The sequence below is a fragment of the Cryptomeria japonica genome, chromosome 3 (genome assembly GCF_030272615.1).
Source record: "Cryptomeria japonica chromosome 3, Sugi_1.0, whole genome shotgun sequence".
NCBI lineage: Eukaryota > Viridiplantae > Streptophyta > Pinopsida > Cupressales > Cupressaceae > Cryptomeria > Cryptomeria japonica.
The window spans coordinates 510,292,530-510,364,618 of record NC_081407.1 but is presented as its reverse complement, the minus strand read 5'-3'; the positions used below and the strand labels follow the sequence as shown (position 1 = coordinate 510,364,618).

At 36.9% G+C, this 72,089-nt stretch overlaps 1 protein-coding gene across 3 annotated transcripts; it reads left to right on the top strand.

The window, feature by feature from the left end:
• Positions 1 to 17,961: 17,961 nt before the first annotated feature.
• LOC131044887 (uncharacterized) lies at positions 17,962 to 61,135 on the top strand. Of its 3 annotated transcripts, none has more exons than XM_057978372.2 (7): positions 17,962 to 18,457; positions 18,547 to 18,596; positions 19,730 to 19,793; positions 19,886 to 19,941; positions 20,089 to 20,169; positions 60,395 to 60,472; positions 60,696 to 61,135. In XM_057978372.2, the coding sequence occupies exons 1-7, from the start codon at positions 18,064 to 18,066 to the stop codon at positions 60,708 to 60,710; spliced, it is 738 nt and encodes a 245-aa protein (XP_057834355.1). In that variant the 5' UTR covers positions 17,962 to 18,063; the 3' UTR covers positions 60,711 to 61,135. The 3 variants fall into 3 exon arrangements, with proteins under 3 accessions (XP_057834355.1, XP_057834364.1, XP_057834347.1); XM_057978381.2 differs by having other exon boundaries at positions 60,699 to 60,856; XM_057978364.2 differs by having other exon boundaries at positions 17,964 to 18,457; positions 60,683 to 61,135.
• The last annotated feature ends 10,954 nt before the right edge of the window (positions 61,136 to 72,089 follow it).

Sequence of the window (72,089 nt, the reverse complement as noted above, 5' to 3'; positions counted from 1 at the left end):
TGTTTTTTCATCATTTATCTCAATGGCATTGAGGGTTTCATTTCAATGATATGTCTCTGTATATATTTTTATATAGGAACACACACATACATATATATAGTGTGAACTTGACTCATTATAGTGTGAACAATTCAAAGCATAGAGGAAAACTGAACAATTCGAAGCAATGAAAGACTGCATATTTAATATGACATGACTGACTGTTTCCCACAAAAATTCAAATTTGAAAATAGCTAGCTATCACAATCAAATGCATTGCACATTTGAATTATATTATAAGACAAAATTTTCTATGTCACTTTCATTACAATCCAATTCATTGCATATTTCTGAGTTCTGCAAATTCCCTTTGCACATTCCTTATGTAACTATTTGTTTGCAATATGTATGTATGTTATACATATGCATATGCATATGTATGTATATATGCAATTTTATGTACATGTGCATATGTATGTAGGTGGATATGTATATGTATGTACTTATGCATTTGAATATGCATGTAAGAATGTGTAAGGATTGTATACATGTTGTGAAATGTTAAAGACGGTCAAAAAGTAGTTCTGCATTCAATAATGTATGGATGATTTGTTGTGACAAGATTATGCTACCCTTGATTATTACAATTTTTTGCAGGTGTGCTAAAGCATCAAGGGAAGAACCATAATTGTGGAAGATCGTCATATCAATGTAAATGTGTTTATTAACACACTTCAATTCTTTGGAGATTATGCCTTTAATGCTTACATTTTATATTAATTTGTGTAGATATCTTAGGTAGTTATAGATTTCTTATTAAATGTGTTTCTTAACACACTTTAGTTTGTTTTGAATTTTGTTGTGATTGTTATGGCAGACAATTAGAAACACAATAAGGAGTCACTATGTTGACTTTGGCAATGACCTAGTAGACAATGCAATTTGTGATTTGTTTATGTTTCAATTTGTGAATTGTTTATGTTTCAATTTGTGAATTGTTTATGTTTCAATTTGTTGAATTCTTCACTTAGTTCATATGGCTGTAAGAAACACACTTAGTTCACATTAGAAAAAATCTAGTAGAAAATGCATTTTGTGAATTGTTTATCTTTCAATCTTTTCTTTGTGGGACTTTACTTTGGCAATGATCTATTAGACAACGCAATTTCTGATTTGTTTATGTTTCAATCATCTCTTTTTGGGACTTTAATTTGTTTCAATTTCAACATTTATATGCCTATGTTGTTGTGTTCATATATATATATATATATTAGACAACGCAATTTCTGATTTGTTTATGTTTCAATCATCTCTTTTTGGGACTTTAATTTGTTTCAATTTCAACATTTATATGCCTATGTTGTTGTGTTCATATATATATATATATATATATATATATATATATATATATATATATATATATATATATATATATATATATATATATATATATATATATATATATATTGATCAAAAGGAAGTGCCCCATTTGTAAAAAAAATTAGATAAAGAATTGTTTAATAGTGCCTTATTAGATATTTTGGTAGATACTGCCAACAAGGAAAACTTGGCAGCTAACAAGATATCTTGTAAGGCACTAGAAAATAATTCTTTGTCTATTGTCTTGTAGTACCCCTACCCTAGTCAGCTTTGTAAAACCGGTTTAACCTTGGTTGACTTTTTATGTGGCAATCTTGAATGGTTGAATTACCATGAGGTAATGTTTAGTCAGATATTATGATTATTGTGCGTATCTATTAATGTGCTTTCACATTGATTCTTATGTAAGTTTAAACTATCATCCTGATTTTTGTTATTAATTTCGAGCTAACATCTTCAACATACATACATACATACATACATACATACATACATACATACATACATACATACATATATATATATATATATATATGCTTGTCTGACTCTTGGTTGCAGGAGATTGCAGGTACAATAATGTACAATAATGCCTAGGTGTAAGGTTTGTCTTCACTTGGATTCGCAGGGTTGAGTATACCTCTTTCGTCCTTAGAATTTGGGTTAGGTGGTCGTAAAACCTTCAGTTTACCCTAGCCATACTCAAATGAGCGTCGCTTGTGTTCCGTCAGTTTTCTTTTCATTTGGGTTTGCGGGTCGAGTAATTGGTTGGCTTACTTGTTTTGCGTGCTTGGTGTGTGGTAAATAGAGTATTTAACCCTAAGTATTTATTTTTATTTAATGTGTTCATTTACGCATTAGTAATTGCAGAATTAAAATAAATAGGTTTCTTTTATGTGATTAATCATTAATTAAAAAGATCGCCCTATTTATGTTTGTAGTGAGTTTAATTTAATGGTTAATTTTAAATAACGAATTTATTCAGTTTATGCATTTTAAAAAAGAAAGATTTAAATTTATTCGAAATAGAAATAATTTAATCTCTTTTGCTTTTTGGAATAGAAAGATTAATTTTAATTATTTAAGAAAATCAATTTTGATTAGAAAAGTGAGTTTTTATTCATATTTATTTTATATAGTGTGTAAGATTGATTTTGAGAATTTAATTTAATTAAAAATATTTTACCCTCATTAATATTGTGAAATGCAACTATTAGCTTTGTTAATTAAAAATTAAATGAGGGAGAAAAACATTTCTTTTAATTAACTAAATTTATAATCTCAATGCATAAACAATTCAACTATGAGATAATTCCATAAACTTAATTAATTAATTAATTAAATTAAGTTGCAAGCTGCATGATATTAGAAATATATTTTTATTTAAATTCTAGTGGAAAAATAAATTAGATTAATTATATTTATTGTTCCTAGAATTTTAAATAAATAAATAAAAGAATAAATAAATAAATAAAATAATAAATTTTAAAAAAAACGAATAAAAGAATTAATTGGAATTAAAGTATTGTTTTAAATCTTTATTTAGAAAATTAATTAATTTGCATGAGAAAAGAAAAGAAAGAATAATGATTTTTAATTATTGCATGTTAGCTTATCTTTTGTTATAAAATTAGAAAATAAAATAAAATTATTTTTATTCTAAATTTAGGTTTTTTGAGAAAAAACTATTGAACATAGAATTTTAGTTTAAATAGGGAATATGTCTTTATTTTAGACACACAGGAAACAGGTCAGGAATTTAGGTGAAGAAATTTATTGGAAGCTTATTGAAAAGATTAGGGCTCTTCTACAGATTTCTTCCAGGAAAGCTATACCAGGTTGGGTGACTTCTTTGATTTGTTGGTTTTTAAGAAAATAATTCTATTTTTCTCTGAATGGTGTGTGTGTGTAAATTATTTGTCAGATTCAAAACCCTCTTCTGATTAATTTAGGTTTTGATTTAAAATTCTTGCCCGATGTTAATTTTCTAGTTAATGGGAGTAATTTGATTTTGAGAAAATTAGGGAAATTATTATGAAAAAATTTATTCTCTCTTGTTGATTTGTTCTAATAGTCCTTTAAATAAATCTCTGTGAAATTAGTTGATTTCTTTAGAAATAAATTTAATTGTGAATTAAATTTATTGGTTTATCTAGTTTAAAGAAAAAGTAATTGGAATAAAATTCTGTGAATGAATTTTATTGAGTTGGGAATTTTATTTCTATATAAATTATGTCAAAGGGGTTTTAATGAATTTGGAAATTATTTACATGTTTTTAAAAAAAAATAAAAATAAAAATAAATAAATAATAATAATAATAAAATATATATTATGACATATTAAATTTAAAGTGGGTTTTAAAATGTTTAATTGTTTTATTAAATATTATTTAATATATTTGATTATTATATGTTAATTATTAATTCTTAATTAATATATATTTTAAATATATGTTAATCATGATTTTATATATATATATATATATATATATATTAATACTTAATTCGTTAATATTGTGTATTATTAAATTATTAATTGTTTATATTTTTGGGGATAAATAAATATATAATAATTAATATTTAATTTTGGTATCTGTTTTATTGAGGAAGTATCTTTTTGGGAAAAAGATAAAATATTATTTTATTTGGAAAATTGTTGAAATGAAATATATTTATTAAATTGATAATTTTTAGATAATATTTTATTTAGGAATATATTATACAATATGCTATTGAAATTATTGGAAATTTAATAATGTATCGTTTGGAAAATTGGTAAGTTAATGAGATTTTCATTTAGTAAAATAAATGGTTAGTTTATATTTTTCCTCTGTATTGAGACATAGACAAATGGACTTATTGCAATTGTGGTATTGTATTCTCCTCGTTATGGTGATTTTTCTGTTAATGTATTTTAAAAACTTAGATCGTTTAGAAAACTTGATCGATTTTATTGTTTAAACCAATAGGAAAGAAGATTGTCCTTTTTTGGTTATTGCCTATGCAAGTTTAATTTCTGTATTCGCTTTTGTTTAAAGTAATGGCAAGGCCTTGATATGTTTGTTTGGACCCTGTCGTTTGGTTGATTTGGGGTACCTATTTATGTCTTCGGTTTCTAGTTTGGTTGTTGCCTTGTGATGGTGTTTTAACTAGTCTTGTCCTTTATGCGGGTGTCAAGTGGTGATTTGTGGTTGGCCATAGCGGGCCAGGTCTCTAGTTAGAGTATTGTTAGGCAGTGGACCTTGTATTAGCTTTTGATATGTTCAGTTGGATCCATTTCTTTGTAGGGATCATTTATGTAATTATTGACCGATGTGGTCGGTTGTTTGTTGGTATGATTCGCCTTGATGGCAGGAATGTAAATGATATGAAACTTATGTACCCTTAACTTATTTAATTATCAGAGGGGTCTTGCAATTGAGCAGACCCGAAGATGTAGCCCTCTAGGGGTGAACTCCGAGATCATTTTGGTGTTATGTGTTGCTTTTGTTCTTATGTTTCATGTTTTAGTGTTAGCATGTATGGATGTCATTTTGATAGAATGTGTAAGTGGATTAGATGAAATTAATTGTAATGCATGTTTTCAGTCATCTCTTTATGCAGTATTGTGGTTCATGAAAGAGTGTAGTTCATTTGCAGAATGTATTCTATAATTGTTAAGGAAATTAAGTATGCATGGAAAGATCTCGTTAGTTTATGATGAAATTCAAGTGTGTTATTAAATTGGATGCATGACTAAAATTTTAATGAAAAGTATGGACGAAGGGTATGAATAAACCTTAATGGATGAACTTTATCTTGTGATCTATATTTTGTCTTGCTGAAAGAAATTATCCTTGTTTAAGAATTTTCTTGTTATTAAGACAATCGGCTTATTGGATTAATTAGCGTAAGTTAAGTAAAATGTGGAATTAAGTAATCACGTTGGGAAACTCTTTAGGTGATAGTTGATATCTTCCACTGTGTAATTTGTACTTTGATATCTTATTGTATCTCTATATTGTGTCTTATTTTTAAAAAAAAATTGTTGCACTCCATTCGTGTGTTTTAGCTTTATCCCTTCGGGGTTTCCTGGCGGGGCATTACATGTCTTTTTACAAATAGGACACTTCCTTTTATCATTTCAATGCAATGACCTAGTAGACATATTAGACACTACAATTTATATATGATGACTGCAATTTGAACACTTATAAGTGTTCAAATTTCTCACTATCAAAAGAGGACATATCAGTGGCATCTGAATAATTAGATGCCATTGATATGGCCTTTTTGATAGTGAGCAATTTGAACAGTGATGTGGCCTCTTTTGATAGTATGTCATTCTATAATCACATAAAAAAAAAACATATGAGATTTATAACAACACCATCAATTCATTGGAATTTTCATCCAAAATATCTGAAAACAACGGAGTTCTGAAAACATTACAAAATATGGCAGTATGTCAATCTATAATCATATCACAGTTATATCGAAACTCAAAATCTACTGTTCGGAGGGCTCACAAAATATAATTGATTACAGACTTGATCAATTATCCATATGGGTATTAAATGGAGGAGGTGTCACAAATCCAAACCCAACAGAATGTGGCCTACTAGGGTTTGGCCCAACAACAATGTTTTCTTGGCTTGGAGGGGTTTGTAAGCAACTTGCTATTTGAGCAAGCAATGCCTGGTTTACACCTGAAGTAAGTTGCATGGTGTCTGAGCATTCAAGTACAATCCCAACTTGCATAGTATTAATAACTGCAAAGGCTGGGGACAAGAGGTCCATCATATCCATGAGAATTAGGTGTCAGATGGGTAGAGGTTATGCAACTGTGGCCACATATTTCATCCTCCTTGCACACTTGGTTGCCTTTTCAGCTGCCTTCCTCGCCTTCTCAAGCTTTGCTTTTGCATCTCTCTTTGCCTTCTCTTGTCTTTGAATGAACTTCTCTTGGGAATCCTGCAATTTTTTGGCCCTATTTTTCCACCCTCATAGCATCCTTTTCTATCGCTTCTGCTTCACATTGTTCCTTCCTCTGTCTCATTTGTTCTTTCTTTTGTTTTGCCAATTCCTCATCTCTTTTCCTTTCAGCCTCTTTATCTTTTCCCCTTTGAATGTACTCATCAGATGTCAAGATTTGTGTCTGGCTACTAAGACGTAGCACCTCTTTCCTACCTCCACATGAAGATTGATTCATTCTCTGCATTGGAAGTCTTAAGAATATGGTGATTTGCCTTGACACTTGCTTCCCATCCTCTTGTGTACATGGCACAAACCCGGGTTCGTCTTTGTAATGACACTTTTCACCCAAACTTAACTAAGTAATTGCAAACGAAATTAATAGATAAAATATTAATGTTAAGATCAATGTAATAAGACTAACTTAGATGTGAATAACCAATGTAATAATTTAACAATAATTATAGTCAATTGATAATACAATATATGGAATAGCATAGCCACATATTATCATCAAAATCATTATATTCTCATTATCCTTTATCATCAAGGGTTTCAAGTACTTATCTATATCACGAGGCTTGGAAAGGTCACTCTCACTTCAAGGAAGTTATGGTGGTATTGGCCCTTATTGCTAGGGTGCATTTCTTAGAGGAACTAGTTATTACATCAAACCAACCATATTATCTAGAATTCAAAGGAATAGTCACAGGTCTAGGCTCTTTTACGATAAGTAAGCACTCCAGGAGGACAGGTTCTTACATAGAACCTCCCATGCCTTCACGACACGAAATAAACACAGCCCTGGCCAAGACACTGCCGAGTGTACACTGCACCCAGAGTTGGACACACGTTGTGTGCCCCTTCTCCAATGCCCATGCCAACCAATGACCTTAACCTTCATTCCTTTGTGCCCTCTAAATTCCCGTATTTCCTCCCATTTCCATAGCCCACCTAGTCACCTTCTTCTTCTTCTTCCTTGAGTGATCTCCATGCTCTTTCCCAAGTCTCACATAAATGACTTATATAACCTTTTCAAGGGTAGTTTCCAAACCATCACACCATTTCGAAAAGATCACCTTTAGTTGTCCTTTAATAATTATAATTATTCCTCTCTTAAGAGTGTTTGTCATAAACATTATTTATTAATATTTATTTAAACCAAAGGATTATAATATCATTTATTTTTATCTCCCTTTTTTAATTCTAAAAGGGTTATTTCATTATTTTATCTTCTCTTGGAGAAACAGTCACATAACAATCCTCCCCTTGTAGTTTAGTTGTTGTCCTCAGTAGCATGAAATATATCTACATCACAACTCAAACAAACATATTATCAATAATTGAAGATGCCGACATTGAATATTTATACTTCATAATGTTTCTATTTTATTTTATTTCATCTACATTCTTTTCTTATTTTAATTCATAGATCTATTTACCTTTATTTATTTATTTTATATTAACAAATAATTTCAAGAAAATCAGTTTTCCAATCAAAATTATATGAGAACCCTATGTTCACATATTTTTTATAAGTATATCCCAAATTTACAATTATTCTTTATCTCATATATTTCAACTTCATCAATTTGTCTTATTATGCACTCTATTTTTTTTGGTATATATATTTTAACATGTAACTTAAAAAAATAAATTTAAAAGTACCATTCTATGTTGACATAACATTTACCTAGTGAATGACATACATTCCCATACTATGTAATCACTCACATTATCTATTCAACATATATTCCAATACGATAATCATGCATTCCGGACTACCTGAGTATTATCTTTGACTATAGAATAAAGCAAATGTACAAGGTTATTGGGTTGATCAAGTCCAATAACAAAGTACAATAGATGAAGATAGTACAAAAAAAATGTTATTAGCATCTTAAATGAAAACAATAATGCACTGTCACCACCCACAAAGCACTTCGTAGAAAATAGTTCTAAACTTTCTTTTGTTTAAGTAACTTTGGCATTTAAACTTTAATTTTAATCCAATGATACTGATCTAAACATGAAAAAAATGTTAAGCTCATCTCTCCCCCTGTAGAGTTTAACATGTCCCCATGTTTCCTCCTAAATTATTTTAACTCATTTAGATATCTTATTCTCTAGTTATGAAATTGATCCTGGGACCTATGAAATATGGGCTCACAATGTAGCTTATGTTAAAGAAATACAAATGTTAGTTTGGAATAACATAACAAAACCCACACAAAATAGATACAAAATCAATTGAAAATATATTATGGATATACAAATTTTATACTAAAAGTACTAATACACTAGCTCTTATTCCAAATACAACTTCCATAAGAAGGTACCTCCCAAATACATGTATGAGTTAAATGGCATTAAAGAAATTATCTCTTTGTGTTGGAACTTTGTGAATCATTCAAAATTAAGCTTGTATGGAACTAAAAATATATGAACTAAAATAACAAGGGTCATATATTTATTTATTTATTTTGTAGCCAAACTAGTAGATGGGATGTTTATATGTGAAACAAATATAAGAAATTTTAAACCATTTGTTCTGGTGTGGTAAATCTTCAACCAAAAGAAGCTTGTTAATTTATTGACTAATACCACAACAATCCTAACTCAACATGATGCCCTATTAAGGATTAAATTTGCTAGTTTGTTTCTTGGGTTGAATTTAAGTGCAAATCTCATTCTCATATACAACTCTTTGTTGTTGAGAAATAAATATTTTTATTTGATTACTTTATTCTCTAAGAGAGAAAGACATATACTTCAAGAATTCTTAAAATCTATTAATAATTTTTGTCTTCAATTTTCAAAATCAAACTATTCTCATCATCCAATAGACTAAATAAGCTATTAACACAAGACAAAGTTGTTTCATCTTATATTTATGAATCATGCATAGACTATAAAAAATATAAGAGATATTTTTACCAAATATATATAATATTTTCTATTTTATGTTGATTACATTCTATATTTAATAATAAACTCTATATTAGTACTCTAACTCACCGTTATTAGCTTATAAATCTTAATCCATGAGATAGGATCACTCTTAGATAACGTGTATGTTTTAGAAACAATAAACACAATGCTAACTCAATTTTTTTTAACATTGGTATGTATTTTCCACAATATGCTATACATATGTGACTATTTTGTTAAATAATGTGGTTTGTTCGATAAGATCCTCATTTTAACCATGAGGATAAGAAAGAAAAATTATACAATTTACATTTAGAGTTTTGTGCCCAAAGCTATTAGGTTTTCAATCGATTGCATTTAATTGTAATGGCTTTTTTTAATATATATATTTATTTCAGTATCAAATAACTGGCAATTAATCAACTAATGCGTATATAATGACGAGTGCAGTTTGAAAGTATTTCAAAAGTTAGTTGTAAGTGGAGATATGGTGAATTTACCACCTTCTCTCAATGTGATCTTGCACAAAACCAGTTTATGCAGGATAATTGGAATGTTCCCTCAAATGCAATAGGATAATATATCTAGAACTTTTTCTTAATTTCAAGAGTGAAATAAATTTACCTGTTAATATTGCTACTTAGGTTCACGCAATGGGGAGGCATGTAATGTGTTTGAAAAAGAATTTCTCATTAAGATATTGTGACATGGAATTCAAGGTGTTTTATCTTAAGACAAAAAGCCCCTAACTCTACCATGGAATCCTGTGATGAATAAGCCATTACATCGCTGCCTTGCTCACCAAAATATTTGTTGATAAAAGCAGTGACATGATCTGGTGACAACGAATGGTTCAGTAGGGTGCCATAATTCTGAAAACAAGACTAACTTGCAGCCTTAATTATATTTGGATTTCGTCGACAGTTGTAACATAACAGATCTAGATTTGAATTGGTTATTTGGATCTTGTATGAATATGACCTTTAATGGAGGAAAATAATGACGTCTCCGTCGTCGAGAAATTAAAAAAGAAAGACCCCTCAAAAGTATATATATAAGCAAACCTGACATAAATTACTCAAATCAACAAGTATAAAAACCACAAAACATGATGAGATACCATTCAACAGCTGGTTGTGTTGGTACATTGAGTAGTAGTTACGAGTAAGTCGTCTTGTTTGTGTAAGGCTTTGCCTTGGATGCTCAAAGATGCCCGATACACATGAATTGGTAGAGTATTTCTTGATCAAATAAATTTGGAATATTGCTCACTCTTATTCTTGTTTGATCTTCACCCTTCACCTAAAAAGTTTCAACGTTTTGAGACACAACTCTTGACCTTTAGCATTATGTTCCCATATTCTATATACAATTGCACCAATCCTAGGATACCAACCACCATCGATGGTTCATAGTCCATGGTGATTTTAAAATGTCAAGGATTGCACTTAAAGTTATTAAACTCCATATAAGAAAGAGGATAAAGAAATTCCACATTTCTATTTTGTAACAATTGATTATTTGTTATAATTGAAAAAAAATATAAGTTTATATTTTAATATGTATATATAATTTTTTTTATTAATAAAATATGGATATGGTGATTTTAGTTAACTCTAGATATAAATAGGGAGTTCTTTAGATAATATTTTAAATATAGATATAAATTTATATATAGTCTAGTATTTTCAATACATGGACAAAGGTTATTAGTTAAGTCTTATAGAATCAAGTATTGTGACTTAAAGTTTAAGATAAATGTATGATGCAAGACACACAAGGAAATTTATGTTGTGTTTGAAACAATAGTTAATATGAGAAAATTAAATTTCAAACATGGGAAGGTTTGTTCAAGAATATAATGATGGACATATACAAGGATCATCTTAAAGACTACTTAATATGAAATTTCAAATATAAAGAAAATTTCATAGCTAGTAAGGCCTGATCATTAGGCTTTACTTTTAACCCAAACATAATTAAGTAATTACAACATAATTAATAGATAAAATATTAATGTTAAGATCAATGTAATAAGACTAACTTAGATGTGAATAACCAATGTAATAATTTAACAATAATTATAGTCAATTGATAATACAATAAATGGAATAACATAGCCACATATTATCATCAAAATCATTATATTCTCATTATCCTTTATCATCAAGGGTTTCAAGTACTTATCTGTATCATGAGGCTTGGAAATCTCACTCTCACTTCAAGGAAGTTATGGTGGTATTGGCCCTTATTGCTAGGGTGCACTTCTCAGAGGAACTAGTTCTTACATAGAACCAACCATATTATCTAGAATTCAAAGGAATAGTCACAGGTCTAGGCTCTTTTACGACAAGTAAGCACTCCAAGAGGACAGGTTCTTACATAGAACCTCACATGCCTTTACAACACGAAATAAACATAGCCCTAGCCTAGACACTGCCGAGTGTACACTATACCCCGAGTTGGACACACGTTGTGTGCCTCTTCTCCAATGCCCATGCCAACAAATGACCTTAACCTTCATTCCTGTTGATCCTCACAACTGGAATGACAACTAGGTAATAAAACACAATTCAGAGATTGGGTATCTTTGAATAACTAGTTTTCCCGTAGATAAGGCTCATTTACTTATCGACTAGGGATGTAAACTTAAAATGGGACAACACTGTATGTGCACCAAGTTCATATCGCAACCATTCTATATTGCTGCAGGAAAGGAAACTCTTTAAAGTAAACATGCAAAATCTTAATGAACTAATACTTAATCCAAATTCACAACTGGAAATCACTCAAACAATTACTGCTAAATGATAACGTTCTGGCAAGCAGATAGGAACTACTCTGCCGTTGTGGCTGCATGAACAAACAGAAGAATTGTTTCCAATGGTTGCAGGAACAGACAATTGCTGAAACAACTACTACTGAAGAATGTAAACTAACTGAAAAAACAAAGGATTACTCACCAGGTGGGCGCCCTTGAGTGAGCATATCTAGAACTTTTAGATTATTATTGTTAAGCTTTTAAAATCACATAGATCTCTTTATTCCATTTTGACTGTGAAAATACATAAAATATCAGAAGTCTGAGTATTACAAATATGATGGTCGTTCTCTACCACTCTGAAAAGAGAGAGAGACCCCTTTATTTATAAGGAACCTTATAATAGATTCCTCGCTGAACGACCACATCCCTATGGGATAGGCGAACAAGATTCATTAAACAAAAAGAAGAAGAAGAAGAAGTCAGTGCAGGAAAACATAACAACATCTGTCCTGCGACTGAGAAAATATAACATGACATGCTTCCTAGATCTAAGCTCCACTAAGAATAGTTATAAATGTTTCATAAATCATTATGCTAAAGAACCGGTCAAGTGGCTTTGATCTCCCTTATTACTGCTTTCTTTTGACTGGGTCTGCATTGTGGCTATATACTTGGTACTTCTTTAAACCGCCATTTAGTCTTTCATTCTCCTTTGCTGACCCTGCATCATGATATTAATGCGCACAACAAACATGTGTATATACTAATGCTAACATGATATAATTTAAATTATACTTAAGTTTGATTTCAGATATTTGCATAGATAAATCATTTAAAAGCCACTATATGACAACCTTAAGTATAAGTCAAATCAGTTTCAGAAACACTTAAAAGGCATCAACTAGGAGAGTATCCTGATCTAAATGTTATCAAATCACAAGACCTAAGCAGGAGTATTATAACAAAAATCTATCAAAAGAGAGCCATTATTTAGGCTCATCAATTCCTTTGTGCCCTCTAAATTCCCATATTTCCTCCCATTTTCATAGCCCACCTAGCCACCTTCTCTTCTTCCTTGAGTGATCTCCATGCCCTCTCCCAAGTCTCACATAAATGACTTATATAACCTTTTCATGGGTAGTTTCCAAACCATCACACCCTTTAAAAAATGCCACCTTTAGTTGTCCTTTAATAAGTATAATTATTCTTCTCTTAAGAGTGTTTGTCATCAACATTGTTTATTAATATTTATTTAAACCAAAGGATTATAATATCCTTTATTTTTATCTCCCTTTTTTAATTTTAAAAGGGTTATTTCATTACTTTATCTTCTCTTGGAGAAATAGTCACATAACAGTCTTCACTTTATGTGAATTTCGTCTTCACAATCAGCACCATCTTGCTGCTCCCAGTTGACTGCATTGGTGAAGTAATGTGTCACATCTGCTGGATCAATTTCTGGCAGACTTGGCATGGAAAGCGTTACATCATCACAATTGGTTGCTTCTTGGGTTCAGTCTGGTATGACAACTCGTGTTGGCAAAGACATGCCTGTTGATGTACTTTCCAAACCCTCATTTGGCTGGCTGGTTTGTGGGGGCAGATCTGGTTCGATAGTTTGTGGTGTCAAACTTGTACCCTCAACCGTTGCTTGTGTTCTGCTATGATGTTCTACAAAATCTTGAATGCCTTCCTCATTAAAACCAACCAACTGCAAGCAAGCTTCCGCTACCATATACTCTGGTTCTTCATCCCTTGAAGTGGCATCATGCTCTGTTTCAACAATTGGTTGTATATCAACTACAACCTCAAATGCCTCACTTGGCCTCATATCATTCTGCAATGTAGATCAGTTAAGTGGCCAAATCCCCGTCCTACAGAAGCCACTGATTATATTAGTCGGTGTTAATGCTTGGGAAAAAGCCTTGCTCACAAGAGTTGCCAACTCTTCCCTTCCAATTTCAATTTGTGGGTACTTTGACATCCATATACTCCTCTGCTATTTGAAATAATTCTTGAAAGGTGAGAATACATAAACATCAAGTGGTTGTAGTTTGTGGCTTGTGTGAGCAGGAAGGGTTACCAAATCTATACTTATCTGCCTTGCTTCTTCAATTGTCTTGAAGGCTACATGGCTACCATGACCGTTGAAGATCAGTAGGGCCCTACGTGAGGGTGAAACTCCACCAGGGACTGAATGTGCAAAATGTTCCAACCAATTTAAGAACAACTCCTTTGTCATCCATGCATGTTCTTAGATTTCCATGCATGCTCCTGGCTCGTAGTTTGCAATGTAGTTTCCGATATGCCTCTTATATTTGAACAAATAAAATCCAAGAATGCTAAAACCACATGCCAAAATAGTAATCCACTCTCTACTCTTGGAAATTAGGTGCGGTACACACCTCTGGCCCAATTTGGCTATCACTCTCATTCCACAATTCCTCCTAGCTTACACACTAGTCTCATCACAATTCCATATCCAATTGCTACCATACTGTTTGAGGTTGTACATTACCTCCAAGTTGTCATAGAAAGAGGCAACAATACAAGGTCGAAGCATAATAGCCCTATCGGAGTCCACTCCTTCCGCTATTCTCATCGTCAGATCAAGGTGCCTTCGTCTAAAACCTACCCACCATGACCTCCCTGACATCACATTTTTGAATGGATTAGGCCTATTCTCGGTAATTTAGGCAACAATTTATTGAAGTTGACTGATTTGGAGATCGTGACCAATTTCAACCATGTCTTTGTACCATTGGACAACTTCATCCTCCTCCTCTGTTGATAAAATGGTGCATGGACCCCTCAGAGTCATGGTTGTGGCTCCCATCAGCCATGCCCTCAAAGAGGAAATGGGGATACCATACTTGATTGATGTGCCTCTAACAAACATGTGCTTGTCTTTTATGCATGATATTGCTTCTTTCATGTCAGATATACTCCATTTTGGTTTGGGAACCTTTGAGAGCACCTGTACTTGTGATATTTCTGGAATAGGATTACAGGTTGCAGTAGAATGGTCATGTACAATAGTAGATTCCACATCAGTTGCATTGTTAGGTGAATGGTCATCTACAATAGGAGTCACTAGGTCTTCATTTTGGATAAAATTATTTTCATCAGAGAAGTGCACTCCACGACTGACTCTAATTGTTCGACGTCTAACACATATGTTTTCCTTTCTACCTGGTGCCATTATGTTCAATGAACTTGCAATGATAAGGTACCAACGATAAAATGCAACTGTGTGTGCCTATATAAATATATATATATATAGAGACAGATCATTGAAATGAAACCCTCAATGCCATTGAGATAAATGATGAAAAACAAATCAATTTATGTAGGTACCAATGAGTACAAATCCATCATTGAACATCTTTGAACAAAATTAAATGGTACTGTGTCTCTATTTCTATATGCTTGATAATATAGACAATAACCATATAGCCACAAAACTCGAAACAACCATGTAGGAGTTAAGTATACAACTGTGATGTGATTGAAAATTGGATATTGTTGATATTCTATTAGATAGTGAACAATTACATCATTGAACATCTTTCAACAAAATAAAATGGTGTTGTGTGTGTATATATATATACACACACACATAGGTACAAAACTTGAAACATTATATACCAAGGAGAGAAACTAGAAGCCTGAGATGCAGGAGTGAAATATGTAACTGTGATGTGATTAAAAACTGGATATTGCTGATATAGTATTAAGATGCAAATTCATTTCTCAAATGACTAATAATTGAATGATGTTGCTGTATTTCTCATATGAAAATTTTTGGAAGTAATATAGTGTATGCTTGATAATATTATTTATAGTGAGTATATTAACAAATTGAAGAAAGAGCTAACAATGAAAATGCCTCAAAAAATATTCATTTCCCAAAGTTTTTAGGGCAATGTAGCTGGTGGTAATTTGTGCCAAGTGGCCCATAACGTGTATGTGAGAAGGTTGTTATATGCCGACAATAACACACACACACACATATGTGGACAACAACCTTATAGCCAGTATATAGTCACTGTAAATAATAGTATCAGGCATACACATTATTGTAATGATAAATAATTGAGACTGGGTTTCGAATAATTATGAACAATAATCAATTTTTTTTGCATTCTCTGTAATTATTTTGACATTATAAATAAAAACACCATTTAACAGCGCACCCATAAAATGAAATGATAAACAATGAAGGGGTTTCAAATAAAACAAATAGATAATCATTTTTTTTTGCCATTCTCTGTGAGGATTTCAACATTATTATATTGTAAGGATTTCGACATTATTAAACTGTAACAGAGCATTGAAATGAAACCTATATCGCAAAATGAAGCAAAGAAAGTGGAGTCAAGTTCACACTATAATGAAGCAAATAAATTGGAGTAAAGTTTGCACTATTAATGGACAATAACCATATAGGTACATTAAACTGTAAGAGAGCATTGAAATGAAACTGTAAACCGCATACAAAGAAATCATCAATAGACAAAGCATAATGCATCTACGAAGGAGCTAAACCATCATTGGACATCCAATATGGCTGTTAATATTATTTACAGTGACTATATTGAAAGAAATGTTGGTTTATTGAAAATAGTATAATTTCAATTGAAAGATTTGTAGCATATAACGTTGACTGCAGAGGGAATTTAGTTATTCTGTGTGTACCAACTTGAATGTGCGCCCTTGAATAAGGAATGTGTAGAGGGTATTTGCAGAGCTCAGGAATATGCAATGAATTGGATTGTAATGAAAGTGACGGAGAAAATTCTGTTTTATAATATAATTCGAATGTGCAATGCATTCGATTGTGGTAGCTAGCTATTTTCAAATTTGAATTTTTGTGGGAAACAATCAGTCATGTCATATTAAATATGCAGTCCTCCATTGCTTCAAATTGTTTAGTTTTCTTCTATGCTTTGAATGAAACTTGGTTTTTTTTATTTGATTTTATGCAAATTCTTGGTTACTGGGAGCCTTACACCGGTTGTTGCAAATACAGGTACCAAATGCAGATCCATTTAATGCATGAAGCTGTGAAGTGATATTTGGAAGAATGTACACTTGAATGTCTAAGAAGTCAAAAGTTGATTGTTTTTATGTTATGTAATTCACCAATAGCTGTGCATATGCAATTGTAATTGGAGTACATTTGTACTTTTTAGCCACTTGCATAAAGTGGCAAATGTAAATATTAAGTTTTTAAAAAAATAAAAATATTTATAATTTGTGCAAGTTGTTTTGTATTAAAATAGGAAATGTACCAATAGTTGTTTGTTTTTTTTACTTTTTTTTTTGTCATATACTAATTCATTTCTGAACATGTATTGGTGTTAAAATAAATATTTATTGGTATTTTTATATTTATGTACTTTATATTTTGGGGGGTCAACATGACAATAAGGTGACGGTTATTGAAACTATGTTATCTATTGGCACTCTTCCCTTAAACCATGACTTTCATCCTGCTAATATTGACTTGCATCTCCACAACGTTGCAAAATTGCTCAAGGACATATAATTGCTCTTGTAGACCAAGAGCCTATTTAGCAATCATAATGAAGTCATCTGCATAAAGAAGAAATCACCATCTTCTAAATTTAACCACTCTTTGAGGTCATCTTCTTTCATAAAGAAGAAATCACCATCTTCTAAATTTAACGACTCTTTGAGTTTGTTGATATATAGGCGAAAGAGGGTAAGATATAGAAGGCACCCTTGCTTGATGGTGTTGAGCTGCATACCTACTTCCTTGCAAAATTACTCGTATAACGTATAAATGCCCTTGTAATACATGCGTAGATTAAATGATAAAAATTGATAAATTGCGAAATGACAGCATCCCCTGTTTGCATATTTTGCCATTATACGATTCAAAAAATAAAACATCAATCAATATAGAACTTTATATATATAGAAGAAGAAGAAGAAAGAGTCCACGAGGCTAAGAATTTTAACGTCCACGAGGCTTCACTATATATATAAAGTTGTCGCGTGGGGGTGGAGATTTGATTTTGGCCAATCAAGCCATGATTGCAGGTGTTTGTTGTGTGATGAGGCGGACTTGCCCTTGTTTGTATGTAAAGGGAAGCCAAGGCCAAGCCCCCCATGGCTTTAATAACCTGGAGAAGATAGTGAAGGCCAAACAGAAGGCATTGGAAGCAGAGCTTAGTCAAACAAGTGGTGGACAGCTGGAGGCGAGGCTCACCTCTGTGCAACCCAAGTCAAAACCATTTCTACTGTTGGAGCGTCTCGTCAATACCAGGCTCAAAGGATTCACTGCAATCATAGTGGAGGTGGAGGCGGAGGTGGCTTCAGATACCCTTCGTTGTAGTGAGTATGTCAACTGGGGAGCTGATGCCATTGCTATTGCTGCCAACATCGATGCAATTGCAATACCGCACATTCATCAACTCTCCGCAGGTGAGCGTCGAGGACATATGCACATTTCATATTAGTGACTAATAATTCTTGAGAGACGTAACGAAGTCGTTGTTTTTCATGGGTGACAGCATTATCGGTACCTATCATGGGTGCAGATTGGATTATTCATCCACTCCAGGTAATCTTATGCTATCATTCCCCTTTATCCAATCCCCTTCCCTGCAAAATTAGATTCGTCCCCTTCTCAATTTGAATATAGCAAGGGCTGCCAGTCACAATCTTCATTTGAACTTTCTGATTGGAAGCCTTCAAGTAGCATTGTGATGAAAGTCCCTCTAAATTGAAGATTGTCTGTTATGTAATTGAGAGAGTTTGGGCTTCTTTTGAGTATCAGTCTGGAGTGTGGACGATGTCTTTTTCATCGGAGTTGTACTCTGTAGTTGAAAATAACTGGGAGTGTCCATTAATTGATTGACAGTTTGCTCTCATGGTTCGTTATGAAGTGTGAAACTTTACCCCCACATTGACTTTGACGGACACTCTTTTTTGCAGGTCATCAACAACGACAAATACTACTTCTCACAGACATTCTCATATTTAGATTAGATAATTTTGAGCTACAAACTAACTAGAGTCGATGGCAGCGCTGATTAACAATACCTTCTAAAAAGCTGATGCATTATAGGGTAAGCAGGAAGATTGAAAATAGTTGCAGTAGCTGATATATGGTATAAGACCGAATGGAATTGGAACAAATAGTGTTAATATGAGGCTTATCATTTGAAATCTATTATGCTGATCATCTAAATTCGTTAGATTTATGTGATTTGTCGATAGGTGTGTAATGTAACTTCAAATTTCTATGCCAAGCAGAATCTCCTATGACGGGAATGGGGAAGCGTAGGAACACAAAAAGGGGTTTCTATAGGATTTCCTGAATTGTAGGATCAGTATTTGAATAGGAATTTTGTATGGATATGGGGACGGCGATTCATTCCTCCAGAGAATAACAAACGTTTGCTGTAACTTTTAACTCAACTGCCTGAAGTCTGCGCATAGTTATATCTGTAAAATGAAGATTTGTTAGCATGCGCCTTTAACATATGATTGACAAAAAAATAATCTTGGAGCATTTTACATAAAAAAAAATGACCTTGAATATGGTCTTTGGCTATCAAAGCCAAGCCTAGCATTTTAAATGTGCAGTAGAGAATTTTTTTAGATGTCCATCACCTCATTTCATTGTTTAATCCATTATGTGCTGCAAGGTTTTAGGGTGCTTTGAAATAGTAATAGTTATTTACAATGCAGATTGCTCAAACTGCTGAAGCTGGAGCCTCTGCTGTGAGACTGGTGTATGCAGTCCTCAAGAAAGGTAACGGGCCAAATCATTATTAACAATATTTTTGTTTTCATAGTGAATTTAACTATCCTAATGATATTGAACTGTCATCATTCCTTTCTCAGGGACAGCAGCTATTTTAAGATACACACAAGCTTTAGGACTGGATGCCATTGTTGAGGTTTGTTTTTTAAAGGTTGCATGTGTAGTGGGGAATTTGCCATGAAATTATGCTAAAGGTTCCTAGATTCTTTGCTAAATCTGCTTTTCTAATGTTTTTCTTTTCTACTGAGATTTTCATGCCAAAATTTCAAGTCTTTGGATGCAGGTCGTCAACCTTAAAGAGCTGGAAGAGATTGCAACATTAGGAGTTGCTACTTATGGCATCAATTTGTCTGTTGGACTTTCTGTAAATACTTTTTTCCAATCTTTAACCTTGCCTCACATTCAATCTGGAAGAAAGGAAAAGTCTTTTTTATTGTAAGATTTATGTTTCTATAATTTTAATGGAAGCAGTACTGCCATCTGTTTCTGTGTGCGAAGATTGAAAGATTTTGAACACCTATAGAAGAATGACAAATAATTGAAAACTAACGTATCATAGGTACGTAAGACCAGATTGCATCATGTGTTTTCTGTTAAGTCTGGTTCCTTCACTCCAATGAAACCATTAACTATATTTCAAGAATATGGAGGGCAATCTGGGAAAGGAGACTGGGAAAGATATACAATTCAAACCATAGTTACCAGAATCGGACTCAGCAGACTGATGTTGTACTCAGACTTGAATTTGGCAAAATAGAAATAACCATGAAACATAGATTTGTTTTAAGGATTCAAAGCTTTTTCTATGCACTATTCACTAAATCAATTTTAAAGACATAATCAACTATGAAATGGTAATTTGATGTATTAAACAAAGAGACGAAAGACTCCTTAAATAATAAAATACATAATGATGTTTCTATAAGAAACAATTGTGAACTTAATGCAGAAATAAAAACTAACTAAATAACAAAAATTAACTAAATGACCATTAATAATACATCAGTTACTTTAATACCCTCCCTTAATGGTCATCCTATCAACTACACCAAGTTGCCCCCTATATTTTACAAACTTGTCTGAGCCTAGAGACTTGTTGAGAATGTCTGCAGTCTAGTCCATTGTTGGAACATACTATGGTATTACAGTTCCATCTTCAACAAGTTGTCTAATGAAATGACAATGAAGCTCTACATGTTTGGTTCACTCATGGAAGATTGGATTCTTGGAAAGTTTCAGCACCCCTTGATTGTCACAAAACAAGGGTGAAAAACCTACTTGGGACATTTTCATGTCAGAAAGCATCCTTCATAGCCATACTACCTCACATGTTGCTTTGATAGTCCCTCGATACTCTGCTTCTGTCGAGGAAAGAGCTACTGCCTGCTGCTTCTTCCTGGTCCATGTGATTGCACCTGTACCAAGACTGAAGACATACCCAGAGGTAGGCTTCTTGTCATCAACAAAACCTGCCCAACCTGAGTCTGTGAAACCAATTAGCTGAGGATCTTTGCTTCTGCTGTATAGAATGCCAAAGTTAGGTGTTCCTTTCACATATCTCAGTATACGCTTTATTGCAACCCAATTTTACTTTATGGGTTGTCATAAAACGAAATATTTAGCTTACAGCATAACTAAGATCAGGTCTAGTGGCTGTAAGGTAGATAAGGCTGCCAACTAGTTGCCTGAAAGCTGACTCATTCAACACAAGCAAATCTAATTTGGCTGATTGTTTCAGCCCTTTCTCCATAGGTGTAGATGAAGGTTTGCAATCTTGCATCCTGAACTTATCCAACAAACTCCTAACATACTTCGACTAAGAAATAAAAATGTGGCCACTTGTCTTCCAAACCTCTACACCGAGACAATAATGCAGAAGTCTTAAATCTGTTATATCAAACACCTAACACAAGTTCTATTTGATTTGCTCAAGCAAGTGTTTTCCACTACTAGTATTGATGATATCATCGACATAGATGACAAGAAAAATGATGTCATTACCAACACTCTTGACATACAAGTTGGGATTTGAAGGACTTCTTTGAAAGCCCTGTTCAACCAAATATTGATCAATATTGATGTACCATGCCATGGGGGCTTGCTTGAGGCCATAAAGAGTCGTCACCGATCTGCATACTTGGTGCTCTTTTCCTGCAACCTTGAAACCCTAAGGCTGCATCATGTAGATCTCTTCCTCCAAATCACCATTGAGGAAGGCACTCTTCACGTCCATTTGATAGACTTTCCAGCTAGACTGTACTGCAATGGTTAGAACCAATCGGATGGTGCTCAACCCAAGAATAGAAACACCTGATTCATCCCAAGAATCTCTAATTGGTTTCAATGATGTGTCTACAAAATTCTTCTCTCTTGCCAATAAGGTGGTGCGCACCTTTCCATACCTAGAACTTGTGAAAATAGAAGGTGCATTATTGATTGCCATCACCATCTCCCACCAATATGGTGATCTTACCAAGTTAAAAGGAAGACCATTGGCATACAGGCAACATGCAATTTTTTGTTTTGCAATATCTCTTGATTCCATTTTAAATACTTTGCCTAATGGGCCTCTTTTATGAGACTTCACGATTTTCCTCTAATAACCCCTCTTTGGACATTGGATTAAATAAATACGATAATTAAAACATTTATAAATTAACATTTAATGATATTGGAAAATCGTCTCATTTATGAGACTTCACGATTTTCCTCTAATATATGATTATTAATGTTTATTATTTGTTATGATTATTATTATTATTGTTTTATTTTAATGTAATGTTCATAATTCAATTATTAATATTATATTAACTATTAAAGAAGTTTTACCATAAAATACTATTAAAACATAAAATAGATATATTGAATATATTACACTTACCATATAACGTGCTATTTAATAAATATAAAATATAACATAAATTGTCAAAATACATTATAATTATTATTTGGAATAATATCGTATTAATATGATACCATAAATAGAACCAATATTAATATACAATACGAATTTCTTATAATATATCAATACCTTATAAATCAACGCTAAACCTGGACTATATTACAAGGGGCGTATTGCACCGGGCAATCGCATTGTATGTCAATCCCTTATATAAAAAACAAAAATCCAAGAATATAAATATCATAACACTACATATATTGATCACTTATTGTTTATAGAAATAAACAATAATAGAGTTTGCTTACCACTGAATATTGAACAACCGAGTGATACCGTAGATGAAGCAACCTATTTATATAGTAGTAAGGAAATAAGATATTACGGAAATCCTTTGTAAGATACGGCTACCACAATTCAATTACGGGTTTCCTTGCTACGTGGTCGGTGAAGACAAGAGCTCCCATGGCACTCATAAAGTTTCGTATGGAAAGCACCGAAGTTTGGATAGTAATCGGGACAAACCATTAAGGGTAATAAAATCCTACATAAGTGATACTCAATAATATGGACAGCAATATCATATGCGGCATCAACTCAGTACACCCAAATATCTAAGAAGAACGATTATAAGCACTATAAATGAAAGTATCGATCAAGGCATTCTATATGGGAGATCAATACAATTGGATACGATGACAATATAATTAATGAAGACGTTAACCTCAATACAAGAGGTGGCAGTCTGAACAAAGGTAACTTATGTGGATATCCATGAAGCATTTACTCTCCAATCGAAGCTTACGTATCACCATGCTATGGATAAACGACTTAAACCTACATATATCAATTAGAGAGGACAATATCGGATAGCCATTGCCTTCATAAGGGAGTGATCACAATCAGGAATCGATAACGAGATTGAATATTAATATGCAATGGAATAATATACCCATTTATAAAGCCATACGATGAAGCACTTGCAGAAGCAATTAAGATTGATAAATCAGCCAACACTGATTGGATATGTTTTAGATAAAGCATCAATTAATAGAGGCAGTGAATCTACATAAGCAAATTAATCAATATTCATTAACTGGTCAAAGGAGAACAAGAACGATTAATGCAAGGAGAGCTACGATTTTATAGGACATCGTTGGAGAATTATTTAAAGGAGTCGATAAAGTCACAATTACATAAACCAGTGATTATCCTAATTGGGTTGTTAGTTGTCTAATGAGCAATATTTATAAGTGAAGATGTGGCAGCGATTAAAGAGGTGATAAAATAAATCACTAGTATGATCAATGTAGTTATGAAGAGGTGCGGACCAATTATGGAGAGAAGAGACATGTCTCTCAAAATGTATCCCCTCCCATTGCACAAAGATATAAGATAAAGTTCGTTCACAGTCCATCAAGGATAAAATCAGTCGATCTTTGATTCTCTTATCCATTTTGGATTCGCTCTTCCAAGAGTAGTTGCCTTTGGCATTGCGGTGGCAGAAGGAGCATCTCTATCTCTTCTTTTTTATCCTCGGTGGAATTTATCTATCGTTTTCTAATCCAATCAGATTGTTCTTCAAAAAGCCTTTACCGGAATCAAGTTTGGAAGAGCTCGAAGTGAGGAAGGCCAAAGGCCCATAATCAGGGAGGTCATTTGCGACACTTGAAGTCGTAGAATAGATGGGAATATGCAGTGATCTTTATGAGGAAGAAGACACCATACATAATAATCAATATGCTTGGCAATAAGGAATTAGAAGCTCCCCTTGATACAAATTCCGCAAGATAAGTTCTATCTTTAAAACTACTCTTACTATTATAAATTAAACATTATAATAAAATCTCTTTAGAATTGATGAATTTATATTTTATAATTCTCACATTGAGTTAGAATTGTTGACTCAGGACTAAACCAAGGTAAGTCGCTAACGGGGACATTACAAACTTGTGAAAATAGAAGGTGCATTATTGATTGCCATCACCATCTCCCACCAATATGGTGATCTTACCAAGTTAAAAGGAAGACCATTGGCATACAGGCAACATGCAATTTTTTGTTTTGCAATATCTCTTGATTCCATTTTAAATACTTTGCCTAATGGGCCTCTTTTGCGGGAAATAAAAGGAATTTCTACTTCATCTTGCATAGTGGGTATCTCCAAGAAAGGATGATGGGAGGCCTTTTCTGGTAGTATATGATCTTTAGGTAAAGTCATTGGTGTTTTGCTTGCAGATGGATTAGCTCTTAGTTTTTCTCTTGCTATAGCTTGATTAGTGTCTTCTTGTTCTCTAACAAATCTTGCTATTTGTGTTGCATACAACCCTTGTTGATCTGGCCCTACACACATTTTAAAACCCTTTCCTAGTAGGGCCACAAAAGTGAAGTCTCACTCGATAATACAAGCACCCCTAATTGGTTTTACCAAAATTGCAATTCCATTCATTTCCCCCACCTCCTGGAAGTTGTTGAGGCATCGTAGTATAATTCCATCAAGGAGATCCTTTATCAACTTTAAATTTTTGATTTTGAGTCTTGTAACCCCAGCCCACTGAACTTGAACTTGTTGCCATTTTTTTTTTGCTATTATAAGAAATTAAACATTTCTAAATTAGAAAAAAATTTAAAAAATGCAAGATTACACATTGTAAAAGCTAATGGAAATATGAAAAAACAATAAAAAATAGTAGAACTTGTTTATCCTTTTCAAAAAAAAAAAAACTAGAAAAAATTCGTTAAAAGATCAAAGAATAGGGATAAATGCTTACCTTAGATGTTTGAATCTCCTTTGTGCAAGCTCTCCCGCTTTGTCAAGCACTCCACGAACGATTTCTTTTGAAAATAATCACTTGCCCTTCAAAATGCCAAAATGAAAGCAAAAGAGAATGAATGAGCAAATGAAATTGTTTTAGGTTTCAAATGTGTTGAAGGGGGGCGGATTAGGGTTTTTTAGTAAAAAAAGGCCAAAAAATATTTATTTTTATTGTTTTAAGGTCACTTTTAAGTGACTTAACCCGGCTGGCGCACTTAGGTTTGCTCGGGTGCGCCCCAAGGGCCTCGGGTTCTCTGTGGGTTCGCAAACACGGACCCATAGAGAACCCAGGGCCTTTGGGGTGCACCCGGATCGAACCCGCTACGAGCCTAGGTGCGAATCTGGACCTAGGCGGACCTAGTTCGGGCACAAGCACTAGGATACACAAACCTGGTATCTCAGTTCCAAACTGATCCAGATTTGTTAGAAACCCTTAAATGCCTCCAAAAGATGATTTTGCAGTCTTCAAACAAAAAAAGTACCTCACAAATTCCCACATGCCAATACCCAAGTTGGGAGCTATCTGCAAAGGGCGACTTGGGTTGGAAAAATAAATACCATACCAAAACCCACATATTATCAGTGTTCCACGGGGACATGTCTCCCCAAAAAACCAAGCGTTTCCAAGACGGGGACGTTTCTTGGACGGGGAGATGCGTCCAAAATGTCTCTCTGCCGCCCCTCCATCGCCTCCACGTCTCCCAGCCACGGAAGAGATGTTTCTTCCGTCTCAGTGCACGGGAGAGACGCCTCTCCTAAAAGAGACGCCACAAAGAGACGTTTGGATGTCTCTTGGATGCCTAGACGTCCCTCGACAAGGAAAGAGACGCCCAGGCATCTCCCGTGGCTGCAAGGAAAAAAGGTGTTTTTAAACTTAAAAAAACATATTTTTGCCTTGGTAAATGTAACCCTAAAATGATACAAAGTTCATAAAAGAGACATCTAGTCTCATTTCAATCATTTGCAACAACAAAAAGCTTAAAACATTTTATTTCCTCTAGCTTGGAAACCAGGGAGGTGGACTGCAAGTTGAATCAGCAAGCTTGGAAGAGAATTAGAGGAAGCTTCTTCGTTCTTGCTTCAAGATCCAAGGTAGGAATTTGCCATTCTTAATTCCTTAAAAATAAAATTTGTTAATGGGTCGAATGTTTTGATTCAAGAACCAAATTGCAGCCATTATTAACAAAAAAATTTAGAAAACAAATCTTAGAAACTAAAATTCTTTTGTTTGCTTGAAGTTGAATCTTAATAATCAACATCATTATTAACACTCAATTTCAAGCAAACAAATAATTTAAATCTAGTTTTACAAACATTTCTATGTTCTTTGGAAAATTAAAAAAATAGTTTGCTTGAAAATTTTTTTTTTTTTTTTTAAACATTGTTTGTTGCAACATCATTATCATTGTCAAAATGAGCTCTAACACCATGAGTGAAGATGAAGATGTTGAGATTCATAGTGAAAATGAATCATCCGATGAACCTAGCACAAAAGAAGTGGGGGCAAGTCAAACTGAAACAAGTTCTATTGGGAGTGGAGATTTCAATTGCCCTTTTGAAATCCTCAAAAAATGATCCAAGGGTCCCTTTGATCCAAAATCACCCTTAAAACAATTTGTATCTAAGGTGCCAACACAACTTGGGACAGCTGGGGGCACCAGAAAGTGGAAGTGCAACTTGTGTAATCTTGAATGGTTTGGCAACATTACTAGAACTAATGCTCATTTCCTTCTTGTTCAAGGCAAAGGTGTAGGAGATGCCAGAAGGTGAATAAAAACTTGAAATATAGGGCTGAAATGTTAAAGTTATGGGGCTGCAATGAAGATGATATGCCTATGTCATGTACTTTGCCACATAGTAGTAGGGCTTATTAGGTTTCTGTAGTTTCTTCTTCTAGTTTGCAAACTCAAAGGCCACCAATTCCATCCAGTTCAGGGGCATCAGAGGCTAGGGGTAAACGTAAGATAGCTAGTTCATCGTCACAACCATTGGCTGATAATTTCAATGTGCAAGCAAAAGATGAGGCAGATGATGCTATTGTCAAAATCTTCTTTGCCAATGGCATTCCATTCCACGTGACCTGCTCTCCTTATTATAAGGAAGCTGTGGCAAAGATAATAAGGGTAGGACCATCATATGTGCCACCCGGTGAGACTAAATTGAGGACAACAATCTTGGATCAAAACTATTCCAAGATTAATATTTTGATGGAGAAGATGAAGAGAACTTGGGTCACAAGTGGTTGCAGCATAGTCATGGATGGGTGGACAGACATTAGGCATCGTCCACTCATCAATGTCATGGTTACATCTACAACCGTATTTCCTTAGGCTATTGATTGTTCAGGGCATACCAAAGATGCTCATTTTCACTTCCAGATCCTCAAGGATGCTATAGAGGAGGTTGGGCCACAAAATGTGGTGCAAGTAGTGACAGATGCAACCCATGAGTGTAAAGCAGTAGGGAAGATGATTGTGGCAGCGTGTAGACATATTTGGTGGACTCCTTGTTGTGTGCATGCCATGAATAATGCACTCAAGGACATGGGTAAAATCCAATGGATCAAATCAACTGTTAGTGATGCTAGAGATGTGCAGATGTTTATCTGCAACCATCATACTTCACATGCACTCTTAAGGACCTTCTCCAAGAAGGAATTTCTAAAACTTGTAGAGACTCGGTATGCATCATACTTTATTCTCTTGGAGAGGATGCTTGAGTTGTAAGAACCATTGCAACTAATGGTTATGACAACAAAATGGAATAGGTGGCCTGAGTCGAAGACACAAAAGGGGTTGAGGGTGAAGGAGGTGGTGAAGAATGATCTCTTTTGGATGGATGCCAAATATATTGTCTCCATCATTGCTCCAGTCTTCACAGTTATTAGATTTGGGGATTCTAATGCACCTTCCCTAGGAGAGGTGTATGAGTGCATTGATTCTATGTTTGGTCAAATGAAGGCTGTTGTGCGAGAGAAGGACCCTACATTGCAATTCTACAATGAGCATATTCAGCCTATCATTCATCGTAGATGGGAGAAGCTCAACATTCCCTTACACATGGCTGCCTATGCATTGAACCCAAAGTGGTATGTGCCAAGGCCAGGTAGAGTTACACCTATAGAGGATCTTGAGGTGAAAGACGGTTTCATTAGTGCTGTTGTCCTCATTTTTGGATTCTCAAAAATGTGACAACCCCTATAAATTTGTCTAAAAAGTGTCATTTTTGTCTCCAAGGCATGTTTTACGAGGTACAAAACTCACATTTGATAGTGTCAAATCATTGGGGGGTGTCTTTGCCATCATTGTCCAAGTTTTGGTGAGTTTTGGTCTTCCTTTTCCTAGCTTTCTGTGCAATTTCGGGTTTCAGAATAGTCACTGCAGGTTGAAGATTTTACTCTATGGCATGCTTCCTGAGGCAGAATTTTGCTTCGCCCTTGGACTAGCTTAATCCTCAGTCCATCCTCGAACCACGTTTCAAATTTCATCGCATTTTGGGTTTGTTTGCTATGTCTTTCCTTCAATTTCGGGTTTTTTCTCCCTGACTGCAAATGGGAAATTTTCTTTGAATTGCAAGTTTTAATGATTTTCTTTGTTTTAGTCTTTGTTGGGAATTTATTGGCTAATTACAAGTGCACTTTATTGAAAAAAGAACTTGTAACTTACTTTTTATTTCCCCCTTGATGCTTTTTGGCTTTTTAAGTCATAATAGGGATTTTTTGGATAAGTTACAAGTTAATTTTAAATTGCATATTTAAAAATCACTTGTAATTCTTTTCTAAAACCCCTATTTTAATGTCTTTTGCTTGTAATAGCGATTTTAAACCCCTATTACATGTGTTAAGTTATTAAAACTTGTTGTAGGGATTTTATTTTCCCTTTACAAGTTATTTATAACTTGCATATCTCTCTCCAAAACCCAATTTTGCTTAGAAATGGAATAAAGTGACAATTTTAAACTTGCTATTGTGCCCAAAAAACCCAATTTTCTCCATAAAATGTAAATTGAGGAATTTTAAACTTGCAATTGGATTTCTAAAACCCGATTTTGCCTTGTTGAGAGAAAAGTAACATTTTAAACTTGTAATATGGGAATTAAAATCCTATTACATGTAAAATGAAACTTGTTGTTCTTTCCCAAAAACCCGACCAGCAATATTGGAGGATTTTGTTGACAATTTCCACCGATTTTTGTGGAGAAATCTTGGGAGGAGAAAGGTGTTTAGGTTTCCTTACTATTTCCATGCATTTTGAAACTCTTCTCATGCCATTTGGTGGATTTGTTTGCTGATTTGAAGGCGTTTTAACAGCAAAAAACGTCTTTGAAAATGCCATGTTTTACTTCTTCAAATGCCACGAATCATACCTCTCCTAAGTCGTTTTGGCTTCTTTCATCTAGGCATGGAGGGTGAAGTTATTATTTGACCAATTCTTCATGCTTTTGGAAGGCGTTTTGCTGCCCAGGGCGTTGTGGTAAAAACGTGGCTAGGGTTTTGGAATACGGTTAATCTCTATTTAAGAGTTTTCCTTCCTTCTTTCAAAGATTGATCATCTTTTTGAAGAGGCATTTCAGTTTGAAGCAAGGTGTGATTTCTTTTCTTTTCTTGTTTTCTTGTCTTCTTGTTTTTCCTTTCTAGTTGTAAATTTGTGTATATGTTGGTTTTGCCCCCAAAAATCGGTTTTGTGAGAGAGATTTTCCCCTTTGATAGCAATTTGTGAATTGCATTGTTCTTCCCCATTTTCCCTCTTTACTTGTATTCGGAATTTTAAATCCCGATTACAAGTTGGATGAAAAAAATTGTTCTTCCCTTATGGTTATAAGAATTTAACCATCTTTTGTTGAAATTTCAAGTTGCAAAGATGAAAAATACCCATCTTTTCAAAATCGGGTTTTTAGAACCGGATTACATGTGGAAAGTTCTTCCCATTTTCTTGAAGACAACATTCTCAAAATCCTTCCATTTTCATCCATATTCATTGCCATCATCTGTACATACCTTTCCCACCATTTCATCCACTCATTTCACACCTTCATTCATTTTCCCCATTTAAAGTCTACCTGCAGTTAGCCATCCAGAACCTGAAATTGGTCCAAAATGCACTCAAAAAACAGTTGAAAATGAGTTTTAAAGGTCCAATTACAAGTGCAAACTTGTAGTTACCCATTACACATATGAAGTTGCATGTTTGTTCTCCACAATTGCATGTTAATGCTTTTGTTTATCCCACACATGTAATGCAGTTTCCAAAACCCGAAATTCACTTGTGAGCCCATTTTTGCATCAATTTATCTCTTCCCTTGTCAGTCCGGTTTGCACACACGATCTACCAAATCAATGGATTAAGACATGGGCCTTATTTTGTAAGTAGATTTCAAGAATGGAGGATGATACAAAGAAGAGATACAACAACAATTCATGGTTGAGAGCTATTGGTAATAGAGGTTAAAAATCCCTATTACAAGCAAAAGACATTAAAATAGGGGTTTTTCAAAAGAATTACAAGTAAACTTTTAACTTATCCAAAAAATCCCTATTATAACTTAAATAACCAAAAAACAACAAGGGGGAAATAAAAAGCAAATTACAAGTTCTTATTTTTCAATAAAGTGCACTTGTAATTAGCCGAAAATTTCCCTACAAAGACCAAAACAAAGGAAAATCATTAAAACTTGCAATTCAAGGAAAATTTCCCACCTGCAGTCAGGGAGAAAAAACGCGAAATTGAAGGAAAGACATAGCAAACAAACCCAGAATGTGACGAAATTTGAAACGTAGTTCGAGGATGGATTGAGGATTAAGCCAGTCCAAGGATTAGGCGAAATTCCACCTCGGGAAGCGTGCCACAGTGTAATTTTTTCATTTTTTGACAAAAATTCCATGTAATGGTCCTTCATTTTTGAAAACAAAAATGAGGACAACAACTGGCTCTGACTGGGGAATTCTTTCATTTATCCTTCAAGATTGTGAAAGAATAGAAACCAAATCTCTAAGTGCCTTCCTCTTATCCATTGGGTCACAGAGTCAATCAACGCAAAAAACAAACAACCAAAAGACAAAAAAAATAAACAAGAAAAAGACATTATTTACAAGAAGTTACCTTGAACCTTCATTCAAAGTAATGCTTCAAATGCTAGCCATTATAGGGCAGCGCAAATGGTGTACCATCATGATAAGCCAAGATAAAACTATCTTCTCCAGCAATACGGTGAACAATGAAGGGTCCTCGCCAAAGAGAATCAAATTTGCCATGTAAACCTTTCGGTTCCCTTCACTTATCCCAAAGCAACACACGATCACCAACTTGGAATCCTCTTTGCTTTGCTTTTTTATCAAAAAGGACTTTGACTTGTTGTTGATGCTGAGCAATCCGGTCCACCACTTTTGTTCTTTGCTCTTTCAACTGAGAAAGATACATGATCCTCTTGTCTAAAGCATTCTCAAAAGTTTGATCTTCAATTGCTTTAGCCAACTTAAGAGCAGGAAGTTCCAAAGTGACGGGTATTTCTGTATTGATCCCATAAAGAAGCTGAAATGGTGACATACCAATAGCCCTTTTGGGTGTAATTCTGTCTGCCCATAAAGCATCAAAAAGAGCCTTATGCCAAGACCTTTGATTTTCTTCCACAAGCTTGCGAATAATGGTATTTTTGTTACTTGATTCCGCCTGACCATTACCTTGGGGGTAATAATCGAATGAATGAGTTAAACAAAATATTATATTCAAAGCAAAATTGTGAAATTTCAGAGGAAGAAAAGGTGGCTGCATTATTAGTCACGATCTTGAATGGAACACCAAATCTGGAAATAATATTTTCCTTGAGGAATCTGCACACTATCTTAGAAGTAGCGTTCTTTACTGGTATTGCTTCCACCCACTTGGTGAAATAATCTGTAGCAGTAAGAACATACGAATGACTTGCACTTGAAGAAGGATTGATCACACCAATGAAATCAATGCCCCATTGCCGGGAAGGTTCTTCAACAATCACCGGTTTCAATGGTAATGCTGCAAGTTTTTGTTCGCCCACAAACTGCTGACAATGTATACATTTACGCACCCATCTAAAAGCATCTTGAAAAAGCGTAGGCCAATAATACTTAGCTCTCAAAATTTTATGAGCAGTCACTGGTGCAGAAAAATGACCACCACAAGCCTTGTCATGGAAAGATTCCAACAATTTGACTTGTTGTGCTTTGTCAACACAACGAAGGAAAGTACCGTCAATTGCTCTTTTGTACAAACCAGTATCCCATAATACAAAGTTCGCAGCTTTCAACTTGATACTCCTCTTTTCATTGAATGACAAATGCTGTGGACATTCACCATAAGTAAAGAAAAATGCTATATTAGAGTACCATTCATTAGTAGTACTGACAAACAACATCTTGGGAAGATCTTCAGAATCATCCAATTCTTGCTCCTCTGGAATCCCTTCCACTATTAGCTGACAAAGCCCTCTTCCTTGAACAAGCTTTGTAGGCCCAATCTCCAAATCATACTCTTGGATGTTAACAATCCAATTTCTTCTTTTTGTACCAAATTCCTGTTGTGTTAAGATAGACTTGACTGATGTATTAGGAACTAACACAACGGTATGAGAATTCAGGATGTAAAAACGAGAATTCTTGACTGCTTGAACAACCGCATAGGCATTCTTCTCAATAGAGGAATACTTGAGTTCATGAGATTTAAAGGACAACTCATGAAAGCAATAGGAGATTCAATCTCTTTTGAATTCTTCTGCATCAAAATAGCCGACATAGTATGCTCGGAAGCATAACTATACATGATGAACTCCTTGGTGTAGTTGGGACATACCAATACAGGTGCATGAGCAATTGCATCTTTGATATCTTTGAATGCAACTTTTCCTTCTGAATTCCAATGGAAGGTAGTCTTTCCTTTCATCATATCCACGATATGACGAGTCTTTTCTGCAAAGTCAGGAATGAATCTTCGCAGAAAATTTACTTTACCAAAGAAAGAATGAACAACGGTCTTATTGGACGACAGAGGAAGAGTTTGAATAGATTTAACCCTTTCAGGATCAACTTTTAGCCCTTCCTTGGAAACAATATGACCAAGGAGTTTTCCCTCAGTCACCCCAAAAACTGACTTCTTGGGATTAAGGGAGATGCCATGCTTGCGACATCTTTTAAGTGAAAAAGATGATTCTCACGGTCTTTAGAAAAAACAGTAAGATCATCAAGATACACTACAATATATCTTCCCAGAGTACCACGGAAAGCCAAGTCCATAGCTCGTTGGAAAGTAGCTCCTGCATTGATCAACCCAAAAGGCATTCTGCGGTAGGCAAATGTACCCCATGGAGTAGTAAATGCAGTCTTATGCTGATCAGATTCACTAACCTCAATCTGATTGTATCCCGAAAATCCATCTAACATAGATAGCATTTCAGAACTTGTCACTGTTTGCAAAACTTGATCCATGATTGGCAATGGATAATTATCCTTGAGTGACAATTGATTAAGATTTCTGAAATCAACACAAATACGTATTTCTCCATTCTTCTTACGCATCGGCACTATATTTGCCAACCATGTTGAATGATGGATGGGAAAGATAATCCGAGCATCAAGCATCTTTTGAATCTCAGAAAGAATGGTACCTGAAATTTTTGGATTATATTGGCGCTACTTTTGTCTAAAGGGAATTGCACCAAGTTTTAGGGGAATGTCATGCTGCACTTCCTTGGGTTGAAAGGATTTTAGATCATCGTATGAATATGCCAAGACATCATGGTATTGGCACAAAAGCCGAATAAACTGATCTATTTCATCCGAAGTGCAGTTATTGCCAATATTGACAAATTTGAGGTCTTCATCTGAGCCAATATTATATTTCTCATATCCCATAGGAGAATCAACACTTTCTTGTTGCCGCCTGTTGATATAACGATCATGTTGATCGAAAAGTTTTTCAAGAGAAACCAACCCCTTGGGAATCTTATTTCCTTTCAGTTGAAGAATGTTTTCATCCGATTCGGATGATGTTTTAGACATTGAATCTGATGACGAAGAAGTAGGAGGATTACTTCCTTCGAAGTATAGGTTGTTGAAACCATCTTCTGCTTGCAGGAAGTTATTAATCTGCTTATCATCATTGAAGATCTGCCAATGATCCCAATTGTCAGGCACACTAGGCCTGCAGATTAACTCAATAATGTATTTATCTTGACCAAAGTCAAGATGGGGAATTAACAAAGTAGCTGAAACAACAAGGGAATCAGCCCTATCATTGTACTCACGAGGCACAACTGAGATGCTAAAAGCATCGAAATCTTCAATATTTTCCCATACCAAATTACGGTAATGCTTGAGTCTATCATTTCTAGTTTGATATATACTCCTTACTTGACAAACTACTAATTCTGCATCACCCTGGGCGTGAAGATTTCTAATTCCTCTTTACAATGCAACGCTCATTCCTAACAAAAGTGACTCATATTCAGCCGTATTGTTGGTATTAGCGAATTGCAGTTTGAAGGAATAAGGGAAGATCTCTCCCTTAGGAGATATGAGAACTACGCCAGCTCCGGATCCATTTGTAGCACAGCTACCATCAAACTCAAGAGTCCACACATCATTTGAACTGTTGTTTTCATTGGAAAGATTAGTGCTAGCTTCATCCGAAACGGATGCATTATGAAAAGAAAAGTTGTCATCTTCTTCCATATGAGAAGATGGACTCTCATATATTGTAGGAGAAGAGTGAAACTCTTCTTGTTGAGAAGGTAGTGGAATACTTTCATCAACAACAAGAGATGAAACTTCTTCAACCATAATATATGAACTTGAAGACCCACCTTCCGATTCTTGGTCTTGCTCAACATTAGCGAATTTTTCATTTGCTGAAAGTAGTGAAATGTCGGAGCTTCTAGAAGGACAATCTTCAACAAATTCTGAGATTTCATCTATATGAAGATAATAATTCCCGAAACCCGAAGTTTCAGAAATAATCTGAGCATGGGGATCATTGGACTTGACAAACATGTACTTGGTTTCTCTTTCAGGAACTAACTTCTGCTCAATACCTTTGACAGGTATTCTTGCTTCAGTCATATCCATGTTGAGTTCACCTCCAACATCCTTGCAAAAATTACGGCCAAGTAACATTCCATATGACATAGGAACGTCGGCTATCAAAACAGTCATCTTTATTTTATTATCTGGAAAAGCTACAAATGCAAATTGAGCATCTTTGATTTGCCCAATAAGAGGCACTTGTTTGTTTTCCATGGAATAACAATGACCAAAAGTTTTGGTCAAGGTCAGCCCCAAAGCTTGAGCAACTTTAGCGGGCATGACGTTATCGGAAGCACCAGAATCCAAGACACAATTGCTCAATTGAAAACCATTGATCAACAGGGAAATGTAAAAAGGTTCTATTTTTCCTTTGGTAGTAGATGGAATGGTCACCAAATGATTGGGCAAATTCTTAGGTTCTTGAGGGGTAGTATTTTCAAGTATAGGATGAGTTTCCTTACTTTTAACAAAGTTAGCTAACCTATCAAATTGATCAGGATTAGCTTGTAAGTATTCAACTTTGGACATTTGAATCTTGGTCTTCCTAGCATGATCAATAATGTCGAAAGCTTGAAATGAACCAGCTAGAGAGGGATAAACATTGTCCAATTGTGGTTTGGGGTTAGGCATACTGGGCTTGGGATCAGTAGAAGAAGCAAAAGGAGGATTGTTGTTACTTGACTTTTTGCTGCATCCTTTGGAATGTAGGGCAACAGTGTTCCCCTTTTAGCAATAGTAACAGGTGATTGTAAATCACTTGCAACTTTTGCAGCTTCATCTTGTTGAGCCAACCAAGTCTGGGATCTTGTCATCACAGCAAATGCTTGACCATGAGTCCTTTCAGCAGCAACAGAGTCATCATAGTGCATATAGCGTATAGTAGAGTCGCCAGTTACATCTTCTTCTTCTTGTTGAGGAAGAGCAATTTCATCAGACTGATAATCAAATTAAGAAGACTCATTTTGATCCGTCTCATAATAACCAACTACTGCCTTTGAAGGAGGTGGTTCAAGCGCAAGCCTCTCGGGAGGAGGTAACTTGGGTTGATTCTTAGCAGCAACAATAGGATACGTCCGTCTTGGGATATCCTTGTATGGTGTAGGGTAGGAATTTTGAGATGCTTCTTTAAAGCAAGAAGTTCATTTGCCAATTTCTGCACCATTGGGTCGGTAGAACCAGAAGATGAACTCTCCATATGTGAACCTCCTTTGGACCGATTAGAATCCTTTTTTATTTTACCAGCTAGGATCAAATCATCTTCGATTTCAGTAGCCATTGATTGAGCAACGACTAAATCAGCGGGAGAGGCTCGCCTCAAGAAGAAAATAACCTCGGGCAACTGAGTATTAATGAAAAAGCACTTGAGATTCTCAGAAGTAGGTTGAGAATTGATAGGAATTCTATTTGCTAATTTGTTGAACTTAGCAATGAATTCACGCATGCCTTCATGGGTATCCTTCTTCATTTGGGTCAATTGGGCCAGCAAGGCGTGTTCATCTTCCGCGGGCTTGAAACGTTCTTCAAACTTGTCTCTCAATGAGTTCCAAGAAACAATTGAACTAGCAGCAAGATTGAAAAACCAATTAGCTGCAATACCTTGAAGAGTTTCTACGAACAAACGAACAACAACATCTTGATGTTCTACTCCAAGAACACCACATGCCATATAGAAAGACTTGACATGCTCATCAGAATGTTGCTTTCCATCTCCATAGAACTTGGGAAGATTTTTCCGGGAACCTTGTGGAAGTGGATGGAGAGGTGGGGTTAGGGCCAAAGGACCAACAGCTACTCCCCACAGACCGGGAGGAGGAGGTGGAGATGGATTAGCCATACTAGATGATGAAGATATCAACGGTTTGAAAAAGAAAGGGGAATTTTCACTTGTGATGGACATCTTTTTCCTTGAAGGAGGGTAACTTGTGGTTCATGAAAGGGAGGATGTACTAGTAAGCAAATGGAACCTAGCTCGTTCAGCAGGAGATATTTCTTCAGGATGTTCACCTCTCCTTCGACGAACGTAAACACGCAAACCTTTCAGCTTAGAGAAATTAAAATATTTCCAAGCTCTTATCAGCAGGAAACCCAAGAAAAGTTATTCCTTCTTTGTTGAAATCGGCAAGACACTAGTCTTCAAACGAAAGCTTGAGGCTTCCGAATGCGTTTGTGTCCCCAACAGAGTCGCCAAAAAATTGTTGGTTACTCGGATGGGCCAATCAAATTTATACCAGAGATTCTAAGACATAATTAACAAAGTATTTCAAATCTCTCTTTCTCCAATAGAGTCGCCAAAAAACTGTTGTTTGAAAATTTTGTACACTTGGGGAAATATACAAAATTGTGGTTTCAACCACAGCGTGTGAATTAAGGGAAGGTTCCCCCTATCTAACTACAACTTTGAAAATAAAATAGGATGGGACAACGATCTTTCTTCTTCTTTCAAGAAAGACAATATCCTTTTCTCTTCACAGAAAAGTGATAGCGATTTGATATAAATTAGTAATAACAACTTTCGAAATGAAATGAGAGAAAGGAAATGAAGTTTCCTGAAAGCTCAAAGACTTCCGTCACTTCCTTCGGGACGAGACTTCAATATCAAGCTCAAAGGATTGATTATATGAAGTCCTATCTACCCTTTTCTATACTAATGCTATCAAGAACAAATTATAACAACCTAAAGACTACAATATCTTATTCTTTTCTACATAAAACAGTGGGAAGTAGTATAAGCTCAAAGACTCACAGCTATTTCTCACAAAATCTGCTCCTAAATTCTCTTAAGAATAAGTGCAAGTACAAAGACGTACAACTCCTCTCAAAAGAATATTTATTCTATATTATATTAACCTCAAATACTTGCAACACAAAGACTCCAAATCAAATGCAATTAAGCGCTTTAAGAAACACTTGCAAGAAAGAAAATATAGAACACAAACTCAAGAATGTAGCACAAAGACTCAAAGCTTGAACAATTTCCTTCTATTCCTTCAATTCTTGAATTTACACATGAAAGCTCAAAGACTTCTTTGCTGTAAATTTGACAGAGTTTTTGCTTGCTTTCAAAAAGATGAAAATTACAATAGACCCTTCAAGTATTTATAGAAGAGGAGCCTTGAGAAAAAGGTGAGAGGATCCTAACTAACTTGAGAAATTCTCTCAACCACCAAGACTTATTCAATAACTAACTATGACTTATTCCAACTACAGTCCTAACTGAACACAACTTGTAGTTGCCTTACATGTAATTACAAAAGTGCAAGTAAAGACTTAACTTGCAATTTACAAAAGGTTTTTACATGTAACTCGTCAAAAGAAAAACTACAACTAAAAGATTACAAATTTGGAAAAATACAACTAAGTGTTGAAAAACACTTAAGCTGCAGCGCATGGAGACATGAATCCTTCAAACTTCTGGATGATCATTCGTAGTTCATCGGGATCCGGTTCATGGGTGTTCTTTGCAACAACCATGGTCTTCACAATGGTATCATGGCATCGGAGGAGCATAGAGTTGTTCTTCTCCAAGATGGGCTGAATTTCATGCAAAAAGATTTGGTGTTTCATCAAAATTTGAATTGAAGCAGCTGAGAATTGTTCGCTTCTCCATTCATCATGAATCCTCATCTGTAAATCTGCAAGAACTTCTTCTTCTGGTATCAGCTCTCCATCCTAACTTATTATGTTGCAAAAGGCCTTTTCACAATGAGAAACAATATCTTGGAAAACTTCACCCCGTAATCTCATTGCATCATCAATCTCCTCAATGAGGGATTTAAGAACAAGGGCCTTATTTTCCAGAAGCTCTTCAAATTCCAAGTACGTGACCCTGGAAGGGATAATGGCATGCTCCTGTAGAATACTCAACTGTTGTTGGGGCATGGTGCGCTAGATTGTCAAACTACCTTCAACACTTTTCAGATTCTTCTTAAAAATGTCGGAGGTATGACATAATTTCTCTTCAATAGTCTCCAACTTAGATGTCACCTGAAAAATGTCTTTCAGCACTTGTGCACGTAGATCATGAAGCTGATCAACCCAGGAATCCAATGCTTGTATTTTCTGAGCAGCCCTTTCAACTCCACGAATTGATTATCGTGCCTCGGTAGAACTTGAAGGATTACTCACTTCAGCAGTATGTTTTGTGATTTTACGAACAGCTGCAACAAGTTGTCGGTTGTCCTCTTCTAGCTTGTCTTTCTTAGCTAAAAGTTCATCACACCGCTGTACTAGTGAAGCTACAAAAAACTGAGCATCATGTTTAATCACCTCATGCGTTTGCTTACCCAATCTTGTAACTTTGTAATCAGCAGCTGACATCTCTTCAAGTGGCTTATTTGCAAGGGGTTCAACAATTTCAGCTACCTTCATCTTGTTGCTGTCAACAGTTACTATGGAGATAGTCTTGGCCTTTATAGCAACCTTGAGTCTAGACTGTATAAGTTGTTGATAATCAAAGGCATCAAGTGAGATTTCTTGCTTCTTCCTTTTTGGGGTAAAAGAACTAAGCCACGGAGGTAAAGTCATCAACTCTCCTTCAGTAACAGTTGCAAGAAAAAGAGAAGCAGTTTCTGTTTGAACAACTGTGGTCATCCTAGGAGGAGTGTCTGTTTGGATGGCGACCATGGTTTGCTCAGTGACCAATGGGCATGAAGATTGCCTCATAAATTCTTCAAAGCCAGAAGTGGAGGTATCAATCTTTGACAGCTGGATACATGCAGGAGTATCTACAAGAACTTCCAGCACACTCTCTTGTTGATGATCAGGGGGCGGCTCGTATGTTGAAATATGAACGACATTCTGAGGAGACTCTTCCACCATTATGTCAGGAGGAGAAAGGGGCGTCTCAATGGAAACTGAGGGAGGGATCTCATGAGGTGAGTTCGAAGGTGGAGACTTAGGAGCATCATCAAATTGCTGCCCTTCTTCTGGATTATTAAGATCGATCACCTGAACATGAAACTGTGACTTTTCCTTCCCACGAACTGTCGCCTCCTCAGTAGGAAGCACTACTGCCCAACTAACTCGCAATTTGATCCTGGTGCCAGAAGATCATGCGCCTTCCTTGTTGTCCACCTGAATCTCAGACTTATGTCCAAGAGGCCCCGTAGAATCATCTTCTTTCCCAACCTTGATTTTGATGAGTCTAACACTATTACTTTTCAGCCAAGCGTTGGTGTTAGCCAAGATAGGCTGAAATCTCTCAAGAATGGATATGCACTCCTTGTGTGACCATTGGATTAAAGGAAGTGGAGCTTCCTCAACCTTTCGTGAAATATATTTAGGATCAAGTACATGCCCATCGTCAATCATCCCTTGTGGAATATCCACCAAGTTCAAATCAACAACTTGCTCAACAGTAAGCCTGTAGTAATCCATCTTTAGAATTTCCACATCTGTATGGAGATCTACCCAGATATCCTCAATACGATGCATGTGCACAAAGGATTTTTAATCTTTTCCTTCATACCCCGGTAATCAAAATCAGCGCTGGACTCAAACCTTTTGAGCTTAATTTCCTGCATCTCAGTCTCCATAGCCTTGGCTTTGACGGATGTGACAAGAGAATACCAGCCAGTTTTCAATGGGTTTATTGTAGAAATCCCCATTCCAACCTTATGTCTGACAGACTGATGAGTATGGACAACCATGATCTATCTTCCCAACTCCATAAGATTGATCTTATCCGTTGGGTATCTAGGGAGCATGTATGGCTGCCCACTATAGCATCCGACTCTCATATAGGTAAAGGTCGGGAATTGAAGAAACAAGCATCCATACTCATTCACTCTTTCCCATGCCTCATCTGATACCCTTTTGTTCTTCAGAGTTCTGTCAAACTAACACATGAAGTAACCGAAGAATGCATCTTGAACTCTTCTGAAATGCAATCTGCTGGGTCTCAAAGGTAGCTGATCATAGTATTCCCATACCAGTATAAGTGAGCGGTCACCCTTGGTAGAAAGACCAGGGAAAGGTTTGAGTGACGCTGCCAAATACACTGAGTATGAATTCATATAGAAAGTCATGGTTGAAGGGACTGCTGCAAGTTGTTCGCACAAGGCATCGCTGATGACCTTTCCCCATGATATATGATGGGACTGCCTTATGAACATGACGAACTGGTACATCCAGGGCTCAAAAACATTAGAATGTTCAAGACCCATTATCCTGTTGAGGAGAGTAATGATGTCCCCAATCTCCCATTTGAAGTCACAACGGTATAACTTAGCCCACCTTGAGAAGGCGGCTCGTGGCTCATGAATCCACCTGTTAATATGACATTTACAGTCCTTTTCCCTTTTTACATAGTACTCAGTTGCACTATCTTTGGAGATTTCCATATAAACAGGTGCATGTGGTATTCTGAAGACTTTCTCAATTGTGTCTGCGTCAAGGTGGATTATTGCTTCACCATCATCATTTTTAATGGTTCTTGTCTCTTTTTCAAAGTGATGGGCGCAAGCGAGAACAAATTTAGGTTCTAGGGCAGCCATTGGAAAAGAAGATGCGTGATGGATATGGCTGTCCAACAATCGCTGCATTTTGCTATCCTACGGATCCTCCACCCTCTTGACAAATTCTGACATGTGCACATGCCCTATCTCTGTATTTTTTATGCAATCCAAAGGAGAAGAGACTTGAGAAGGTGAAACCTCATTTTGGTACTTATCATATTTATACTTCATCTTCTTTGGAATTGGAGATGACGACAAATCTGACATTGAAGGACAACCTGGTATACTGCGATGAAGACTTAAAAGTCTGAAGGCAAAATCATAATCAGCTGCAACTAATATTTTTCCTTCTTCAAATGGGAAGAATTCCAACCCTTGCACTTCACGATTTTGTGAGAGAAGGGAAATAAATGGGAAATGCTAGGAATCTTGACTTTGACCAATTTCGGATCTTGGGGAAAATTTAGAAGTATACAAGTTTGGGAAGAATGCACATGCAATCGGATTTTTAAAACCCGAATGCAAGTATACTTGTAAAATGGTAAATGGAGAAATGGGTGAAAAATGGGAATTAGACTTGCGGGAAATGACGTAAACGGAAAGTACGAATATAGGCATTATGGGTGGATAAAAATGGAAAGATTTTGGGAATGACATTTTCATGAAAATGGGAAGAAATTTGAACATGCAATCCAGTTTTAAAAACCCGATTTTGGAAGGATGGGCATTTTTCATCTTTGCAACTTGGAATTTCAACAAAAGATGGTTACAAATTTTTCACTGTAAGGGAAGAACAATGATTTTCATCCAACTTGTAATCGGGATTTAAAATCCCGAATACAAGTAAAGAGGGAAAATGGGGAAGATCAATGCAATTCAAAAATTGCTTATCAAGGGGGAAAATCTCTCTCACAAAACCGATTTTTGGGGAAAAAACAACATATTTACAAATTTACAACTAAAAAGGAAAATAAGAAAATAAGAAAATGAAACAAGAAAAGGAAAGAAATCATACCTTGCTCCAATCTGAAAATGCTTCTTCAACAAGATGATTAATCTCTGAATGAAGAAAACAATCCCATAAATAAGCAATGAATGAACTCCCAAAACCCTTGCCACGTTTTGAAAAATGTTATTTGCAGCAAATCGTGGCACCAAATGCAAGTAAAATGGCCCAAGAAGGGGTCAAATCTTCTTTAAACTTCAACGCCTTACCTTAGCAAGCAAAAACGACTTAGGAGGTTGGAGATTCGTGGCAACTTGTGAGAGAAAATCGCGGTTTTGGTAAAAACGTGTTTGCATATTTAACACAAAAAAACCAGCAATCCGAAACCCTAGAATGATGTGATATGTGTTGGCAAATGCATGAGAATAGGGGAAGAATCCTAAACGCCTTGCATCTCCAACAAATCTCCACAAAAATTGCTTTGAAATCTTGAACAAATCCATTTTTCTTGGCTGGTCGGGTTTTGGAGAAAGATGAACAAGTTCGAAATTGCATGCAAAGTAGAAAATCGGGTTTTATTTCCCATATAACAAGTTTTAATTGTCCCTTTTATCTCAACAAGGCAAAATCGGGTTTTGAAAATGAAATTACAAGTTCAAAATTCCCCAAAATGCACTTTATAGAGAAAATCGGGTTTTTTGGGCAAAATAGCAAGTTTTAAATGTCACTTTATTTCATTTCTAGGCAAAATTGGGTTTTGGAGAGAGATGTGCAAGTTACATTTTACTTGTAAATGGAAAATAAAATCCCTACAACAAGTTATAATAACTTGCACATATGTAATAGAGGTTAAAAATCCCTATTACAAGCAAAAGACATTAAAATAGGGGTTTTTCAAAAGAATTACAAGTAAACTTGTAACTTATCCAAAAAATCCCTATTATAACTTAAATAACCAAAAAGCAACAAGGGGGAAATAAAAAGCAAATTACAAGTTCTTATTTTTCAATAAAGTGCACTTGTAATTAGCCAAAAATTTCCCTACAAAGACCAAAACAAAGGAAAATCATTTAAACTTGCAATTCTAGGAAAATTTCCCACCTGCAGTCAAGGAGAAAAAACCCGAAATTGAAGGAAAGACATAGCAAATCTTTTTGTTTTAGATTTTTTTTAGGACAAAGCTTCTTTTTCCTTTAAACTTGGTGCTCCATTGACATGGGTTTTTGTAAAACCTAAAAGCTTTTCTTATTTTATAAAACAGATCTATAGGTTATCATACTCAGGTTTGTTGTTTTGATTGAAGTTTTAATTTACAGCCAAGGCTAATCCTTTTGAGTGCAAAATTTACTTACCATGGTCTGAAAATTTTACATGATATTGGAGCATGTTGACTAAAATTTTATAGCTCTCTGTGTATCTCTGGAGTGTGCTTTTACTTGTGAGAGGGAGTTGTTGGATGATATTTTGCCCTTGCTTCAGTGATTGAAGTGGTTCAGACTTGTGAGAGGTTGTAGGGAGTGATCTCGTTAGTAGTCCAATGATTGTGGTGTTGATTCACACCAATCATAGGCTGCTAAGCTGAATTATTCTTAGCTGATATGTTTGGTTTCAGCATGTTTTAAAAGCAATACTCTGCTTACTCTCAGTTTCAAAGAGTGTGACTGTCTAGAGGGTGCTTCCAGGTTTCCAACTTTACACCTTGGAAGTACAAATTGCAAATATTACTAGAAGTTAATCTTTGGATGTTTGTGGAAACTAAGGTTGCACCTCCTATTGATCTTATTGAGCCAAGGTGAAGCAAATCATCCTAGATTCGGTGAAGGACCATTTGATCCCTCACATCATAGAGAAGAAGACAACAAAGGAAATGTATAATGCCCTGATCACTATGTATCAAGGTGCGAACATTTCCTACAAGATGTTGATATAGAACAAGCTTATTGCTACACACATGATTGATACAAATCACAAACACAATGGTTACTTAACTTATGAAGATCATTTAACGTCAACATCTGCTCATTGCAATAGGGGTGAAAGTAGATGATGATGAGTTGATGCCCATAGCTTTAGATGGGTTCTCCTCATCTTGTGACCCATTTGTATGAGGTGTCTATGATTGTGAGAAGATACACTTTGGTATTATTTTATCTAGGAGACTAGTGTAGAGATTGTTTAGTCAATATGAAATATAATCAAAACCAAGCCCTTGTTAGGAAGATTATGAGGAAAGGTGGTAAGAAAGGAGGACTCGAGAAGGATTAGAAGGGAGAGGACTCAAATTCTTCTCAATAGGGGACGGAATACTTTAGCCATATCAAGTGTTTCAAATGCCACAAGAGTGACCACCATGCTTCTCAATCTCTAAAACAGAAGTGGAATGGCACGCAGCAATAGTAGAAAAAGGAGTTTGTAAGAAATGTAGAAATATTAAATGATCTTTTATCCAAGCTTGAGACAACCTTCTCTATGGTGTCATACCTATCCACTAACATTCTTTCTGCTACTGGTGGTATGTGGATAGTAGAGCATCAAGGTACAACTTCCAATAAGAAGGCTTTCAAAAAACTTCAAGAGTAGAAGGCAAGTTTATAGGTTGCGCTTGGTGATGAAACCATAAATCCTATTATAGGGACAAGATCTCTTTCCTTATGCATGTCTTGCAGAAATGTTTTTGAACAACATGATTTCCTATATGTTCTTGGTTTAGCTAAGAACCTACTTTCAATGTCAGCAATGACATATCTTAATTGTGGTTGATTTTTTTTATCAACGAGTGATTATCAAAGATTGTAGATAGGGTCTTCGTTATGTATTGGCTAGAGGTATGCAAGAGGGTGGCCTTTATAGGTTGATTTCTATCCAATCAAACATGGAGCCTTGATACATGATAATGACAAATTGTGCAAGCTTTGACTCAAGTTACTTGTCACTTGCAGTATGGAGTGTATCTCTCTCGAAGGATATGATGTAGGGATCATAATCTTCAAGATAGAGAAGACAAGAGTGTGCAAAGTTTGTGCACTTTTCAAGTATGCCAAAATTTCTTACCCTAGCAATGAGCATAGATCATGAGGGGTTCCTGATCGGGTTCATTTAGATGCATGTGGACTTATGTTAGCAATTTTAGTGGTATGAAAAATTTACCATGTTTCATCTACTAATGATTTCTCAAGGAAAACATGGATTTATGTAATGAAGACCAAAATTGAGGTCTTTGAAAAGTTCCAAGAGTTCAAAGCTCTTGTAGAGAATTATACATGTAAGATTAAGTCATTGAGATATAAAATTAAGAATGTTGAATTCAGAAGCATTCTTAATATTATACTACATGGATTGTAGAAAACTCATGCATTGAGATCTGAACACAGAGGCGAGTAAACCTTCAAGGACTTTGATGCCTTTTGTAGAGATGAAGGGATTAAGAGGGAGCTTACTATGCCTTGCAACCCTTAGAAAAAGTCCATTATGCAAACCAAAAAGGCTATCATTCTTGACCAATATTTATTAATGTTTCTCTGGACAAAAGCATGTGGTTGTTTTGTTGGCATTCTGAATAGGTGCCTTCAAAAGGTGTTGAAGGACAAGATTCTAGAGGAAGCTTTCACAATAGGGAAACTTGATGTCTCTCATTATGGGTGTTTGGAAGTCCTGTCTACATTCGTGTGCTAGAGGAGAAGAGAACAAAGCTTGAACCCTCCAACTTGAAGGGCATGTTTGTGGGATACGGGGAGTTCTCTAATTCTTACAAGGTCTAGATTTATCACAATGAAAGATAGTAGTGAGTCAAGAAATGAAGTTTGATGAGGATGCTTGGTCTTCTAGGTCCTAGGAGTCTTGTATGGAGGTTGATAAGGGTCAATGGATTGTTGTCCCCAGCAATGTTATCAAGTACGCTCCCTAAAGTCTCAGTTCCATATTGAATTGGTTCAAGTATCGGTCTTCCGATGAGAGCAGCCTGGCTTCACCCAATGTCTTGCTCAGTTACCCTAGTTTCCCTGTAATTCCTTCACTCAAAGTCCCTATAATTTATTTCCTAATTGCAGTTATAAAAAGAGAAAGAACAATCTAAATGGTACAATTGAAATAAATTTACACAGTACACAGTTTGCAGCAGTTGATAGTCTCAACTTAACTTGATTTTCAATAATCCCATTTTTTTTACATTAGAAATGTTTCTGTACACTTAGTATTTACAATAATTTCCAACTTACTGATTCAATGCTACTAAGCAACCAGTATGTTTGCAGGAATGTCCTATCACCTAGATTAATTCCTAGCAATCAGATCTAGTCAAGTCTAAATCCCAATGAATTATATTTGGGCAAATTTATTTGCATATGCTTTGGTTCCTTTGTGTTGGTGTGGATGGTGATTGGTTGTTGTATGCCTTGCAGGATGGAAAACTATAGTAGGGTGGTTGTTGGTTGTATTTTGTTGAGTGTAAATCCTAATGATTTGTGTGACGGTAAAAAGCCTTGGGTCAGCAACAACCCTTGGATTGCGTTGTGACATTTTCCTTGCAAAAGTCGCCTTAACTCTTGAAAATAAAGATTGGTTCCAAAATCTACCTTTACCCACCACATAAACCCTTAGCTGTTAATTGCATGTAAGACCTAGAATGAGGCGCAACTCAATGACTTAGCATTATGGCAATAGCTGCCATGGCGTAGTGCTGTGACTATGTGTATTTCACTTTCATGTAAATTAGCGACTACTATTGGAGGCTCTACCTAAGGTTGGTGCTCAAAATATGGCGTTAGGTGGCCACAACTCACCTGAATTCTAGTAGTCCAATTTGCTTGCAAATTTCTTCAGCACCTAACCTATAAATTCCAATTAGACCTCTAGGTTAGGTCATTTGCAACCCCTGATATAGGATTGCTTTGCATGGTAGACTTTTCGTCCTACCTCTGTTATTGCCTCCAAGGAATTTCATCCTTGTAGGCTAGGTAACTTGAGAATTCAAGCAAATCAATTTCAATAATCCAAATGCCTCTCTTTCAAATGATCCAAGGTTCGGTCTTATACCTGATTTGAAAATAGGACCCAAGGCCCAAAATTGGGCAGCACTTTTTTAAATTTGAAAATTTAACCTTATTTTATATTTCATTATTAGGTTATATATTTATATTATATAATATATAGAAGTTTTTAAAAATACTTTTTAAAAATAACAAAGCAAGACTAAGGGCAGGAAAAAGCGACATACAGTCTCACTCAAGCACCTAGGTGAACCTAAGCCACTCTTGAGCAAACCGAGGGGGGACCTAAGGGCTGCCCAAAGAAAAAAACAATTTTTTATTTTAAAACCTTTTTTATAAACAAAAAAAAGTGGCACATACCTATTTTCACCTTCAAGAGATAAAATTGTGAAAATGGCATGTGCCACAAAGGTTTCTGTGGTTTCAAAGGCCTTAATTTGGGTTTGGTGGCAGGGGGAGGATGTATGAGGAGCACCACTTCTTGACCCTACGAGGGTGCCCTCGAATCCCCACAAGTGGCATTGCCCCTAGACCATACTCGGGGCATTGCCCCTGGTCTCCATGATGGGCATTGCACCTAAATCCCATTGGGCCCTCCACTTCCAAATCCCCACTAGTTATCGGATCTCTAGTCACATAAGTATCTTTGAATGTCGATTGTAATTCATTGTGTATTGACATTTGATAAGTCACCAAAATATGAATTTCTGAGTCTTCTTGTTTGCAAATTATGCGGTATCTAAATATTTTTGTTGGAAATTATGAGTATCACTGTTTTTATATTTTATAATTAAATGTATATACAGTCATATCCAATTGCAGTACTTATGTACCAGAACCCTGCACCCCAACTCGACCTTGTACAAATGCTGTTAAAAAAAATACAGCAGTGCCAACTGCAGTTCAGCCAAGTTCGAGTGCAGTAGTAGATACTTGATTACCTTCCAGTACAACTAGAAGCCTATATGTCCAACTCAAACAGTGTAGGAGGCACAAGAACAAGTAAGAGGACCAAAGACTTCTTTCCAAGGGAGTCACCACCTAAATTTTTTTTTGAGCTATGTTGTTTTGATGGCTTCCATAATTGATGTAGAGCCTTTTAGTTTCCAGAAGGCAAATTTAGAGCAGGTATGGCAAGATGTCATGGAAAAGGAGTATAACTCACCATATTGAATGATGTTTGGTGGATTGTGCTGATACTAGAAAGAAAATCAGTGATTGATTCCAAGTGGTTGTACAACATGTAGTAGATGGAGCATAGAGAAGTACAAGGCTAGATTCATTGCACAAGGATTCTCTGAGAGAGCGAGTTGACTAAGATGAGACCTTTGCTCCAGTTGCAAGATACACTTCTATCAGGGTAATTATTTTCTTGCATCTTATTTCAGTTGGTCTTTATATGCCATGGATGTAAAGACAACTTTTCTAAATAATAAGATAGCTGAACAAGTGTATATCAATTATCCTAGAGGTTTGGAGGTGCTTGCTTCAACCCATACAAAACCTTATTCAAGTTGAGGAAGGCTTTGTATGGGTTGATGTAATGTCCCCTTCTCAATGATGTGCTTTCAGTGGTCCATTGGCCTATTACGGACACCTGTAGGCTATGTGGAATGGAGAATTAGGGTTTCAAACGTTGGTGAAGCGAGAACTTACTATTTTTAGTAAGTTAGGGTTTGGCTGTTTGGATGATGTTGTTTTACTGAGCTTTCCATGCTCTGTCCCTGGGTGCAAAGATCATGCTTTTCGGAGGAGTAATTCATCACTTACTATTTTTAGTAAGTGGCAGTATGGAGCATTTCTATTTTTGGCAGTGAACAGGGTCCTGATCTTGCAGCAGTTCTATGGTCTTCTTTACTCCGCTTCATCCTGGTTTTGTTGATGATCAGTATGGGAGTCATAAGTGATTTTATAAAATATTATTTCCTAGTTTTAAGGTCTAATATTTAAATATTTCTATTTACTGATTAAATGTATTGATGATGACTTAGGGAAAAATAATTATCTGATATCAATGTGTTATTTTCCTAAGTCAATGGCGTAATATTTGGTGGCAATTTGGAATGATAAAACATCTCATGTTTTATAATTTTTTATGTTGCAAAAAATGTCACCAAAGGTAAAGTTCGAACTTTGCCTAGGAAGAAGGGAAGTGGGCGCCATGTTGGGTGGAGACTTGAAATGAAATGAAAGGAGTTTGAGTTGAGTTTGGGCACCATTTGCATTTGAATTTGGGGGAGCATGAAGTTATAAATATGAGCCTTGGGCTCTCATTTTGGCATCTTGAAAAATTGCATTGTTATGCTGCCGGATTGGCGTATAAACTTTGAAGCTTCGGAGTGCGGCTCCCTAGTATTACCAGTTTCATACTTGAGATATAGTACCTAGCTGAGTGGTGTATTCTTGTGACATTTTCAGTGCATATTTTCAAAGTGGTGTGTTTTCTGGAGTGGCTGGTTTTCCTGTGGCTGAAGCAAGTTTTCTATCATACCTCCCTGCTTGAGCGACTGGTCATTCTGGGTACTGGCTCAATCCTTCTTTATGCTTTTGGCGATATATCTTGTAAGTTTACAACACCATATTTGGAGTTTTAGATTTTTTATTGCAAATAGAAATTATCTAGCTAGGCGTGGGTTTTGGTGAGTGCATTGGGATGCATGTACGGTGTTTTGAGTGTGTTTGGTAGCTCTTCTTTGGTTTGTTCTTAGTTGTTGCTTGCCTAGTGTTAGTTTGGGAGTGATTTGGGGTGAATTGAAGGAGATTTGAGTGAGATATGAGCAATTTAGTGAGTTTATGGCTTGCTGGTTATGCATTTCCAGCCTGCTGTTTTTGGTATTGAGTTAGTTTGATGATCATTATCTCATGTGTTCAACAATATACTTCTACTCTCTCTTTCCTCTCTATTGTAAGGTTAATTAGTAGTACTACTAACCGTTCTGGATTGTATTCTTCATATCCTGTTGAAAAGTGGAAGAGGCTGGCTTGCCGCCTATCTCTGATATTTTGTAATTCAGTCCTCCCGTTGCATAAGCGGTCGAGTTGAGTTGTTTTGTAATTCAGTTCTCTCGCTGAAATATTGCGGTAGAGGGATTTGTGTTTGAACTTTAAAATATTGTTCTCTTGGCTGGTTTACTGCCAAGTTCCTTGCTTTCCCGCTGGATAAGCGGAAGGGGCTGGCTTGCCACCCATTATTGTATTTCAGCAGTTCAACAATTTATCTCTAACGATCCCCTGCTACCGTATGCTCTCACCCTCCCAGTCTGGGCTCTCGGTGATCAGAAAGTGTAGGGTTCCTTCCAGTTGTTTGGATTTCATTATTCTAATCCTAATGGGTGATTAGTGTGAATGTGATATTGCTCTGAAAAAACAAAAAACATTAGTGGGAATATTACAGTGGTATCAGAGCTGGTTATCCTGCCAGCCTGTGAGTTTCTGAGTGGTTAGAGTTCTCCATGAGTGACAGAGACGTCCGTTACTACAACAGAGAACAAAAGAGACAACAGTTTCAGATTCCTTTAGTGACGGAAGAAGATAGCTTTTCAGAGGTATTGAGAAACAGAGGGAAAGAAGTAGATTTTGCAGATTCAGTGGATTCAATGGCAGATAAGGCTACAGAATAGAATGAGGCACCTGATAAGAAGGCTGAGAGACAATTCAATGCCATGATGGATATGATGTCTCAATTGCTGGCCAAACTTAACCAGAATGTTGTTGGGACCCCTAATCAACGCAACAATGGACCAGAAGCCACTACTTCTAATGCTCCTGTAGGAAATAGAAATGGGAGTAACAATGCGGGCAACAGTGGAGGTTCAGCCCCAAGACCTCTGCAGCTTGTCTTCCTACCAAGAGAAGCACAAAAAGCTGAAATTGAGATACCTACAACTGATGAAATAAGGAACAACTATATGGAGTATGCTTCTCTCCCTAGAGAGATCCGAGATATCCTCACCCTGGATTAGTTCATGATCAAAAAATGGAGCGAGGAAGGAGGAATGACAACAGATCTTCTGCCCCAAGAGATTATCAAGAAGCTCTTGGAAGGGTGACTCTAGCACATTTTGATGGGAGCACTAAGAGCACAGCTAGAGCATGGGTGCAGAAGTTGGACAATTATTTGTCCTTGAGGCCTATGCTTGAAGAAGGCGCCATCAAGTTCGCTACTTTGCACTTGGATGGAGTGGCCCATGAATGGTGGTACCATGGGTTGGTCACCCTTGGTCATAACTTGATCACCACATATGCTGATTTCACCAACAAGCTCATTGAAAGGTTTGATACCAAGGACCTGGAGGTGAAATTTAGAGAACTTGCTCAACTCAAACAACAAGGTTCTTTGGACACTTTCATAACTGAGTTTTAGAGTCTTTCAGTTATGGTTAGCAACATCTCAGAGAAGAGGTTGGTGGTCCTATTTACTGAGGGACTTGAATAACCATTGAAAGGTTGGGTAAAAGCCTTTGACCCACCCACCTTGGCTGATGCAATCAAGAAGGCTTGAAGCATGGAGTTGGCTGCCCCAAATAATAAATTTCAGTCCAAGCCTTTCCCTTTCCGAAAGGATAAGAAGAAGTTTACAAATCAGACCAAGAAGTTTCCTTCATGAACGGATGATGAGCTTCGTCAAGAACTTCGGAGGAAGAATCTTTGCTATTCTTGCAGAGAACCCTGGGCCCTAGGGCATAAGTGTCATGCGAAGGACAATTTGCATCAAATGGAGTGCTATTCTGTGGATGGATCAGATTTTGAAATGGCAGAACAATAGACTGAAATTGAGGACAATGAGTATGAAGAGGCTCCTGAAGGGCCTGAAACTGAGTCAGAAGATAGAGGAGTAGTTGCTCAACTCTCGAGCATTCACAAGAATGAGTCCTTTAGAGTTCGGGGTGTGATAGGAGAACATTGTGTCATTGCTCTCATTGACACAAAAGCGACTCATAATTTCATTGATGAGAGAATTGTTGCAAAGAGGGGGCTAGTGGCAGAGGAAGTAGAAGGCTTTAAAGTCATGGTAGCGGATGGCTCCACTATATCTTGCAACCGGATGATTTCCAACATGTCTCTGAAGTTGGGAAATCATGAAATTAGAGATGACTTTTTTGTGGTTAGCATTGGTGGGATTGATGATGTGGTCCTCGGGATTTAGTGGTTGAGATCTCTTGGTGAGATCACATTAAATTTGCAAACCATGGAGATGAAATTCATGTCTGATGGGAAGAAGGTGGTATTGAGAGGAATGTCAAATGGTGGTCTTAGAGTTGTTTCATTGAAGAGGATGGAGAGGCTAATCCGCCATAACCAAGTGGAGTGGGCAACAGAGTGTTTGATAATGCCGTCAAACCCATTGGAAGACAAGGGCAGTTACTCAATAGACATTCAAGGATTGATCATAGACAAAAGTAAGGTCCTTGGGAAGCCATATCTTGGTAGACCTCTTGAGATCATGGTCATGCCTTCCAAATTACTAGAGGAGAATCAGAGCTATCCTGAAGACATCCAGGCTTTGGTAACTAAGAGAAGGTGTTTGAGAATCCACCTCCTGGTACACCTCCTGAAAGAGTTGCAAAACACATCATTGAGCTTGAAGAAGGAGCTAAGCCGGTTATGACTACTCTATATCGGTGCCCCAAGAAGCAGAAGGATGAGATCGAGAAAGAAATCCAAGAATTGCTTGACATGGGTTACATACGGCCAAACAAAAGTCCGTTTGCTTCGACTGTTGTCTTGGTGAAAAAGAAGGATGGGACCATGCGCATGTGCGTGGATTACCGGGCCTTGAATCAGAAAACTATAAAGAATCGGTATCCTATTCCGAGAATTGATGAGCTACATGGTGCAGTGTTCTTCTCTAAGATTGATCTCAGGTCAGGGTATCATCAGATTAGGATGAGAGCTTCAGATGTGGAGAAGACTGCTTTCAGATGCCACTTTGGGCATTTTGAGTTCCTAGTCATGCCCCTGCCTAACTAATGCCCCTGCCACATTCCAGTCATGCATGAACAAAATCTTCCAGAAACAGTTGAGGAAGTTCGTGCTCATATTCTTTGATGACATACTCATATTCAACAAATCTTGGAAGGAGCACTTACAACACTTGGATGAAGTGTTGAGCATACTGGAATCCTAGTCCCTGTTTGCAAAGGAGTCCAAATGTGAATTTGGAATGGAAGAATTGCTCTACCTTGGTCACATTATTAGTGCAGGAGGTGTGAAGGTAGACCCTGAAAAGATTAGAGCTATCATTGATTGGCCTCCTCCTGAAAACATAACACACTTAAAGGGATTCTTGGGTCTTTGTGGCTTTTATCGGAGGTTTGTGAAGGTATACTCTCAGTTGGCTGCCCCCCTCACAGATCTTACAAGGAAATGAGCTTTTGAATGGTCAGAAAAGGCACAGACAGTATTTGATCAGTTTGAGGGGATCATGAGTTCCTGCCCTATTTTGGCTCTACCTGATTTCACCAAGCCTTTTGAACTGTAGTGTGATGCATCTGGAGAAGGTGTTGGTGCAGTCTTCATGCAAGACAAGCATCCTATAGTCTTTGAAAGCAGGAAGTTGAGAGGGCCTGAAAGGCTATATTCAATATATGACAAGGAGATGCTTGTCATAATGCATGCCCTTGCAAAGTTCAGGCAGTATCTTGTGGGGAGTAAGTTCGTTGTTAAGACTGATCATTGCAGTCTTAAACACTTCATGCATCAGAAAGATTTGAATGAAAGGCAGCAGAAGTGGGTGAGTAAGCTACAGGCTTACGACTTTGATATTGAGTATGTCAAAGGAAAGAATAACATAGTGGCTCATGCCTTGTCCAGAAGGCCCCATTTGAGCTCACTGTGCGAGCTTACTGCTGATTGGAGGGAGTTGTTGCTTGCTGATTATGTCAAAAATCAGTTTGCAACCAGTATCATAGAGGGTACTTTTCATGATGAAAAGTACAAATTGGCTGAGGGATTGATTCTATACAAAGGAAGGATCTTCATTGTGGCTAAGTCTAAGCTGAAGGAGAAGATTTTGAAGACTTTCCATGACATTCCCCTTGCTAGCCACCAAGGTTACTTCAAGACATACAGGCAGATTCGAGAGAGGTTTTCTTGGAAGGGACTAAAAAATGATATTTTGAGGTACATCAAGGAGTGTCATACATGCCAGAGAAACAAAGATGAGCACACTCTGCCAGCTGGTTTGTTACAACCCTTGCCCATTCGCAGTAAAAAATGGGAAAGTATATCCATGGACTTCATCACTGGGTTGCCACGAGCTTAGGGGAAGGATAGTGTTTATGTGGTGGTGGATAGACTAACTAAGTTTGCTCACTTTTTCGCCATCACCAACTAATTTACAGCAGCTCAGGTTGCTGAAGTGTTCTTTTGGGAGGTGTTTAGGTTACATGGGTTACCAAAGAACATTGTGAGTGATAGGGACAACAAGTTCCTAAGTGCTTTTTGGCAGGAGATTTTCAGATTATGTGGTACTGTGCTCACTCCAAGCACAAGTTATCACCCACAAACTGATGGGCAGACCAAGATAGTGAATAAGTGGTTGGAAGGATACCTCAGAAACTATGTCTCGGAGTAGTAGAATACATGGGTGAGATGGCTTCACCTAGGAGAGTATTGCTACAACTCCTTCTATCACATGTCCATCCGGATGTCACCATTCATGGCACTATATGGTTATGAAGCTCCTAGCTTCGCTGACTTGGTATTTGGTGATAGTAGAACCCCTCAGGCGAAGGATATGATGCAACAGAGTCAAGATATTTTGAGGATTCTGATGGACAATCTCCAACATGGGCATAATCAACAGAAGTTGTATGCTGATCAGCAGCGAATTGAGCGCGCCTTTGAGGTGGGCGACATGGTTTATTTGTGGCTCCACCCCTACAAACAGTCTACTCTCAAGAAGAGTGGAGTTGAGAAATTGAAACCACAATTCTATGGGCTTTTCAGAGTCAACAGGAGGATTGGAGAAGTGGCATATGAGTTGGAACTACCGGCAAGTAGCAGGATTCATAATGTATTTCATGTGTCTCGCCTTAATAAGGCTCTTGGATATAATGTTGTTGCTTCGGCAGAGTTACCTCCGCTTGATGAGGAGGGAGAGTTAGTTTTGATTCTTGAAGCTATCCTTGATTTCAGGGAGCGTTCTTTGAAAAGGGTGATCAAGGAATACTTGATCAAGTGGAAAAATTTGCCAGCAGAGGATGCTACGTGGGAAAATGAGGAGATTTTACTACATCCAGCCTTACAGTTGCTTGAGGACAAGCAATTTTGGGGAGGGCGGACTGTAATGTCTCCTTAATGATGTGCTTTCAGTGGTCCATTGGCCTATTCCGGAGACCCATAGGCTATGTGGAATGGAGAATTAGGGTTTCAAACGTTGGTGAAGTGAGAACTTACTATTTTTAGTAAGTTAGGGTTTGGCTGTTTGGATGATGCTGTCTTACTGAGCTTTCCATGCTCTGTCCTTGGGTGCGAAGATCATGCTTTTCAGAGGAGTAATTCATGACTTACTATTTTTAGTAAGTGGCAGTATGAAGCATTTCTATTTTTGGCAGTGGACAGGGTCCTGATCCTGCAGTAGTTCTATGGTCTTCTTTACTCCGCTTCATCCTGGTTTTGTTGATGATCAATATGGGAGTCATAAGTGATTTTATTAAATATTATTTCCTTGTTCTAAGGTCTAATATTTAAATATTTGTATTTACTGATTAAATTTATTGAGGATGATTTAGGGAAAAATAATTATGTGATATCAATGTGTTATTTTCCTAAGTCAATGGCGTAATATTTGGTGGCAATTTGGAATGATAAAACATCTCATGTTTTATATTTTTTATGTTGCAAAAAACGTCACCAAAGGTAAAGTTTGAACTTTGCCTAGGAAGAAGAGAAGTGGGCGCTATGTTGGGTGGCGACTTGAAATGAAATGAAAGGAGTTTGAGTTGAGTTTGGGCGCCATTTGCATTTGAATTTGGGGGAGCATGAAGTTATAAATATGAGCCTTGGGCTCTCATTTTGGCATCTTGAAAAATTGCATTGTTATGTTGCCGGATTGGCGTATGAACTTTGAAGCTTCGGAGTGCGGCTCCCTAGTATTACCAGTTTCGTACTTGAGATATAGTACCTAGCTGAGTGGTGTATTCTTGTGACATTTTCAGTGCATATTTCAATATTTTTGAAGTGTGGTGTGTTTTCCGGAGTTGCTGGTTTTCTTGTGGTTGAAGCAAGTTTTCTATCATACCTCCTGCCTGAGCAACTGGTCATTCTAGGTACTGGCTCAATCCTTCTTTATGCTTTTGGCGATATATCTTGTAAGTTTACAACACCATATTTGGAGTTTTAGATTTTTTATTGCAAATAGAAATTATCTAGCTAGGCGTGGGTTTTGGTGAGTGCATTGGGATGCTTGTAGGGTGTTTTGGGGGTGTTTGGTAGCTTTTCTTTGGTTTGTTCATAGTTGCTGCTTGTCTAGTGTTAGTTTGGGAGTGATTTGGGGTGAATTGAAGGAGATTTGAGTGAGATATGAGCAATTTAGTGAGTTTATGGGTTGCTGGTTATTCATTTCCAGCTTGCTGTTTTTGGTATTGAGTTTGATGATCATTATCTCATGTGTTCAACAATATACTTCCACTCTCTCTTTCCTCTCTATTGTAAGGTTAAGTAATAGTACTACTAACCGTTTTGGATTGTATTCTTCATATCCCGCAGAAAAGTGGAAGAGGCTGGCTTGCCGCCTATATCTGATATTTTGAAATTTAGTCCTCCCGCTGCATAAGCGGTTGAGTGATATCGGTTGTAATGATCCTCCTGCTGCATAAGTGGTCGAGTTGAGTTGTTTTGTAATTTAGTCCTCTCGCTGAAATATTGCGGTAGTGTGATTTGTGTTTGAAGTATTGTTCTCTTGGCTGGTTTACTGCCAAGTTCTTTGCTTTCACGCTGGATAAGCAGAAGGGGCTGGCTAGCCGCCCGTTATTGTATTTCAGCAGTTTATCTCTAACGATCCTTTGCTAACGTATGCTCTCACCCTCCCAGTCTGGGCTCTCGGTGATCAGAAAGTGTAGGGTTCCTTCCAGTTGTTTGGATTTCATTATTCTAACCCTAACGGGTGATTGGTGTGAATGTGATATTTCTCTGAAAAAACAAAAAAAATTAGTGGGAATATTACAGTTGAAGCAAGCACCACATGCTTGGTAGTCATGGATTTATGAGAATTGGTTAAAGTGGGGCTTCACTTAAATTGCTGCAGATCCTAATCTTCACTATTTGTTTCATAAATCTGATCTTCTAGTTATTGTTGTGCAGGTGGATGATCCAATTTTGACACGTAGCAGCGATATGCTCATAGCATGGTACAAGGGAGAGTTGGCCTATGAGTTTGATATGAAGGATATTGACCTTATGCATTATCTTCGAAGTCTTGAGGTGTGGTAGGGTACAAGAGAAGTTTTCCTAGGTAAAGGGAAGTACACAATAGAGATTCTAAAGAAATTTTAGATGTCGATTGTAAGCCCTAGCATAGTTTTAGAATTAGATTTGATGGATCCTTTTGTGCATGCAGTTGATAGTTTTCCTCATGTATTTGGTGAATACTTTTGCAGTGAATACATTGAGCCAATTTATGGTTGAGCCAAAGCAAATTCATTAAATTCTTGCAAAGCACGTGTTGCAATATTTGAAGGGCCCAATTTTTTATGGGTTAAGATATGTTGGAGATGGATACTTAATGTTGCCTGACTTTCTGGATTTAGAGTGGGCAAGGAGTGCTAGTGCTAGAAAGAGCACTTAGGGATTTATTTTAGCTTGGGGTAAGGTGTGATATCTTTTTTCAACAAGAAGCAGATGGGAGTAGTATTAAGTTTAGTTGAGGTGAAATATATAACAGCCTCTTCTATTATGAGGCTATATGGATATGCAAGTTGATAGCAGAACTTATTGATCAAATGTTGGAACCAACAGTAGTATATAGTAACAATTAGAGTTCCATCAAGTTCTCTGAGAATCTAGTGTTTCATGATCACTCTAAGCATATAGACATTTGGTATCATTTTCTTAAAGTCAAACTTTAAAAGGGAGCAAAAGTTCTTAAGTATGTACCTTAGATTCATAGGTTGTAGACATTCTGACAGAGTCCCTGGCAGAAGGAAAGTACGAAATACTGGGGGAGAGGCTATATTTGGTGAACACTTACCTTGCAAAGAGAGATCCTTAATTTTTATAACGTGTTGTTTGGCTGTTGTTCTCCTCTAGCAGGGTATAATCATCAGTAGCTTTGTTTTTTACCATCCTTATCTTCGTGCAAATCTTCTATTTAGTATGAAACCACTTTTATTGTATTAGAGGAATTTGAAAGATTAGCTGCTGTTCTGATTTCTAGAACAAGATGCTTTCTATATTTGCTTTAAATTGTTTTAGGTTACAACCTTTTTTGTTCCTAAACTTGGTGCTGCACTGAGATGGGTGTTCGCAAAGTTTAGAACCTTCTCTTGTTTTATAAAAGAGACCTAAGGTGCATAATGAGAGTAGAGCAAAAAACATGATGTGAAAGCCATATAAAATTCAGCGAAATTCATTTCAGTTTAATTGAGAGTAGAGCAAAAAACATGATGTGAAAGCCATATAAAATTCAGTGTAATTCATTTGAGTGTTTGCTGTTCATATTTTCGGCAGTCTGTGTTTGCAGGGTATCATAACCAAGTCTGCTGTTTTGATTGAATTTTAATTCACAATTAGGGTTAATTTTCTGAGTGCAGAAACGAACTATATATCTTTTTTTTTTTTTTTGAAAAAGGGGTAAAAATTTATTGATTCAGGAATAACATTACATAACAAAGGGCCAACCTGCCTGGAAAAGAAAATAAAGCAAGAAACACCAACAAAGAGCAACCCCTAAAGGGTCAAAACTATCCCATCTTGTCCTCCAATGAACTATATATCTTCATTTGAATGCCTTAAAAAAATTTCTGTTTCATTTCTGTGGATGCATATTTATTGAACTGCAACCATGCTTCTACTTATTATCTGCAGCTATTATTTAATCAGACTGTCATTATTTCTTAAGTGATTATATTCCTATGTTACTATTCTGATGATGAATTTTCTAGCCAAGAATCTATGGTGAATAACTTAATTTCACATTTGGAAACTATTGTGAAAGTCACTTAACGTAATTCTTCAAGGAGATAATGTGTGTGCTTCTCTCATGGTTATGCTTTGAATGAAATTTACATAAAATCAATGTATTTCTTGCATAACTATTGTTTTCCATGTTTAGATGCTGACTGGTGATCATAGCAAGCCATCTTACACTTAGCCCCCATGCATAGCTAATCTGACTATCAAATATATGTTAGAAATTTCAATGTGATATTTATACGAGATGACTAAATGATGTGCTAGCTGCATCTGTTGTCTGTTCATGGCGTTTTGTTTCCTGTGCAGTTGCCAATCCCAGGTTTTAGGCAAGACATTGCCAAAAGTTTGTTGGGGAATATACCTTTTGGTTGTTATTCGATTGTGGTAAGTTATGCTACAATCTAGTTAAACATTGGCATAAAGCATATGATCTTTGAAATAATTTGTCAATTTATGCTCAGAATTGAAGTGCTGCTATGGCCTTTTGATATTTGTCATAGATGCTCGTTATTGTGTCTGTTGCAAACTTCTGAGATCAAGTTCACTGCTGCATTGAAATAAGCGAACTCATTTTATTTTGACTCATGCTAATAGGGTGTCTCTTCAGCAGAAGAAGCTTTAGAAATGAGACTCGCTGGTGCAGATGCAGTATACATAAAACAGGAGGTCTTGGAAAGGTATGAAGCGAGTGGAAACTCTCAGGAAACATTTCTACAGAACTTAAGAGACAGTTTAACGGGAGATGATTGAGAGAAGAGTTTCAAGGCCCAAGCAGTCATTTCGCTAGCATGTTGAAGTATATTTGTAAATGTAAGTTTATGTATTATCTAACCAACATCGACATCAGGCTGGAGTTCACTATTCCTCCTTAACCTGACTTAGTATCATTAATACTTGCCTTCTCTTGAACTATTCTATCTTGGTAACGGAACCAGCCATATGATGTTTTAAATGAGCTGATCGATTACCCTCTTCATGTAACAAAAGACTTTTTTCTTTGTAAAATCTTTTTATAATTTTAATTTTTTTGTGGTTGTGTTACTAAAAGGTCGTTTGTGGTTGTAAGCATAGAAGCAATAATCCGCAAAAAAAAACGATTATACTCGATTAATCTTGAATCTTGTAGCCAGCCGATTTGTTCCTCGAAAAAATCCCGATTCACGAAAAAAATCGCTGACCAATTGTTGACCCAAATTTCAATGATTTTTTGCATTTAAATCATGTTAAAACCCCCCCAAAATGGCAAAAAAAGTGAAAAAAATCATTGAAAAATTTGCAAAACCTTAGAAAAACTCTATGAAATTACTGAATTGCTTAGAAATAAGGTTGATCTGAGATGAAATCAGAGTCTATGTGGAATTAACGTTGAAAAAGTTTGTTATTTTGTCCATTTTCGGGGGGTTCATCATTCCCCACACTTCACTTGTTCAAATCTTGTTATTTTGTCCATTTTCCAGGGGTTCATCATTCCCAACACTTCATTTGTTCAAATCCACGACCTCAATGACCTAGTAGGGGGTTTGAATTTGAACCTTGGTGGCTGCCTCACCAATGGAGTGTTTCTACTAGAACACTGAACTCCTAAACACACACACACACACACACGATATTTAATTTATAATTGATGTAGTTAATTTTTACTCAAACAAAGACATATAATTCATTATGTGAGCATTATATCCAAAGTTCTCCATGAAATAAATCTGAATGACAACAAACAAGCTTACATAGCTGTAATATAAGAGCCTCCCAACACACAATCATTAAAATTTGTCTCTATCTAAAATAGTAGTTGCAAGCTAGGTATTGCCAAAACCAGTGACTTGCTAATCTTTTACTTCAGCTAAACAAATGCCTTTTGTTGAATTCTACCCCATATAAAAAACTTACCAATTGCCATCAGGGAATATAAAGCATTGCAATTGTGCAATATGATTTGATAAGCTTTCTCAAATATTGAACTGCCCCTAGAAAACTCCTTGCCTCAATCACAATAAAAGTCTTGGATCACTTCAAAATCGCTTTCCCTTTTACTAAATTCCTAACAATAGCTGGATCTCTGTCTGATAAATTTTGATCTCAGCTACTTCGTAGATTTAGCTAATCTTTGATCTCAGACTTAGACAACTATTTGGTGTATTTGGCGACTGCCCAAATGAATATTTACCTATGTAATCAGCAATATGAATATAAACAACAAAAATCAATTTTCTACAATTATAGGTGAAACTCTATTTTATTTACTCTATATATCTCTATGCTATGGAAATGTCCGTAAGTTTAAAAAAAAGTAGTTTGTGTCTATTTTTTACAATTTTTTATGATTTTTTAAAATCGAATTTTTTACCCACTTTTTCAAAAAATCTTGTACTTTTGGTTTGCTGATTTTTCCCCAAATGATTTTTGTTGCTATGATATAAAGCATTGCAATTGTGGAATATAATTTGATAAGGTTTCTAAAATATTGAATCAAACCTTCAAAACTCCTTGCCTCAATCACAATGAAATTCTTGGATTACTTCAAAATGGCTTCCACTTTTACTATTTGTTTGTAACTTTTGATCTCAGTTACTTCATAGACTTAGCTAATATTTGATCTCAAACTTAGACAACTATTTGGTGTATTTGTTGACTGCCCTCTTAAAAAGTTAACTGAATATTTGCCTATGTAATCAGCAATATGAATATAAACACCAAAAAATTATTCTCTATAATTCATGGGTTAAACTCTATTTTATTTGCTCTTTATATCTCTATGCTATGGAAATGTCCTTGATTATTTTTAAATAATAGTTTTTTTCTCTTTTTCTACAAATTTTTATGTTTTTTTTTTAAATCCGATTTTTTCACCATTTTTTCAAAAAATCTTATATTTTTGGTTTGCTGTTTTTTTTCCCAAACGATTTTTGCTAGTAATGCCGAGACAAGCTTGTTAAGAGATCTAGACAAATTCAATCACAGAAGGTATCAATAATACATTGGAAAGTTGATAATTAACAATATAAAGATATAATTTTTGACAATCACAAATTTTTGAGGGAGTCGTCTTATTCTGGAATATTATCAATGGTAAGGAGATATAACAATTAGCAAATCAGCTTTTCATGGCACCCAAAGTTGTCTCTGGATGTTCTTGCACAGAAATCAGATTTTATTCAGAATGTGACCCCTTTGATCCACAGAGAATTCTATGCATTGAATGGAATGTCTAATAACACATATTTTGATCCTTGTGTAAAAGGAGTTTCACGTACATTAGCCAGCCTGCCAGTTTGACTACTAGCAGAGGAAGCAAGAGTAATTATGGTGCTATACCAAAATGAATTTTCTTTATGCAACTAAGATTTTAATGGCATCCAAAGTGAGCAGTCTTTGCAATTAATCTTATTTAAATTTCATTTTGTATTCAGAATGTGAACTCTTCTATCCACATACTAATAGGATCTTAGGGATTGAGTGGAATCTTGAAGAATAGATCCGGATCCCTGTATAAAAGCAGTTTAATGAGTGTTGACATTCTATGTCTATTGTCTACCGAAAGAGGAATCGAGAAAAAATAAGTGATAGATAAATGAAATTGCTTTCTGCTAATAAATTTTTCATGGCATCCAAGGTAGTTCGTGCAACGATCATATTTAACACAGATTTTATTCGGAACATGACTCGTCTGCTCCGCGCAGGATTCATATATTGAGTAGGATGCTAGATACAGATGCCTAGATTGTTGTATAAAAGCAGTGTCATGCATATTACAATCTTTTCCAGTTGACTGTGAAGAGAGAGTGAGATTAGTTTCGGTGATAGCAAAGTAAATTGCTTTAGATGAGCTATTATGGTATGCAGGGATTAATAGTGAGATGATACGCATGATCAGAATTCACAGGAATTTTGCATTGCCTTATCAACAGGCATGGGATATGTATAAAGCTAACGGAATTGGTATAAAGGTGTTTTAAAGTTTCCACTTGAATGGCGTATCAATATTTATAAATATTATTTAGTTATTAATTAAAAAATAACTTTAGCAGTATATGTGGGAATGGCTATCCAGCTTCTAGGATGCACCAAACTTTTATTATAATATGTTTATAATATATAAAAGATAATGATGTTTTGGTACTTTTAAAGGATTGAATACAAATACTATAATGTGTAATCTATAATATAGGCAAGAAAGCAATATATTAAAGACCTTAATAAGGGAAAATAATGCATGGTCTACAGTGTTTCTGAGATAGGGAATCAGGTCATTCTGAAGTTATATGTTTTACTAGCTTAACTGTATATGACATCAAGATTCAAGTTTATATGATCATACGATGAATCTCATTCAACCATCAATACTCAATGTTTAGTGATTCAAGTATGACAACAATATTAAATTAAAATTTCATCGTTTTCATTATGAAGATGAGATACATTGCGTCAGGGTCCTTCCTTTATAGTCTTGTAATAATAGTATATGCATTTTGATTGTTTGGTATCTATATAATATAATATAATATTGATTATATAATATAATAATATAATAATATAATAATATATTGGCAATTGCACCTTGTGTGCAATAGATATATTGAAGAGGTGTGAAAGGTCAATTAGGGAAAATTTTGGTCTATTTTTTGCGTGTAGTACACAAAGTCAATTGGCAAGTCTTTTAGCAAATGTGGTTTGTGCAACAAAGGTTTGAATGGAGAAGTGATAACTCCAAATCAACTATGCATCTACTTACAAGGATCCAAACAAGATTGGCACAAAACCTTTAAATCAAGAAGATAATAAGGCTCCATTACCAATAGGCTCGTGGCTTGTTTGCGAGAGAGAGAGAGAGAGAGGTCTAAAGATAGAGAGGAGAGAGGAAGAGGGAGACAAATATATAGAGAGGTAGTTGGAGGGATAATGATAGAGAGAGATGGGAAGATAGAGAGGGAGAGGGGGAGAGATATAATATGGAGGGACAAATAGAGAGGGATTGGGGGAGAGATATAACATGGAGGGACACAGAGAGAAGTACACACACACATATACATATACATATACATATACATATACGCATATGTGTGTGTCTGTGGAGAGAGGAGAAACATGGAGTGTGTTTGTGAGTGGAAGAGAAATATAGACAAAGTTAGGGAGGGAGAAACACAAAATGTGAGTGAGAAATATGGAGATAGAGATAAAGAGGGAGGGAGAGGCGATAGAGTAGTACAAAGGTATATTCTTAGCAGGGGTAGAAGGGCGGTTGACCGATCTACTTAATGAAAGATTCTATACGTAACATGCCCCCCCACTAGACTAGATTCGTCAGATTCTATACGTAACATGCCCCCCCCACTAGACTAGACTCGCCAAATTCTATACGTAACATGCCCCCCACTAGACTAGATTCGCTAGATTCTATACGTAACATGCCCCCCCCCCCCTTCTATGGGCTCTATTGGTAGGGGTAGGGGAATCTACCTCCCGCAATATACATACCCTCCATGAAGGCAACCTTCCCCTTTAAATAGTAGGGGTAGGCCGCAACCCTCCCAGAAGGCAATATACATACCTCCAAGCATAAATTCCCCCCAATGACACTAGAATTGGGAGGACCCCTATCCTACTATTCTATGGGCTATGGCCCCTACTAATCTACCTCCTTGGGGGGGGGTTGGGCGGGGGGGCGCGGGGGGCTTTAGCCCTACTATTCTATGGGCTATTGCCGCTGCCATAGCCTTACTATTATAAGGGGAGGGGAATAATATAATAGTAGGGCAAATAGTAGGGGGCCCTACCATTCTAGCCGTTGCAACTGAACTGAACCAATTGTGCCTATAGATAGTAGGGGGCTAGGCATGTTACGTATAGAATATTTTCAATTTGCCAACAATTGCCTATCACCTATCATTCTTGTTGCTACGGTAACGACACCCTCTCTTTGAACCTCACTTCTCCTAGCAAATCTTTGACTCTCTTTTCACGAATCTATGTCTGAGTTTGAAATTCCATAACAAGATGAAAGAAGAATTTGGTGAGACGATGGGAATGAGGATGATTTGTACTAATACCATTAGTGGGCCCCTACTATTCTATGGGGCTGTACTTGGTAGCTGTCACGGTTTTATTTCCGGACTATAATGTCGGCATTGGAACTCCCAGGAGCACTGCTTGGCCGTGATTCAGAGTCCCCCATTTCTTCGAGCAGAGATGCCAGCCTGGGGCGAGCGGAGGGGATTTGCATAGAATGGGGACGATTGCTAGAATCTAAGCTGTGGTTTGTTTCCGATGCGGCTAGAAGGCGCTGATGGATTTTTTCCCTTACTTCTTCTAGGGTTTGTCCATCATACAGTTCATGCCACTGCCTCTCTAGTGCTTGGAAGACAATGTCTTGTTGGGTGGTTGGCGGTTCTAGTAGTGTACTCTGTCCCATAGTCCACTCCCAGAAAAGGGCACCTTGAATTTGGTCAGGCATTCCCAAGGAAGGGAGCAATCTCAAACAATTGGAAAAACAATTCCCAATGCAATTACGCACCCCCAATCACCCCCGGTTCCTAGTTGTGCATATTGACTCCACGATGTTATTAGCTTTTCCTTTCATACCTAATTATGCAAAAGTGTTCACAATGGTTTATGCCAGATATATGGGTCTGACAATGGCACTTAATACTTTGTTTCGCCTCGCCTTATTGGCCGGCCAGGGGCTCTGATAATTGGACTTGGGATCCAGATCCAACACCTAAAGTTAATCCAACTATTAATAGATCTGAACAACCCCCTTCGGGACCAGATAGGGAAGGTTTCGGGGGCAAGGCCACTTCGGGTGATCCCGCCCTAGAAGCTTGGGAGATACAGGATAAAAAAGTGGAGCCACCCGCACTTGTATGCTTGGAAAGGGGTGGGGTGGAAATATATAGACATGCACTGAACGGGGTGATTGGAGGTGGAATGCGTGTATAACCCCAATCGATCAGTATTCTTATGATGAATATGGCTGCGCACATCTGATCATTATTTATGAAGTTCTGCGGGATGTTCATGGGAATCCATCCCCATGGGACGTGAAGTGTTGCGCTGAAGCCCCACTAATATATTCATTCATTCGGGTGAGCCCCATCTACTGAACATGGAGGGAGAAGTTTTTTCTCAGGGAAGTGTGGTTTTTCCCTCCTAATATATTTTATTGGGGTGGGTAGGAGAATAAGATGACAAGAATGCTGAACATGGTAACCTGTAAGCATCTTCCTTTGGTAAACAAGAATACCCAATCCCTGCGAGTATGGGCGTGTTGGGGATGCGAAAAACCTTATTCAAGAACCCAACATCCGATGGCGGACTCGATTTCATATTATTTGACTCAAAACCACTTATACACCTATGGTTTCAGAACAATAGCTCAACTTTTGATCTAAAGAAATGGTTTAACCGGGAACAGATCTCTATGATGAGCCACATTCCTGCTTCCTCTCACTCCCTTGACATTCGGGTTCAACAATGCCCTGACTCATCAAAACGTGCGCCTCGTACTTAGTTGTTCACCTCTTAGTAGTTTTAGTGTGGATAAGATGGATAGCGGGCAGAAAAGAACGAAGGGTTGGGGAAAAGGGATTGTCTAGAAGGAACCAAATAGAACAGGGCAGAAGAAAAATTGTCAAGTTAGGCTTGACAACTGGGATGGGAAGGGATCCAAAGAACAGAACAATGCTCTAAACAATGCCATATGCTTCTTCCCCCTTCAAGCGAGTTTGTGAGCCATGTTATTTCAATTGCCATAAGAATACAAGATCCCCATGGCAAGCACAAGGTAATATGCTTTGGTTCTATTCCCCCATCATCCACAAATGGAATAGATTATGCGAGAACGGACAAACAAATAGATAGACTGGAGCGAAGCTGGGCCTCTATATTATATGGTTAACCACTTCCCGAGCATGAGCCCACATACATATATGAAGGTGAAAGACGAATTCTAGGGTTCTCATTACTTGATTACTTGACTTCCATTAAGTACCCTTATCACTGCGTAGCGTTGCTTAGGGACCTTAGCTTACGATCTGGGCTGTTCCCGACTTGGAACCCGAACTCTCTGCTTGCCGAAATGGCCGAATCCTATATTGATCGTACAGTTAGAGTAAGGTATACCATTACGCTCATGAGATGACTAATGTTAGCTTGAGCCTACCTCCGCACAGTTCCATAAATTACTTCATTTTTGATTATTCCCAAATCAAGAAATCAGATTGATCGGAAAACAATTTTTTTTCTGTTGCACTCCCTCGGTCCTTCGATCCCTTAACATGCTATGTGTCCCTCCTTTCTGGTTAGTTGAGTGCGTCCTATCAGATTGATGTTATACCGGCCTAAAGGTGGACTGATTCTAAAGGTCCTATGGTCAAGGGCCGCCATCGAAATCCGTGTAGAAGCTCAAGTTTAGAATCTTAAGTTTCGGAGTGAGAATGCTGATTGCCATGAGTAGCTTGGACACGGGTTCCCGCTCGTTGATGTCTTGGATTGGCAACTATATTGGCTTGTTTGGAAGCACGCACTATCTATTCTCCCCTACAACCCTTTCAGTCTCATGACCAGAGGACCTGGGGGAAAATAACATCATTTTCGAAGGAATAACAAATCTTCTCGCTCGAGGAGGAGTTGTGGACCGAGCCATTGATCCCCCATGTCATGATGTAGCGACCGCCTTCATAGTGCTAAAATCTGTGTGGTTCATTCTGTTGTCTGCCGGAAGGAACAAATCTCATTCCACAATTCCATTGCATGTCCATAGTGTAGCGCGTGAGATACAAAGCATGGGCAAACCCTGCTCCGAAGCATGAGGCCCATCCTAGAACACTTACTATCCTACACTCACTCAAAACGGAGAAGGAACACACAGAAATCGAGTGGCTCTCCCCCACCCCCACTTGCATCTATAGCTAGGATAGGTGGATAGGGCGTCAATTGAGCCCCAATATTGCCCTATCCAAACTCCTAGAAATTTTCCAGGGGCCAATCAAGCCACGGGGCTACTGATTCTCTACTGCTTCGCCCTAACTATTGCCTCCCACCCACCTCGAGCCGCCCCTCCGCATCTAACTCTTTGTGCATCATCTATGAATCTACGCCCTACGGATGATTGATGACTGGCTCAAACTCTCCCTATCGATACACATTCTACTACTACATACGTGATACGATTGATGACTGGTCCCACCCATCCATCTACCATCATCCATCTAGCCATCATCATCGATGACAGATAGATAGTAAACCTGCCCTACTAATTCTAAGAGGGTGGGAGGGCCCCTAAAATTCTATGGTAGCTAACATCGATCTGGAACATTTGAAGAAATGATCTATGTGATAGATAACCGACATATGACAACTATTATTGGAATTCCCTTAGCCTATAGAAACAATGGCTCTTGCATGGTTGGGCACTAGGGAATGAATGAAATGGCCAATATAGCCCCCCCACCCTCGGTCCCATCGGACTAGATTTCCATCCTTAATCCCTCTTATATTCTAATATTAGCTCCCCACCCATTTCTCAGGAGATAAGGCCCAAGTCTCTGATTGTACAATCGCTTTAACAATACTCGAATGTATTTGGTAACCAGATAGATAAGAACGAGAAAGCACCAATCTTTAGACCCTAGCGGATGCGGAAGCAAATTGAGAGAATCTCATTTAACGTTATTCCCCTGATTAGGGCCTCTTGATTGAAACCTCCAAGAAAAGCATGAAAAGGAATGGTATGATGCCCTACCTAGAATGAAAAGGGAAAATATGACATGCATGGAAAATGCGGTGCTCCATTTTCCACTTCCATCTAGCTAGGCCACCCCCGAGAGATATCCATATATACACTGAGAAGGGAGGGTTTTAGTAGCAGCACCTAAAGCATCTGTGCCGGTTTCAATTGATCCTAAATAGGGTAGTTTACTAACTAGACAAACACTCTGCCTGCCTGGATAATTACCTAGTAGCATACCCCGTCCCAGTTGCCTATAGAAATAATACGGGATCGGGTCTCGCCTGCACCAACCCCAACAGCAGAGCATCTACCAGCAGATTCAGTTAGAGTTGAAGAGCCAATATGAGTAGCATTGCTTCCAAATTGATAGCTTGTTCCGGTCCCCAAGACAAAGACACTTGGAGAATAGGCAATTGACTGAGTGGATTTATAACTAGGGCCCGTAGCACCTGGAGCTTACTCGGTTGGACCCACTGTTTCTCCAGTAGTAGAGGTTGTTCCGTTTGATAGTTCTTCGCCTACTGATCTTAGGCCTACCTATGTTGTTCCTTCATCTGACTCCATAGAATAGTAGGGCCGCCACAAGCTGTGTTTGATTCGCATGCCTCTGATCGGTGTTCCGCCTTCGTTAGACGCGTGTCTATAGCCCTTACTTTCTATCCAATTAATTAACCCTACTATTCTTATTCTAGCCCCCTACTATTCTAAAGGGCCCCCGCCCTATTCTAATGGGGCTGATTGATTGACAGATTCGAGCCCTTCCCCTACAATTGTATGGGGGCTGCTCTTGCCCTACTATTTGAAGGAGTATTTTAAGGGCTAGCAGACAGATTAATAAGAGGTAGCTCAATTGTAGGGGGCTAGAGTAACAATTCTAGTTGGTGGGCAACAAGCCCCTACAATTCTATGGTATTCAGTAGATGCCGTTGTAAGGGTCGTTGAACAATAGTTCCCCAATAGAGTGCCCTCGAGAAATCTCGGGTGGGGGCAATCCAGGCATCGATGGATCGATCCAGGCTGACTCGATACCCTCACCACTCAGCAACGAAGCGCTTGCCCTTTAGAATAGTAGGGGGGGAACCCCAGCTGAGAAAGAGGACTATAGTAGAGTAGCGGTAGGGGCGTAGACTATAATTCGCTAGAGGTGAAGCTTGCCAACAACTATAGTATAGTAGCAGGGTGGGGGCAGAGGTAGGGGTGGGGCAGAGGTTGAAGCGCCACATCGATGCCAGATTAGAATTGGCAGAGGTAGGGTCCGGGGGCGTGATACTAGGCCCCCTACTATAGCTGGAGAGAAGAGAAGAGGACAATATAGCCGAGAAGACTAGGGAGGGGAGGGGAGAGAAGAGAATAGAATGACCCTTTCTCACCAACCAACCATGCTTCACTCTGATCAACTATAGTAGTGGTAGGGGCTTTCCACCACCCTTAGCTCTAACCATACAGAGAGCAGACCGCCTTAGGCTATATTGGTAGAGAATGGGGCCCGAGACGACTTCTACCTCAATATTTCCTAGCCCGACCCCTTAGAATAGTAGGGTGGTGTTGATCTATATTCCACTAAAACCAATATATGTATATATAGGGGAACCCATCATGAGCCCATCAAAGCTGCGATCGATTGCCCATCAACTAGTATTCCCCCCCCCCCCCCCCCCCCCCACCTTGCATGAGGAATGTCCTTGGATATCGGATGAAGATGAGATTAAATGAGATGAGATAAATATGATTGGCGATTGTTCGTTAAAGTCGCCCCACCAATCTGGTGTTGGATCTGGGACCAATCACTGGAATGTGGAATGAATAGGTATTGACATATGATCGATCTGGACTGACCATCGTGTTCGCTGCGCTATGCCCACCGCACTCCCCGAAAGAGCGCCCTATATCCTGAGGGAGTCCTATCCGCATCAATGACCAATCAATTCTAGTTATAGTTCGAGCGGATCCATTGATGATGACCTATGGGCCTACTGCCCGAAACCAGTGAAGAGGCTATGGTGGATATATAGTCATGTCTAGTCGGCAAGGCCTATATAGATATGGGATATGGGATATGGGGGGTCCCAGATGAGCTATAGATAGAGATAGTCATGCAAGTCGAGCCGCCATCACTTCAGTATATAGCAAGCCTATATAGCCTATACATGGATGAGCTATAGATAGTCCTGCAGGTGGCTTATATGAAGTATCCCCCTCCCCCAGTTATAAGCTCTATAGAGTATGGGTAGGGTAGGATAGGCTTGAAAACAGTGCCGACCTGACTATATATAC

Coding starts and splice junctions, on each gene's coding strand:
- LOC131044887 (XM_057978364.2), top strand. CDS start 18,064: ATGATTGCAGGTGTTTGTTGTGTGATGAGGCGGACTTGCCCTTGTTTG. Junction 18,597..19,729: donor GGATTATTCATCCACTCCAG/GTAATCTTATGC, acceptor TTTACAATGCAG/ATTGCTCAAACTGCTGAAGC. Junction 19,794..19,885: donor GTATGCAGTCCTCAAGAAAG/GTAACGGGCCAA, acceptor TTCCTTTCTCAG/GGACAGCAGCTATTTTAAGA.